Below are 61549 nucleotides of genomic sequence, written 5' to 3'. Positions count from 1 at the left end.
TATTCCCATCTCCAAGATCCTATCCCAATATGTAGTAGGTGTAATAATAATAATATTAGCAAATACCTACAATTAGAAATGTAGTGTAGTATTTTTGATTCGCTATGCCACTTACCTCATGTGCAGGCAATACAGGACCTTAGGTATCCATGGTTACGACCACTGGCAGCTAGCTAACTAACTTTCACTTTATCTGTGGTCGTAACCATGGATACCCAAGGTCCTGCAATGCCTGCACATGAGGAAAGAGACATAGCGAATCAAAAATACTATACTACATTTCTAATTTTAAGTATTTGCTAAAATTATTATTATTATTACACCTACTATATATTGGGATAGGTTCTTGGAGATGGGAATACCCCTTTAAACTAGACTGTAGAGAGCTGTGAATGGTCACTTCTTTTCTGGAGTGCAGACAGGAGAAAAGGGACTTTCTTTCTCCTGATATGTTGGAGGACTAGAAGTGAAGCCGCCACCCAGTACACATGTGGCATATACTTTCAATATGTCTCAGTTGATAATACCCTTACATCGTTATGCCTGGCTGCCTAGCAGCATACCCATTGAGGTATACCTTTCACCGGGCATATCGATTTCAACAGTATCTGCATCCTCAGGATGCTTCATACCATATGTGGGGGATGGGGTGTCACTGTGCAGGCAGTGCACCGTGGGAGATAAGTGTGGCGGTGAATTGTGTGGTGGAGCTCACTGTAGAGTATTTATATTGCAAATAGGGGCATTTTGAAGGGAATCGTACAGTATGGGGGCTATGAAAGAGGTATCTCAATGGGTGAGGACACTACGTGCCGTAATAGATGTCCCTCTCCATGTGTTTAAAATTTGGGCACTATGCTCTTCTGTTACTACGTCTATGTGCCCTGACCCTACCCACTCCACAAAGTTAGTTTTTTTCTTTTCAGGAGGGAGTGGGGGAGGGTAAAATGGACTTGGTATGGAATGCCACAATTTCTATGTACGCCCCTGTTGCTACCCTTACATTTTCATGAGGACGTAGAATATATCTAGGTTTGTCCAGCATCATTGGGTTTGGTTCACAGTACTCAGGTACACTTTACAAAGTTTGATAAACATATTTACATTTATTATTAATGCTTTACAAAAATAGTATGAAAAGTTTCCCTGTTTTTCTAGACGTCTAATCTTTCCAATCTTCCACTTCAACCACAAATGGTTCCTTCACTGTGATTTGCCCACTCTCCGCAATGTAACAGTCTTGTAAAGGGCGATCTCTCTCATCTGTCTGCTGGAGCTCTATGCCATGTACCACAGCCTGGTAGACAAAAGAAGAAAGGTGGCAGTGCCAGGTTAATGACAGCAAGTAGTGGACTCTGGTAAAACCCTGACAGCCTATTCCCCAGCATTAAACAGAATTCTAGACTGTAAGTAAATGTACAAGTACATACACAGCCACTATTGCTGTAGTTTTCGCTAAGTAAATTTATTCATTTTATACAAAGATTTAATATACAAAATGTAAAAAACAAGTGGTATCACTAAAATGAAGCCTTATAGAGATCTGTCAGCCTACTTTATTAGTCTCATTATGCTGAGATGAAGGCATCCTTCTGATACATTCAGACAATTGTGCATATTTGCAAATTCAAAAAATGAACCCAATAAAAATGGAGCAACGTACACTGAGTGGCCTATTGAATGGAGACATGCACCCGACTGCAGGCACAGCCAGGAAGGATGCAGAGGCATCCGTCCACCATAAGGACCCACTGTGAGGAAGCGTTTCTTTGCAGTGTATAGGAAAGTATAGTCTGATGCACTTTTCTATACAATTAAACAAGCATTCAATCACATTGCGTTTAGATGGAGGCCAAAAGAACACACTTTAGGCCCCAAACTGGATATAATGGTCACCAATGGCAGTGTTAGAGTATTCCTCGGGAATAGCTCCCTGTCTATGCTGTAGCCTATTTGCACAGACGCAGTGTGCACCTAGTCTTAGTTGCGTTTTTGTAAAAAAAAAATTTTTATAGCCTTTACTGCAGCAAAAAATGTTATGATATGCTGTAACATGTTAATCTGCATTGGTGTTTATAAAGCCATAGATTTCAGAACAGAAACTAAGACGAGCAGCCTATATTGTAAAAAGCTAATACGAGTGCAGACTTGTGCAGTTCAAACTGGAAATTCGAGGGTCAGTGTGTGATTTCTGCTGCCCATTCTACGACAAATATGAAGTTTTGCACACACAATATCCACCAGGTGAATATTACCTTAATGAGTTTTGCAAGACAGAAGAGTGCAGAAGTATTCCTTACCATGCCATCTAAAACTTTGCCAAAGACAACGTGCTTTCCATTCAGCCATAAGGGTCGCGTTGTGGAAATGAAGAACTGAGATCCATTTGTATCTGGCCCAGCATTTGCCATGCTCACCCACCCAATACCGTAATGCTTCAGCTTAAAGTTCTCGTCTGGAAACTCATCTCCATAGATGCTTCTTCCTGCAACAAGATCATGATCACCGCTAGAAGATCCTAAAAATATTGGGCCTTAGAACGATGGAACATAACATATACAGTTATATGAAAAAGTTTGGGCATCCCTATTAATCTTAAGCTTAATGTTTTATAAAAATTGGTGTTTTTGCAACAGCTATTTCAGTTTGATATATGTAATAACTGTTGGACACAGCAATGTTTCTTCCTTGAAATGAGGTTTATTGTACTAACAGAAAACAAAATTTGACAGGTGCATAAGTATGGGCACCTCACCAGAAAAGTGACATTAATATTTAGTAGATCCTCCTTTTGCAAAAATAACAGCCTCTAGTCGCTTCCTGTAGCTTTTAATGAGTTCCTGGATCATGGATGAAGGTATTTTTGACCATTCCTCTTTACAAAACAATTCCAGTTCTGTTAAGTTTGATGGTCGCCGAGCATGGACAGCCCTCTTCAAATGATCCCACAGATGTTCAATGATATTCAGGTCTGGGGACTGGGATGGCCATTCCAGAACATTGTAATTGTTCCTCTGCATGAATGCCTGAGTAGATTTGGAGCGGTGTTTTGGATCATTGTCTTGCAGAAAGATCCATCCCCTGCGTAACTTCAACTATATCACTGATTCTTGAACATTATTGTCAAGAATCTGCTGATACTGAGTGGAATCCATGCGCCCCTCAACTTTAACAAGATTCCCGGTGCCGGCATTGGCCACACAGCCCCAAAGCATGATGGAACCTCCACCAAATTTTACTGTGGGTAGCAAGTGTTTTTCTTGGAATGCTGTGTTTTTTTGCCGCCATGCATAATGCCTTTTTGTATGACCAAACAACTCAATCTTGGTTTCATCAGTCCACAGGACCTTCTTCCAAAAAGAAATTGGCTTCTCCAAATGTGCTTTTGCATACCTCAGCCGACTCTGTTTGTGGTGTGCTTGCAGAAACGGCTTCTTTCGCATCACTCTCCCATACAGCTTCTCCTTGTGCAAAGTGCGTTGTATAGTTGACCGATGCACAGTGACACCATCTGCAGCAAGTTGATGCTGCAGCTCTCTGGAGGTGGTCTGAGGATTGTCCTTGACTGATCTCACCATTCTTCTTCTCTGCCTTTCTGATGTTTTTCTTGGCCTGCCACTTCTGGCCTTAACAAGAACTGTCCATGTGTTCTTCCATTTCCTTACTATGTTCCTCACAGTGGAAACTGACAGGTTAAATCTCTGAGACAGCTTTTTGTATCCTTCCCCTGAACAACTATGTTGAATAATCTTTGCTTTCAGATCATTTGACAGTTGTTTTGAGGAGCCCATGATGCCACTCTTCAGAGGAGATTCAAACAGGAGAACAACTTGCAAGTGGCCACTTTAAGTATCTTTTCTCATGATTGCATACACCTGGCTATGAAGTTCAAAGCTCAATGAGGTTACAAAACCAAAAAAAGTGCTTTAGTACGTCAGTAAAAAGTAGGTAGGAGTATTTAAAACAAGAAAATGATAAGGGTGCCCATACTTATGCACCTGTCAAATTTTGTTTGAATGCAGATTGCACATTTTCTGTTAGTACAATAAACCTCATTTCAAGGCAGAAACATTACTGTGTCCAACAGTTATTACATATATCAAACTGAAATATCTGTTGCAAAAACACCAATTTTTATACAACATTAAGCTTAAGATTAATAGGGGTGCCCAAACTTTTTCATATAACTGTATATTAATATAATTACACTTTCTACATTATTAATGCCCATATGCCCTATGAGCTGGCAGCTGCCACAACCCTTACTCTGGAGGACTTATTACAAACACACAGTTGGCAGAGGGCAATGCTAAATGATTTCTTTAGGTGAACTTACAGTAGGAGCTTATTCAGCACTGGGTGCTTTCTAGATGTGACAACCACTTTGGGCATCATACATACGGCCATATACTAGATCTGAGAACTGATCCATAATAACTGCAGCAACAGGATTCTAAGTGTCCTCGTCTGTTTCCAACAGAGGAACATGCAGGTATATTTTCAAGATTCCTTAAGGTAAAAAAATAAACATGACAAGCTGCTCCACCATATGCAGTTACTGAGGTTTTTCCACTGTCAGCATTGCGTGTATGAGTGAATACAATGCCTTATGGAGGCCCCGTACAGTATCACAGTGCCTGTGGGCCTGTTGGGTTTAATGTGCTGACATAATAGCAAAGCCATGTACAGTGGGGAAAAAAGTATTTAGTCAGCCACCAATTGTGCAAGTTCTCCCACTTAAAAAGATGAGAGAGGCCTTTAACTGACTTCATAGGTAGACCTCAACTAAGAGAGACAAAATGAGAAAAAAAATCCTGAACATCACATTGTCTGATTTGGGAAGAATTTTTTTTCAAATTTTGGTGGAAAATAAGTATTTGGTCAATTACAAAAGTTCATCTCAATACTTTGTTATATATCCTTTGTTGGCAATAACAGAGGTCAAACGTTTTCTGTAAGTCTTCACAAGGTTGGCACACACTGTTGCTGGTATGTTGGCCCATTCCTCCATGCAGATCTCCTCTAGAGCAGTGATGTTTTGGGGCTGTCGCTGGGCAACACGGACTTTCAACTCCCTCCAAAGGTTTTCTATAGGGTTTAGATCTGGAGACTGCCACTCCTTACAAAGCCACTCCTTCGTTGCCCTGGCGGGGTGCTTGGGATCATTGTCATGCTGAAAAACCCAGCCACATTTCATCTTCATAGCCATTGCTGATGGAAGGAGGTTTGCACTCAAAATCTCACGATACATGGCCCCATTCATTCTTTCATGTACACGGATCAGTCGTCCTGGTCCCTTGGCAGAGAAACAGTCCCAAAGCATGATGTTGCCACCCCCATGCTTCACAGTAGGTATGGTGTTCTTTGGATGCAACTTGGCATTCTTTCTCCTCCAAACACAACGAGTTGTGTTTCTACCAAACAGTTCTACTGTGGTTTCATCTGACCATATGACATTTTCCCAATACTCTTCTGGATCATCCAAATGCTCTCTAGCAAACTTCAGATGAGCCTGGACATGTAATGGCTTAAGCTGGGGGACACGTCTGGCACTGCAGCATCTGAGTCCCTTGCGGCCTAGTGTGTTACTGATGGTAGCCTGTGTAACCCTGGTCCCAGGTCTCAGCAGGTCATTCACTAGGTCCCCCCATGTAGTTCTGGGATTTTTGCTCACCGCTCTTGAGATCATTTTGACCCCACGGGGTGAGATCTTGTGTGGAGCCCAAGATCGAGGGAGGTTATCAGTGGTCTTGTATTCTTCCATTTTCTAATTATTGCTCCCACAGTTGATTTCTTCACACCAAGCTGCTTGCATATTGCAGATTCAGTCTTCCCAGCCTGGTGCAGGGCTACAATTTTGTTTCTGGTGTCCTTCAACAGCTCTTTTGACAGTTTTCACCATAGTCGAGTTTGGAGTGTGACTGTTTGAGGTTGCGGACAGGTGTCTTTTATACTGATAACAAGTTCAAACAGGTGACAGTACTACAGGTAATGAGTGGAGGACAGAGGAGTCTCTTAAAGAAGAAGTTACAGGTCTGTGAGAGCCAGAAATTTTGCTTGTTTGTAATTGACCAAATACTTATTTTCCACCAAAATTTGAAAAAAATTTCTTTCCAAATCAGACAATGTGATTTTCAGGATTTGTTTTCTCATTTTGTCTCTCATAGTTGAGGTCTTCCTATGATGTCAATTACAGGCCTCGGTAGAAAGAAAGGAAGTGGAGGGAGAATAGGCACCAAGCGTAATGAATAATCAAGTATAGAGGCAGTGTATTGAAAACATAGTGTAAATTTTATTATAGTCAGGACATACAACACCACTTGTTAAAAAACATAGTTAAAAGGACATATAAAACAGAAAAACAAACATCTGGACAAAGATGACCCCTTAAAAAGGTTTTAGCATATATCCAAAAAGTACTGAATACACCTAAATTCATATATCAAAAAATGCACCACCGATATGGTATAGAATAAATAATTCTAATAATGTAGACATATGGCTAAAATGTATCCTCCAAATAAATTATACATTATAAAGATATAGAATAAATAGATAATTTGAACAGGAGGAAAGAAGATATGTCTATGTTCTCCCTAAAGCGGACAGTACCCAATAGGTCATAGTGGGAAGGGGAGAATAAGTAAATAGATAAAGTATACCAATCATGTAAGGTCACAGTGGAGAAAAAGGGGGATGTCAACAGTGCATAACCCTACGCGTTACGCCATTAGGTTCTGGCTTCCTCAGGGGTAGCGCAAGCTACTCAGGCAGATTCAAAAAGAACCCGGGCCTTCACCCTTAAATACCGGTTTGGTCTAAAAACGACGTCTTGCCAGGCCAGCGAATCAAACACGGCACGGGGTACCTGAAAATTCAGGCAGCTCCTGTCCATGACTAGAGCACACTGAGCCGGACCGGGATTGCACAGAGCGATCCACTCGTTTCTACTCCTGATATGTGTACTTTAATAAGTCATGAAAAGAGATGTAAATCTGTACCTCCAGTGCCATCTCCGGCTGTGAAATCTCCTCCCTGGATCATAAAGTCTTTGATGACTCTGTGGAACTTGGTGCCTTTATAGCCATAACCTTTCTGAAATGAAGAAACAGAGAAACAAATGAATAGTAATGTCATCAATGTTCTCTATAGACCTGTTCACATCACGCTTTAGCTTGCACCCGGAGCCATAGGGCTCCACAAATAGGCCTAATTCAGATTTCCATAAGTTTCGACGTATGTATAAAACGGTCTTATTTTCAGCAGTGTTTTTGGTCCGATTTTCGTAGTGTTTGGTCAGTATGTCAGGTTTTATCATCAGTGTTTGGTCAGTATTAAAGCTTCTATCTTTGCAATGTTAATCACGGACAGCATTCAGATTCTACACTGAGGCCATCTGTGTACTGTCCGTGATTTCCATGGACGCATAGACTTGTATGGGTAAATTCAATCCAATGACGCCAATAAAAAATGGACATGTCTCCGTGATTTTTGTTGTGGACGCATGGTCTGCAATAAAACACGGATATGTGAAGAAATCATAGACTATAATGGATAGAATACAAATGTACAAAATGGACATTTGAATGAGATGACAGATTGGATGCAGATATATGGATCGGGCTCAAAAGTTATACAGCCGGCACCTGCCTGTAAAAGCAGCAACTGGAGCTAGTTCTGATTGCTGCTGTTTAACCATATAGATGTTGCTGTCAATCTCTGACAGCAGAATTTAAATGGTTTGGATCCCTTGTAATGTCATCTTGTGGTCCCATGTTAATGTTCCTATGAAGCGCAGCCGCTGCACGACCAGCTCTACCCTCACCTACTATATCCTCACCCATCCCTTGTAGATTGTGAGCCCTCGCAGGCAGGGTCGTCGCTCCACCTGTACCAGTTGCTGACTCGTTTTGTTCAAGATTATTGTACTTGTGTTTTATTATGTGTAACCCTTTTACATGTAAAGTGCCATGGAATAAATGGCACTATAATAATAATAATATAGCGATTGTTAATTTTTACTATTTATTGCAATATACAGTACTGCAGTATATACTACAAGAAATCAACAGGTTCAAGCCTCTAAGGAGGACTGAAACAATGTGTAAAAAATACTTAAAAACCATAAAAGTTTCAACCCCTTTTCACAATCTTAAAGAAATTTAAAAAAAAAGCATACTTGAAATTGCCATGTCCTTAAAAGTATATTCTATCAAAATAATAGACTAGTAGAATTACCCAGCTTCGTATAGGTGCATTTGTTTTACCTGTTTGTTGTTTGTGTGTGGTTAAGAACTATGTTTGCTACCGATAATTGTGTTGGCGTTCCGTTTTCTTATTCCGTTGAATATCTCGAGAACGGTTGGTTCTAGAGAGCTGGAACCCAGTTTAAAACCTATGGAATTGGCTGATTTACCTGTACGCAATTTTGGTGCAGATTAATCCCAGTGTTTGGCTGTAAATTTATATTTGCTTTTGTTTTTCAGTTTTTGGTGAATATCTAGAGAACGGTAGGTCCAAGAGAACTGAAACCCAGGTGGTCCAGTCGTTTGGCTGTAAATTAATTTCTGCTTTCGTGTTCTGGTTTTTTGGTGAATATCTCGAGAACAGTATCTCCGAGAGAGCTGAAACAAACCTGGTTTAAACCTTCCTAAGTGCCTTATTTATCTATTTGCCAAATTTAGGGGAGATTGGTCCCAGTCGTTTGGCCGTAAATTAATATTTGCTTTTGTGTTATGTTTTTTGGCAAATATGTCGAGATCACTTTTGTATTATGTCTTTTGGCAAGTAGGTCTTAGAGAACTGAGATCTAGTATGAAACCTTCCAAACTGCTTGATTTACCTATGTGGCAAATTTGTGGCAGTTTAGAGCAGTTTGGCCGTAAATTATATTTGCGTTTGTGTTCCATTGTTTAATTAATATTTTGAGAACGGTTGCTCCAAGTGGTCTGAAACGGAGTGTAAAATCTTCCAAAGTGCCCGATTTACCTATATGCCAAATTTGGGGCAGATTGGTCTAGTTGTTTGGCCATGCATAAAGAACAGACATCATTTTTATATATATAGAAATTAACTCATACTGAAAATACTGTAAAGCAAGGATACATTCAAAAATAGAAGTGTTATTAGTTTACTTTTATCAGTGAACAAAATGGAAAAAGTCAAATCTAAATCAAATCAATATTTGCTGTAATCACCCTTTGCTTTCAAAACAGCATAAATTCTTCTAGGTACACTTGTACAAAGTCACGGATTTTGTATAATTATAGTCAGGAGTATGAGCAACCAATTATACTAAACAGATGATAATGATCATTTTCATATGTAGGTTGAAACAGTCATTAACTGAAACAGAAACAGCTGTGTAGGGGGTTTAAAACTGGATGAGGGACTGCTAAATTCTGCTACAAACAGAGCTGTGGAGTCGGTAAGCCAAACCACAAACTCCGACTCCACAGCTCTGCCTAACTACCAAGCATGTACATAAAGTGCAGCACCGATTCATCTCAACTAAAAGCCCAGATCCTTAGATCAGGAACAGAACAGACATTTATAGGACACTTCATAACTTTCTCAAATTCTTATGAATACATTTACAGCACATCCTGTACCCAATGTATTATATATTTTAGGAGTCGGTCCATTTTATACCGACTCTGACTCCACCAAAATGGACACCAACTCCACAACTCCGACTCCACAGCCCTGGCTACAAAGGTGAGGTTGCAGAAGACAGTTTCATGTCACAGGTCATACACCATGGTAAGATTGACAACAGCAATAATACACAAGGTAATTATACTGCATCAGCAAGGTCTCTCCAAGGAAAGATCTCAAAGCAGACTGTCGGGTTTTCGCGATTTGCAATTCAAGCTCTTTTGAAGAAGCACCAAGGAATGGGCAACGTTAATAACCATAGAAGCAGTGGTTGACCAAGAAAGCAATTCAGCAGATGAAAGACACATCATGCTTATTTCCCTTCCAAATTGGAAAATGTCCAGCGGAGCCATCAGCTCAGAACTGGCAGCAAACAGTGGGACAGCGCTACACCCATCTACTGTTCAAAGCAGTCTGGCAAGAAGTGGTCTTCATGAAAGAATTGTAGCCAAAAAGACATACCTCTGACATAGAAACAAGGTGAAGCGACTCAAATATGCAAGAAAACATAGGAACTGGGGTGCAGAAAAATATCAGCAGGTGCTCTGGTGTAATTAGTCAAAATTCAAAATATTTGACTAAAAAAAGGCAGTTTGTTTGCCAGAGGACTGGAGAGCGGTACAATGATGAGTGTCTGCAGGCAACAATGAAGCAGGTTCCTTGCAAGTTTGGAACTTCATTTCAGCAAATGGAGTGGGGGGTTTGGTCAGCATTAATGGTGTCCTCAATGCTGACAAATACAGGCAGATACTTATCCATCATGCAATACCATCAGGGAGGCATCTGATTGCTCCAAATTTATTCTGCTGCAGGACAATGACACCAAACATACAACCAATGCCATGAACAACTATCTAAAAAAACTAACTATGGCTTAAGGGGTTACACAGATACAGCAAGAACTTTTTGGTAGCTATTTATGAAGTATCTGTTAAATGGATAACATTATAGTATATAGGTCACAAATGTTTTAAATGGATAGATAAGGGTGGCCATACATATTGGATATCAGTATATTGAGTATATGGTTGGACAATTGATCTTTTGGTAATCAAATGTTTTGGTGACACAGCCAAACACATTTTAGTCCCTGCTGGACGTTACAATCAATCAAACTATCCAGATATGATAATGACAGCAGGCAAAGGAGAACTGATACCTCTGCAAATATTCTTTTAGAAAGATCTTCGTGAACTTGTGACTATCTGATGAAAATCAGTTAAAATATCATTCATTCTTGAATTTCACCAGTGATTATTTGGTTGAAATCCTGCATTAGGATCAGATTTAGACTAACTTGCATAGCAATCTTAAAAAGTTATTGTACTTTCAACCAGGGCTGTGGAAATCTCTGACTCCGACTCCTCAGTTTCCATGACACCGACTCCAACTCCACGACTCCGACTCCCTCATACACGGCTCATGTTTGAGTGATAAATTTACTGTAGCAGAGATTCATCTCAAAAAGTCTAGACTCTTAGATCAGGAATAGGACAGACGTTTATAGGACATTTCATAACTTTCCCAAATTCTTATGAAAAAAATATTCCCCACAAACTGCATTGAACTACTGTACCCAATTTATTGTATATTTTAGGAGTTGGAGTTGGTCCATTTTATACCGACTCCGACTCCACCAAAATGGGCTCCGACTCTACGACTCTGACTCCACAGCCCTGCTTTCAACAAAGTTTGCATAAATCAATAGTATATGTAAATATTTGAAACTTTGTAATATATTTTAGCAGACAAATCTGCTTTATTATCCACTCATGAGCTACTTCTCATCCTCACCTGCCTCCTGAACTTGTCATTCACTCAAAACAGGTCAACTGCACAGTCTGCCAGTACATTGAGGAGTCAGATTACATAGTTTATTATACTCTATAGAGAGGGGAAGAAAAGTGGTGAGCAGAGTGAGAAAACAGTCAGAGGAAGACACAGAAAGAGCATGCTGAGCTTTTTAAGGAATCCTTTACCTTACCCCAGAGCTGGATTCACATCTACACTGCTCAGTACAGCTGTATAATTTTCTCCATGCTACTGCTGCTTCTGTCTGTGTGATAACTAATGACTGAACAACAGTAATTCCTATTTCGGAGTATGCTGTGTATGGCAGAGATCATAGCAGCTACTATTTTCCCACCAACTCAAAGTCTATTGCAGATTAAGAGACCAAGCCTGCAGAGGGGAACACTGGCTAAAAATGAAGGACACAAGCCATGTAACGACTAGATATAGTGCTATTTCTCATGTGCCTGAATAGCAGTTAAATGGATCCCACATTAGTCTATACTGAAGTTGATGAATGCCATTTAACTTGTATGTCCGGAGCTTTTCCTGGTGTATATGTTGAATAGAAAAAACCTGATGTGAATAGGGCCTACCGCTAAGGATATTAGTGGATTAGCAGATATTGGGCCTTAGGCAATACAAATTTGGAAAAAAATCACATTAGCCTGGAGTTTTATTAATATATCCTTCTTATAAGGAGGCAGCTTGCACTTAAATAGAAACAGAAATGGCTTTGTGCACATCCGAAGCTGCCAGCTGCTCCTGACATTATCCATACAGTAAACAGGCACTACCCTGTCAGCACGCTGGGAGCCGTGACTCATGTTTATGGACATCAACCATGTTTCCACGTCATGTCCTATAATTGATGTAACATTCAGCCTTCTTTACAGGACAGAGCCGAGAGCACTGAGCTACTGGTGGAGGAACACAGTTCATCTACTATATGGGATATCATAGGGAACATCATTTACAGACCAGAACTAAAACGGGAAAAGTGTACAATGTGAAAATATCGACCAATCAGATTTCAGCTCTAAGGAATCTCTGAATAATGAGAGCTGGAATCTGATTGGTTGCTATATACTGTAGACTGTAAGCCAGCAAGGGCAGGGTCCTTTCCTTTCTGTACCAGTCTGTCGCTGTTGGCTTGTTCACTGTAATTTATATTTGTATCCTGTATGTAACTTCTCATGTACAGCACCATGGAATCAATGGTGCTCTAAAAATAATAATAATAGTAACTGTGGCACCCTGCTGTTCACAGGTACCACAGGACCCAAAAGGGTGCATGGATGGATTTCTCCACAAGAGGCCCTCATTACAAACAAACACCTCCACCCTTCCACCTCAAACCACCAGAGGGAGCCCTGTTAGGGATATATATATGGAGGGTGGAGCCAGGCAGTCAGTTAGTTGTTTAGAGAGTGTGCTGCCACTGAGAGTAGTGAAGACGCTGCACGTCTGCTGCTGTGTTCTGAGGGCCCCGAGTGTGGCCGGAGGCAAAGAGGAGAGGAGAGAGGAGTTGAGGGGGCAGAGGAGCACCATAGGCTCACCCCAAGACACAAACCAGACACCGGGTCTGCGCCTACAGGGTCCTTTATACCCAGTAGGGATCACCGGCATACCAGGAGGGCATAAGTCCCTGGTCGACCTGAAGCTAAACCCTTGACAGGACTAGGAACCACAAAGGCCCCGGCGTCCAGGGATAGTGGTTGCCAGAAAAAGGTCCTACTACCAAGCGACAGGTGAGAGGAACAGCACGATACAGAAGCTAGGTCCAGTTGCAGGCTGGCCAGGAGCTTAGAGAGAGGGAGACACGGACCAGGAGGCCTTATACCCGCTCACTGGGGAGAAGTCCTGAAGTGCACCCTTCCTACCGAGTACCCTGGACTGTACCTGACATCCGCACCAGTAAAGGTACTGAAGTGAATCCCCTGTCTCTGTCAGTTACTCCTGCTGCGCCATCTCTCCTGCACTACAAGCCCCAGCATCACCACCATCTGCACCTACACTGCCCCGGGGGCCCGGTCCGCCTGTGGGGAGCAAGAACATCCCAGCTGCCATCCCATCACCCCCGGAGGTCTGCAGCAGCGCCGGTAACCATTACCGGAAACCACAGGTGGCATCACGAGACAAACTGTATACTAAAACCCCTTTTTAAAGAGAGACCCAGAGTACGGGCCAGGGAGCCGATTGCCGTGACCTCCTAGACAAGGTAAAAGGCCCGGGTACCGAGTCCCCTATATTCCCCCTGGGTGACACATAACAATAATAATAATAATAAACTATTCCTTTCTTAAAAAATCCAAATTGCTCCTATTAAACAGTAAAAAACAGACAGCACTCTAATGTCCACCTTGTGTCATTCTATTTTGTTTATGGACCCATTGATATGAATGGCAGACAAGGTCTCAGTTGTTTCTTTGGTTTTTCTTTTGTAGACACTCGGTCCGCCAAAAAAATATAGACATGTGAACGTGCCCATCGACTATAATGGTTATGTGTTCTATCAGTGAAGAACAAAAAATAGAACACATATGTAAATATGAAGATCTAAATGAGGCTTTGTAATAAGGTCCATCATTTCTCTTCCCAAAAAAATAGCACAGCATGCCGAAATCTGTGATGGAGGCTCGGTAGCAGATGTGAGCCCAGCCTTAGCTTACCAGCACTGAATAAATAAGTCCGAATGATCCAAAAGGGTATGTTCTCCAGAACCAAAAGCAAGTAGTTACTGGCAGAATGTGCACATGTTAAAAAAAACATAGTGCTTATGCATTTCGGGTAAAAAAAACCCTTAATCATATTTGACCACTTGGAGTGGGGTACTTCATTAAATAGTAAACTTTCTGGGTGGGATTGATAAAGAAAATGGATTCACCCCTGAAAACATGTTTCATAACTGTATATATACAGTATTTTTCAGACTATAAGGCTATGTTCACACATGTTGGGTTTTGCAGCGTATTTTGCTGCAGATTTTTATGCAAATTTTCAGCTGCGTTTTCCAGTACCAGCAAAGTCTATGAGAAGCCAGAATTCTCTGTTCACACATGTTGTTGTTTTTTTTGCTGTGTATTTTGTGCCTTGGTTGTGTTTTTGGAAAATAGAGCATGTCACTTCTTTCAGTGTTTTTTCACCCATAGAAAGTAATGGGTGGTGAAAAAAACACACCAAAAACGCATTTTTTTCAGCATTTTTGATGGAAAAATAGAATGGGATTCTTTTTTTTCACAGAACTTTATGTACATGCATAAATAGAGACAGAAGGACAGTGAAAAAAACACTGCAAAAACGCATCAAGAACACATGAAAAATGCAACAAAAAACGCACCAAAACCTGCATTTTTGACGCAGCTGTTTTCCTGCCAGAGAAAAGTTTGTAGCAGATTTCTGACGTAAAAAAAACACGTGTGTGAACATAGCCTAAGACACATCAGACTATAGGACGCATCCAGGTTTAGACAAAAGACAACAGTTAAAAAAAATGTCATTCATTTTCAGTAATTAAGCTTCCATGATGACCTGATAAGTAGGACTAGGTAAGACTTGGGTCATGTGCACACGTTGTGTATCTGCAGCAGATTCCTCCGCACCAAACACCAGAGTCTTGGCAGAAAAAACAATGTGTAAAATACGTGTTTTTTTGTGCATTTTTTATGCATTTTCACTTACATTTTTTTCCCAGTCACCAAAATGGGTGAAAAACCTTACAAAACACTTAAAAACTGACATTACTGCAGATCCAAAAAATATCTTCATGGCTCATATACGGTATATATACAACTTTCCTTTGGTGCTGGAGAACATCCTCTTTTGGACCACTGAGAGCTATTTGTAAGGTTGCGAACGTGACTTTTATTTTTTCAGTGGAGCTTATCAAAAAATCACAGACAGACATATTTTTTAAGGACAAATTTGTAAAATTATAATAAATCATTATAAGTGATCCACGTCTACAGCCCATAATTCTGATATGAAGACATCAGCTGCAGTCACTGTCATCTGTAAAATGATAATTACAGTCAAAATAATCTGTATACATTTTTTCAGTTTAAAAAAAAATAGTTCTAGAAATGAACACTGCACAGATCTTATGCAACTCCTACGAGACATGTGACGAAATAAATGTTACCCAGTGAGCGCTCTACACAATCTGACACTGCCCAATCAGTATGGACAGGGGGAATGGGAACACCCCCATGTCAATCTGTTATTCAGGAATAATACCAGAGGAGCGGTACATTGCAGAGAGCTCATCGCCCATAGTTGTTATTTTATGAGGAATGCAAATATTTACTAAACAGGACATATCTGGAGGGCTGGAAGGGGGATTCAATCTGAACTAGGAGCCTCCATCACAGTTGCCTTCATTTTTACCAAGGAAATAGAGCAGCACGACGCGCTGATTTTTTGGGGGGGGGATAAATTGACGGACGCCATGCAGGAAACCTGACAGATCTTATCATAATCATTGGGGTCTATTGTGTGCCGTCCATGAGAAAAATTAGACCCAGGATGGAATAGTTTTCTTTTCCTATAACAGAAAAAGGGACTTTCTGCTGCAAATGTGAACATCGCCTAAGAACAGCGGGAAAAAAATACTTACTTCTCCAGTTGCTAAAGTGACAAAGTTTTTCACAGTTTTTGGGACGACCTTTCCGAATAAACCAATGATAATGCGGCCAGCATTCCTGTCACCTATCTTTATATCGAAGAAAACCTGCAAATAAAGACACTGGGTCATATGAGATCCTGGAGATTGGGAGACGTCACCTACATAAGCGGCCTGTGAAGTCTTACTTCTCAGCAGGACGGGGAACATCTTCCCAGCTGTCGGGGGAATGTGGCGGAGCGGTGTGATCATGTTCCTGCAGTGTACCTGAATGTGACACCACGTATGTAATGAGCGAAACTCTCAAGGTCACATTGTTCACAATCCTAGCAGTTTACCCTCAAGTCTTCGTGATGAGCACGGACATTCCAGGACGAGGGGATTCCTCAGATGTATGAGGGGGGCTGAAGAGCAGCAGGACTAGGCCTGGGCCTCACGGGGACACGTCTGTGCAACTTGTCTGCGAGTTTCCGCCCTAGGACCATTGAAGAGCTGTGATTTCAGTCGCATGTGACTTGCAACCAGCAACAGAAAATCGGGGACAGTTGCGACTCTGTGTTGCATTCAGAAGATCGCAGGTCCCAATGGGAAATCACTGGATACAATGTGACACCACGATCTCAATGTCGCCCTATCCTTACCCTGAAGACACCTCATCTCTCGTATTTTATATGTCAGTAAATGCAGTTTGTTGGTAAAATTTCTACAGCCATTCCGTTCATCTGAATGGGGTTCGCACAAATGTACCTGCTGCCTAAGCAACTCCACTTTTAAGGGCTGTTCACATTGAATTCCATCTGAATTCCGTTTTTTAGTTATTAAGATGGAGACCTGAGAAAGCAGCCAAAGGCAATGTGAACAGTCGCTTAGATGAATGAAATGACTGTTCAGTTATAGAAATGTTTGAAAAAAGTTTCCTGCATGTCAGTATATACTCGGTCTGAGGCTGGAGTCACACCAGAGTATTCTCTCTCATCCGAGAGAATCGGGCCGATTATGCTAATCACACTCTGATCAGAGTTTGATCCGATTTTATCGAATGAGGAGAAGATGGGAAAAAAAATTCTCCATCTTCATTCTGTCAGTCCATGAACATCGGACTGCACTCAAATGTCATCCGAGAGCAGCCCAATGTTTTCCACAGACTCGTTGATTATCAGATCAAACTCAGGCATGTTGAAATTTTGTCCTCAGATGGACTCAGTCCGGGGAAAAAATTGGACATGTGCGTGGCCCCATAGACTAACATTGCTCCCAGTGCGATCCGATGTTTTGTTGGTTTGCACTCGGCCCAAAAATTGGGCCAGGTGCACGAGCCCTTAGTCTATAAAGTCACCATGATTGTGTGGCATGAAGTTTGTAATGTTGCATCTAATGACTGTCAATGGGGTTGAGGAACCCACAACCCAGACAAAACTATTGCAACAAAAATTCCAATTTTTAAAGGGGTCGTTCAGGATGAGCTATAATTGTGGGTGTGTTTTCTTAAATATAGTGCCACACTAGACCTAAGGCCATTCACTTCAATCATGTGACCAATCAATAAACTGTCACCATGGCTGATGACATCACAGCTACACGATGTACTGCGGCATTGTAATACATCACATGTATGTGACATACAGTACAGACCAAAAGTTTGGACACACCTTCTCATTTAAAGATTTTTCTGTATTTTCATGACTATGAAAATTGTACATTCACACTGAAGGCATCAAAACTATGAATTAACACATGTGGAATTATATACTTAAGAAATCCCACTTATTAAACCTGACAGGGCACACCTGTGAAGTGAAAACCATTTCCGGTGACTACCTCTTGAAGCTCATCAAGAGAATGCCAAGAGTGTGCAAAGCAGTCATCAAAGCAAAAGGTGGCTACTTTGAAGAACCTAGAATATAAGACATATTTTCAGTTGTTTCACACTTTTTTGTTAAGTATATAATTCCACATGTGGTAATTCATAGCTTTGACGCCTTCAGTGTGAATATACAATTTTCATAGTCATGAAAATCCAGAAAAATATTTAAATGAGAAGGTGTGTCCAAACTTTTGGTCTGTACAGTATATATATATATATAGCAGGGTTATTATAGGATTCCTCAGCATGGAATGTACAGATTCTTTAGAACTTTGCCAGGACAATCGCTTACACTACAGTTCCCCAATACCAGGCAGTGCCCGCAGTGCTGCATTGATCATGGAGGGAGCAGTAGACTCTGTACCATCGTTTCTATGTAATGAAGTTGGGCTCCTGGAACAAGTTGTGTGATGAAGGCAGAGATGGTGCCCCCAGTGCCAAAGGTGCCCTCCTCCTGCCCCCAGTGCCAAATGTGCCCTGCTCCTTGCCCCAGTGCCAGGTATGTGCCCTTTTCCTGCCCCCAATGCCGGTTATGTGCCCTCCTCCTGGCCCCAGTGCTGGGTATGTGCCCTCCTCCTGCCCCCAGTGCCGGGTATGTGCCCTCCTCCTGCCCCCAGTGTCGGGTATGTGCCCTCCTCCTGCCCCCAGTGCCAGGCATGTGCCCTCCTCCTGCCCCCAGTGCCGGACATGTGCCCTCCTCCTGCCCCCAGTGCCAGGTATGTGCACTCCTCCTGCCCCCAGTGCCGGGTATGTGCCCTCCCCCTGCCCCCCAGTGCCAAGTATGTGCCCTCCTACTGCCCCCAGTGCGGGGTATGTGCCCTCCTCCTGCCACCAGTGCCGGGTATGTGCCCTCCTCCTGCCCCCAGTGCCGGGTATGGGCCCTCCTCCTGCCCCCAGTGCCAGGCATGTGCCCTCCTCCTGCCCCCAGTGCCAGGCATGTGCCCTCCTCCTGCCCCCAGTGCCGGGTATGTGCCCTCCTCCTGCCCCCAGTGCCGTGTATGTGCCCTCCCCCTGCCCCCAGTGCCAGGTATGTGCCCTCCTCCAGCCCCCAGTGCCGGGCATGTGCCCTCCTCCTGCCCCCAGTGCCGGGCATGTGCCCTCCTCCTGCCCCCAGTGCCCGGTATGTGCCCTCCTCCTGCCCCCAGTGCCGGGCATGTGCCCTCCTCCTGCCCCCAGTGCCCGGTATGTGCCCTCCTCCTGCCCCCAGTGCCGGGTATGTGCCCTCCCCCTGCCCCCAGTGCCGGGTATGTACCCTCCCCCTGCCCCCAGTGCTGGGTAAGTGCCCTCCTCCAGCCCTCAGTGCCGGGTATGTGCCCTCCTCCTGCCCCCAGTGCCGGGCATGTGCCCTCCTCCTGCCCCCAGTGCCGGGCATGTGCCCTCCTCCTGCCTCCAGTGGCGGGTATGTGCCCTCCTCCTGCCCCCAGTGCCAGGTATGTGCCCTCCTCCTGCCCCCAGTGCCGGGCATGTGCCCTCCCCCTGCCACCAGTGCCGGGCATGTGCCCTCCCCCTGCCACCAGTGCCGGGCATGTGCCCTCCTCCTGCACCCAGTGCCGGGCATGTGCCCTCCCCCTGCCACTAGTACCGGGCATGTGCCCTCCTCCTGCCCCCAGTGCCGGGTATGTGCCCTCCCCCTGCCCCCAGTGCCGGGTATGTGCCCTCCCCCTGCCCCCAGTGCCGGGTATGTGCCCTCCTCCTGCCCCCAGTGCCGGGTATGTGCCCTCCTCCTGCCCCCAGTGCCGGGTATGTGCCCTCCTCCCGCCCCCAGTGTCGGGTATGTGCCCTCCTCCTGCCCCCAGTGCCGGGTATGTGCCCTCCTCCTGCCCCCAGTGCCGGGTATGTGCCCTCCTCCTGCCCCCAGTGCCGGGTATGTGCCCTCCCCCTGCCACTAGTGCCGGGCATGTGCCCTCCTCCTGCCCCCAGTGCCGGGTATGTGCCCTCCCCCTGCCCCCAGTGCCGGGTATGTGCCCTCCCCCTGCCCCCAGTGCCGGGTATGTGCCCTCCTCCTGCCCCCAGTGCCGGGTATGTGCCCTCCCCCTGCCACTAGTGCCGGGCATGTGCCCTCCTCCTGCCCCCAGTGCCGGGTATGTGCCCTCCCCCTGCCCCCAGTGCCGGGTATGTGCCCTCCCCCTGCCCCCAGTGCCGGGTATGTGCCCTCCCCCTGCCCCCAGTGCCGGGTATGTGCCCTCCTCCTGCCCCCAGTGCCGGGTATGTGCCCTCCTCCTGCCACCAGTGCCGGGCATGTGCCCTCCTCCTGCCACCAGGCGGTGCCCCCCATGCAGAGTCCAGCCGGTCATTACCTTGTGTGTGACCACCGGACCCCTCTTCTTGTAACACTCAGCCCCCGGTACGGTGTGGAGGGTGCAGCAGAGCAGGAGCAGCGCCCGGTACATCCTCCCGTCCCCGGCCACAGCTGGCCAGATGTCAGCGCCCTGTGCTCCGCTCCCAGCCGGCAACGTCAGCAAGAGGGGGGAGGGGGTCTCGTTCCTGTGCGCGGGGCTGCCCCGCCTCCGGTGCTGGATAGGGGGAGGCTGACGGCCCCACACACAAACTTCCCAAACACCACCCGTGGGACACTCTACTTGTCACCAGTGATGTCAGTGGGAAGGGTTCTCCTTTTGGGGAGTCACATTTTCGCCAGGCTCTGTTCTCTTCACTCTCAATTGCTTTTTGTACAGGAGCAATATTATTACTGTTAAAATAACAGAGATTTGAGACCCCTAATAAGACTGTCCATGACGGACGACCACCATAACCTGCACAGCCTCCATAATGGCCTACAATGGGGTCTGTCAGGTCCGTGTTCTCCATGCTTTGGGTGTATGCCCCTACTCCAGCCTGACCAGACCCTACAATCACTGCAGACCTCAGGCCAGACCCCTAAATAAATACAAGACCAGACCCCAAATTTCAAGGGAACCCGTCATGAGACTTTATACCCCATACTGATGACGTGTGTGTACGGGGGCATGCACGCTGATATAATCCTAACCTTCATTGTAGGAATCTGTTTTGCCATTTATGGTAAATCCCGAGTTGGAATAGTATGTAAATGAGCTGCAAATGCTTCAGGGTGGGACAATGCACTTGCAGCCCCCTGCCCTCGCTGCCTGTTCTCTGGATGCTGCCTGTCTCCTGTGTCTGAACCAGGGCCGGCTCCAGGTTTTCTTGGGCCTTGGGTGAAAGAGTCTCAGTGGGCCCCTTTAACACATACCACGATTCATGATGCACAGATACTGCAGAGAAATAAATATATATATATAGTACAATGCAAAGATTTCACTTCTTACATTACATGAGCAATGTCTATTGTAAATTCTACAATAGCTCAGAAACCGGCGAATCCTCGCAGCGCAAAGTGCAGACCGGACAGTATAGTCCTACATACAGTATTATGGGCACCACATAGTCCTCCATACAGTATTATGGGCACCACATAGTCCTCCATACAGTATTATGGGCCCCATATATTGCTCCATATAGAATAATGACCCCCCATAGTCCTTAATACAGTATTATGGGCCCCATATATTGCTCCATACAGAATAATGGACCCCATATAACGCTCCATACAGGATACTGGCCCCCATATAACACTCCATAGAGGATACTGGCCCCCATATAACTCTCCATACAGGATACTGGCCCCCTTATAACGCTCCATGCAGGATACTGGTCCCCATATAATGCTCCATACAGAATACTGGCCCCCATATAACTCTCCATACAGAATACTAGCGCCCACATAATGCCCCATGCAGGCTGTGCCCCCACATAATGCCCCATGCAGGATGTCACTTCCCCCCCATATAATGCCCCATGCAGGATGCTACTCCCCCCCCATAAAATGCCCCATGCAGGATGTCACTCCCCCCCCATATAATGCCCCATGCAGGATGTCATCTATCCCCCCATATAGTGCCCCATGCAGGATGTCACTCCCCCCTGGACCTCCATATAATGCCCCATGCAGGATGTCACCTCTCCCCCAATATAATGCCCCATGCAGGATGTCACCACTCCCCCCCATATAATGCCCCATGCACGATGTCACCCCCCCCAATATAATGCCCCATGCAGGATGCCACCCCCCCATATAATGCCACATGCAGGATGTCACCCCCCCATATACCCATATAATGCCCCGTGCAGGATGTGATCTCCCCCCTCATATAATGCCCCACGCAGGATCTCATCACACCCTCTATATAATGCCCCATGCAGGATGTCATCACCCCGCCATATAATGCCCCATGCAGGATATCACCTGTCCCCCCATTTAATGCCCCATGCAGCATGTCACCTCTCCCCCCATATAATGCCCCTTGCAGGATGTCACCTCCCCCCCCATATAATGCCCCATGCAGGATGTCATCACCCCCCCATATAATGCCCCATGCAGGATGTCATCACCCACCCCCCCCATACAATGCCCCATGCCTCCATACATATATATAAAAAAAAAAAAATCAAATACTCACCTCACATTTCACCTGCTGACACTGCTCTGGACTCCTCAGCGTCGCCAGCGTCTTCCCGCTCTGCGCTGTGACGGCTCAGGAGAGAGCACGGTGTAAAGACGTCACCGCGCCCTCTGACCTGAGACGTCACAGTGCAGCAGCCGCAGAAGAGACTGGAGCTGATGCAGAGGCACGGGGAGAGGTAAGTATAGTGCCGGTTGCTGGGACCCTGAGCAAGCAGGGGGGGGCGCAAGCGCTGGCACCGGCACCGCACCTCTCATGGGTCCCATAGCACGCCGGGGTGCCCCACGGTGAGTGGCCCCCCCGCCTGCTCAAGGCCCCGACACTTGCCCGGGTGCTGACGCCGGCCCTGGTCTGAACGACATTTTGTCAGGACCAGATTTTTTGCGCAAGGCTTTGCAGCACCCTCAAACCTACATGGGGTTCCCCTGCCACTGCAGGCCCCCTCGTCTTCTCCCCCCATACACACACTCACTTTTTTGGTGCTGTCAGATGCTCCCCTGAAAAATCCTCAGTACTGAGGAGGAAACGCGTAGGGAGGGTCACCTTGGGGTATTTTTCGTGGCAGTGCCACACTTGCCCTTGTAAGGACAGGGTCATCCAGTGCTCATCCATCACTCCTGTCCACTTGTTAGCTTGAGTAGATACGTCTCACCAACATCTGTGGCTGAGATCAAACCATTTATATGAGCACTGGTTATTTTTGAGCACTCGCACTTTACATTTGTGGTAAAGCATTGCAGAGTATTAGATCAGTGATCGAGGCAGGTAAAATTGATGTCCCTTCCTGGGACAAGGTAAAAAAGTAAAAAAAAAGTTTTTAAAAATTGTAAAAATATATATATAAAAAAAATGAAGAACAAAATTCAAGTCTGAATTATTGGTATATACTGCACTCATCCCTTTAAGCCTGCATTCTCATCTCTGCAAGTCTGAATTATTGGTATATATCTTATCTATCCTTCTGAACTTTCTGAATTTGTACCCTGATGTTTTCCTTAGTTTATGATCCATGGTGCTCTGCAAGCTTGTTTATTTCTCTGTGCATTTATAACCTCCTGCTGTCTTAAGTTAGTTGATTGATTGTTAATGAGCTAATTTAGTGATAGGCTATGTGACCACGATGCAGAATTGAAGCAGAAAATTTCCGCAGCACTTCTGCAAATCTTTGCCAGTAAAAACGCATGCAGATTTTGCACGCGTTTTTGAAGCGTTTTTACATGCAGATTTTTCCGCACAGAATATCCACTGCGGAAAAATCCGCAGCATGTGTACAGAACATGAGGATTGTCATTGGGGACCATGGGGCACGTATTACCAAGCGTTTTAAAAGCGTTTCCGCTGCGGAAATTCAGCAGCAAAAACGCTTGAAAAACGCATCGTGGGCACGCAGCCATAGATCTAAGAGTAACCTGTCTATATATTGAGACACAGCGTTGGGGAGGCATTTATGTGGGGTGGGCATTTATGTCCATGCTATCTAAGTCCATGTATCAAAGTCCCTGTAGCAGTTAATTATGGCAGTTAGACAGGGCAGGAGACAGATAAGACATTCAAAGAAAACTACTTGCACAACATTTGCATTGGAACAAATAAGCACCGTATGTATTTGTATCATTTATATTCTGTCTGCTGCATGCACTCACATACACCGTCCTTACACACACTCTTTCTATCCTCCTCCTAGTTGCAGGAGATATTTCTCCCAACCCTGGCCCTTCTTCTATTAGTAAATCGAACCCCTCCCCTGCTTCACTCAGAAACCCTGCTAATCTCATTAATATTCCCTGCATGCCTTCTGTCTCCTTGAATTGTGCCCTCTGGAAAGCTTGGTCAGTATGTAACAAACTCTCTTTTATCCATGACTTTTTCCTTTCAAACTCCCTGAACCTTCTGGCTCTTGCTGAAACCTGGATCCAGCAGTCGGACACCACCACTGCTGCTGCTCTTTCATATGGTGGCCCACAGTTTTCACATACCCCCAGACCTTTCGAGCAGACAAGGTGGAGGTGTTGGTCTGCACTTATCAGCCAAATGTACTTTTCAGGTTATCCCCCCAGTACCCTCACTTGTCTTCCATTCTTTTGAGGTCCACACTGTCAGACTCTACCAGCCCTTCTCCCTGCGAGTGGCAGTTGTGTATCGTCCTCCAGGCCCCTCCCCTCCTCCGTCAGTTCCTGGATTACTTTGCCACCTGGCTTCCTCACTTTCTATCTTGTGACATCCCAACCCTCATCATGGGGGACTTCAACATCCCCATCAGTAACCCACTCTCTCCATGTGCCTCCCACCTTTTATCTCTAACCTCCTCCTTCAGCCTTTCACAGCTTACTAATTCTCCTACTCACAAAGATGGAAATACGCTGGACCTTATCTTCTCCTGGCTCTGCTCAGTGCATGATTTTATTAAATCCCCTCTCCCGCTCTCTGACCACAACCTTCTGTCATTCTACGTCAGTAACTGTTGCTCCACTCAGGACACCCCCACTTACCACACCTATACAAATATACGCGCAATTAACACCCAGAAACTTGTCAAGAAATTGCAGTTATCACTGGCCCCGATCTCCTCCCTCTCATGTCCTGACTCTGCACTGAAACATTATAATGATACATTGCAGAGTGCCCTGGATGAAGCTGCTCCTTCTACTCTTAGAACAATTCGGCACAGACGGCGACAACCCTGGCACATACTGCAAACATGTCTTCTACAGCTGTGCTCCAGGGGTGCTGAACATCTGTGGAGAAAATCTAATCTGGCCGAAAACTTCATCCATTATAAGTTTATACTTAAAACATACAATTCTGCCCTTCACCTCTCCAAACAAACCTACCGTATATTCCGGCGTATAAGACGACCTGGTGTATAAGACGACCCCCCTACTTTCCTGTTAAAATATAGAGTTTAGGATATATTCACCGTATAAGACTACCCCTTTTCCAACGCATACCAAACACCGGTAAAAAATTTAAAAAAACAGATTTGAATTTAACATGGTCCTTTTTTAATTTAAATTCTTATGACATGCAGGTATATAGCAGGAAAACTGTCACTCATAAACATAAGGCATACAACAACAACATTACTATCATCCATTTTCATTAGCGGCATACACCGGTACCCGACAATTTACAACAGAAAGAATAGAGCTTCACACATAGATTAGATAGATAGAAATATGTCAGTCACATATATATGAAGTACAGTGACATTGTTGCTTACTGTACTTGTCATTTAGTGTAAAGGATTTATTAAAAAATATAATAGTGTTTTCGTGCACCGTCTCTTTAAAAAAGCCGGCCGGCAATTCAGCATCTGTACCCGACAATTTAGAATAGAAGAAATAGAGAATCATACATAGATTAGATAGATAGAAACATGTCAGTCACATATATATGAAGTACAGTGACAGTGTTGATTACTGTACTTGTCATTTAGTGTTAAAATAAAGGATTTATTTTAAAAAAAATTGGCGTGGGGTTCCCCTTAATTTTAGTCTCTAGCGGAGGTTAAGCAGACAGCTGGGGCAGATGTTTGAAGCCTGGGAAGGGGGTAATACCCACGGAGCTTCCCAGACTACTAATATCAGCCCCCAGCTGAATACCTAGCCTTTACTAGCTATTAAAATGGGGGACCCCCCCAAAAAAATGACGTGGGGTCCCCCCTATTTTAATAGCTAGCAAAGGCTAGGCAGACAGCTGGGGGCTGATATTAATAGCCCAGGAAGGGTGCCATGAATATTGGCCCCCTCCCAGGCTAGAAACACCAGCCGTCAGCCGCCCTAGAAATGGCGCATCCATAGGATGCGCCAATTCTGGCACTTAGCCTCGCTCTTCCACGCTGCCCTGGTGCGGTGGCAGGGGGTAATAGGGCTGGGGTTCATGTCAGCGCCAGCTGCCATGAAGCCCAGGTTAGTAATGATGGGCGTCTATAAGACACCCCCATTACTAACCTACAAAGTGTTAAAAAGAAAAAACACACACTACACCAAGAAAAAAATAATTTATTTGAAATAAACCACACCATTTTATTTAATTCTTAGTTTACTAAAAAAAAAATAGTTACCTGTCCACGTTCCTGCGCTGATCTCCCATGCACAGCTGTCACATCTGGAGATGGTGACAGCTGTGCATGGCTGCTGTAAGCTCACGCTGCCGGGAACACGTCCGCTCCCGGCAGCGGGAGCCACTGACTGAGGTCACCGGAGTGCATTCAGTCAGCGCAGCTCCGGAGACCTCCTTTACGGCACTGCTGTACCGTGGGAATTTCTCACGATACAGCAGGGCCGTAAAGCAGCTAACCGGAGCAGCGCTGCCTGAACTCCGGCGAACCCGCTTATGCAATGACGGGGCTGCTTTACGGCCCCGTCATTCTAGCGGCGGCAGCGGTTCAGAGCGGTCACATTCTATGTGGCTGCTCTGAACTGGAGATCTTCGTGGGACACTCGTGGACTACTACGGAGGGGTAAGGATAAGGTTGTGGTTTATTATTTTATATTTTATTACAGGAGATCGATGGCTTCGGGGAATTAGGTGTCTAGGTGAGTATAGGTGTAGTTTTTTATTTTTTACTTTATTTTAGGTGGCGATCAGCGGGGACAGGTAATGTATGAACTAATTTATTGTAGGTAACCACTGGCCACCAATGACATGTATTTAACATTTATTGGGGACACAGTAGGGCAATTTATATAGCAGGATCAGGCTGATGGGAACTACTGCTCCCATCGAGCTGATCCTGCTGGCAGGAGTGGACGGGGGACAGACATAGGCCGATGGGAGTAGTAGTGTCACATCGGCCTATGTCTGCCTGCACGCACACACCCGCACAGACACCGCGCACACCCGCAGACATCGCACAGACACCGCACACATCGCACAGACACCGCACACACCCCCAGACATCGCACAGACACCACGCACACCCGCACACACTCGCAGACATCGCGGAGACACATCGCACAGACACCGCGCACACCCACACACACAAGCAGACATCTCACAGACACCGCACACACCTGCAGACATCGCACAGACACCCCACACACACTCGCAGACACACGCACAGACACCCGCACACACCAATCATGACGGGTCTGGGAGGTGAGGCTGACCTGTGAGACCGTGGGAAAGTTCATGTGAGTTCATGCAATGCAGTCAAGCATGAACTCACATGAACCCTCTGAGGACACCGCGGCGACTTCAAATGAACAGCTGATCGGCATCACCTGATACCTCAGCTGTTCATTTGAAATAACCGGCGGGAAAGCGCAGCACAGAACGGGAAAGCCGGCGGTGAAGTCTTTTCACTGCCGGCTTCCCCGCCGGGTCCTTCGCTCCCCGCTCCTTGGTGCTGCGCTCCCCGCCCGGTCCTAACTTACGATCAGGATGGGAGGTGGCAAGGGGAGCGGAGGATCGGGGTGGGAGGCTGCGGGGAAGCAGTATGGGGCTGTGTGATTGTTTAAAAGCCGGCGGCTTTTTACCGCCCGCCGGCTTTTAAACAATCAGGAGAATTCTCCCACGCTGGGATGGCATTCTGATGACAGGCTGGATCTCAGCTGAGCTCTGCCATCCAGCTTGTCATCCTTCAGAGACACTGCAGAGCGCAGGCATTATGGGAACTTCCGATTCCGGTATTCGATATTGTAAAAGTATCGGAATTAAGTATCGGAATTCCGATACCGCGAATATCGGCCGATACCCGATATTACAGTATCGGAATGCTCAACACTACTTGTCACAGAAGCGATGCGAACTTCCCAGCTCCGGACACAGCGCAGCGCTTCTGTGACAAGTGAAAGCTGTCGGCACAGAAGCCCTGCGCTGTGTCCGGAGCTGGGAAGACACTGCGATGTGTCAGAAAAGTTCGCTAGGTTCTGTCTGTCTCCGCTGCTGGGAATACGCTGCGCTGTGTCCCAGGCCTGAGAAGACACAGTGCAGCGATGTGTCAGTTTCAGCACAGAAGCGCTGACTGTCTGGACCTACCGCCGCCGTATTTTAACTCCCTCCACCTTATATTAACTCCCATATGGCAGGGATACGACCACGGCAGCTTATTAACACCCCCAGAGTATCCCCGCATGTCAATTTCTGAAAGTTCAAAAACATTACCGGCGTATAAGACGACCCCAGACTAGACAGAAGATTTTTCAGTCTTCAAAAGTCGTCTTATACGCCGGAATATACGGTATTTCAATACCCTCATCACATCACTTTCCAAAAATCCTAAACGCCTCTTTGAAACTTTTCATTCCCACCTCCAACCAAGAGTGAAAGCCCCGACTACAAACCTCAGAGCTGATGATCTGGCTAATTATTTCAAAGAAAAAATTGACCATATCAGACAGGAAATTTTCTCCCAATCCCCTAATACCATGCGCAATCCTCCTTCTCCCATTACATCTAGCTCACTCTCTGTCTTTGAACCAGTCACAGAAGAAGAAGTGCTCAGGCTCCTTGCATCTTCTCGCCCTACCACCTGCATCAGTGACCCTATTCCCTCACATCTCCTTCAGTCCCTTTCCCCGGCTGCCACAACTCACCTAACTAAAATATTTAATCTCTCTCATCTGGTATCTTTCCCTCCTCATTTAAGCATTCCAGCATATGTCTCGCCCAGGGGGGATATAGGGGACTCGGTACCCGGGCCTTTTACCTGGTTTAGGATGTCACGGCAGTCGGCTCCCAGGCCCGTACTCTGGGGTCCCTCTTGAAAAGGGGTTTTAGTGTACAGTTTGTCTCGTGACGCCACCTGTGGTTCCCGGTAACGGTTACCGGCGCTGCTGCTGACCTCCGGGGGTGATAGGATGGCAGCTGGGATGTTTCTGATCCCCACAGGCGGAGCGGGCCCCCAGGGCAGGTGTTAGGGCAGATGGTGATGCTGGGCGTTGTAGTGCAGAAGAGATGGCGCAGCAAGAGTAATTGACAGAGACAGGAGATTCACTTCAGTACCTTTACTGGTGCAAATGTCAGGTATGGTCCAGGGTACTCGGTAGGAAGGGTGCACTTCTGGACTCTCCCCAGTGAGCGGGTATAAGGCCTCCTGGTCCGTTTCTCCCTCTCTCTAAGCTCCTGACCAGCCTGCAACTGGGCCTAGCTTCTGTGTTGTGTTGTTCTCTCACCTGTCGCTTGGTAGTAGAACCTTTCTCTGGCAACCACTATCCCTGGACGCTGGGGCCTTCATGGTTCCTAGTCCTGAAAAGGGTTTAGCTTCAGGTCGACCAGGGATCTGTAATCCTCCTGGTATGCCGGTAAACCCTACTGGGTGTAGAGGACCCTGTAGGCGCGGACCCGGTGTCCGGTTTGTATACTGGGGTGAGCCTGTGATTCTCCTCTGCCCCCTTAACTGCTTTCTCCCCTCCTCTTTGCCTCCGGCCACACTCGGGGCCCTCAGAACACAGCAGCAGACGTGCTACTCCTTCACTGGTCTCAGCGCCAGCACGCTCTCATACTGAACTGAACTGCCTAACTCCACCCTCTATATATATATCCCTAACAGGGCTCCCTCTGGTTGTCTGAGGTGGAAGGGTGGAGGTGTTTGTTCGTGGTGAGGGCCATAGAGGAATCCCTGGCGGCCCTAAAATCTGCCAATTACTTCTCCACATTGGATCTCACTAGTGGGTACTGGCAAGTCTCTGTTGCTGAGGAAGACCGGGAGAAGACAGTCTTCACCACCCCGATGGGATTATGCGAGTTCAACAGTATGCCGTTTGGGCTCTGCAACACCCCCGGGACTTTCCAGAGGATGATGGAGTGTTGCTTAGGACACCGGAACTTCGAGATAGAGCTGCTGTACCTGGATGACGTTATCGTGTACTCGAGGACGTATGAAGACCATCTGAAGCACCTGGCAGAGGTATTTGAAGCATTGTCCCGGTATGGGATGAAACTAAAACCTTCCAAGTGCCACTTGCTCAAACAGAAAGTTCAGTACCTGGGACACATAGTCAGCTCAGAGGGAGTAGCACCAGACCCGGAGAAGGTCACTACCATCCAGAAGTGACCTGAACCGAGAAACATCAAGGAAGTACGTCAGTTTCTGGGACTGGTCGGGTACTACATGAGGTTCATAAAGGATTACACCAAAAAGGCAGCACCTTTACAAGATCTCCTGGTAGGACAGTCCAAGAGAGGTAAAAGTCCCCCATTCCAGTGGGGTAAGGAACAGGCTGAATCCTTTGCAGTAATGAAGGAAGTCCTAACTGGTGAAGAAATCCTGGCTTACCTTGACTACAGCCAGCCTTTCCTGTTGTACACCGACGCCAGCAACGAGGGACTGGGAGCTGTGTTGTCCCAGAAGCAAAAACAGAAAAGGTAATTGCCTATGCCAGTAGGAAGCTTCGCCCTACTGAGAGGAACCCGGTGTTATGATCTGCTACAAGAACTAAGGAAAGAAAGGGAATCTGTCCCTACAATAAGACTGAGCTGATTCCCTACGTTGCAGCGGGCGACCTGTTCCTTGTGAACAGACCCGCCTTCGTCCTCAGCTAGTCTGAACGCAGACCTATAGAATAAAGGGAGGGGTCCCTAAAAGAACTAAGGACAAAATTGGACACCTCCTAGCAGATGTTGTAGCGGAGCAAAAAGACAAACAGACAAAAAGTACTTAGAGGTCCAAAGGACCAAACGAACTAGAGAGATAGGTACAAAAGCACCTGGCTAGATAGAGAGTCAAATAACACTGAAGTCCAGCAAAGCCAGAAGGGCGGAGCTGGAATAAATAGGCAGCAGGTCACGTGACCAAAATAGAAAAAAACTAACAGGAGAGTTCTAACACCTGGAGAATTACAGTTCCTTCAAGCTGGAGTTCCTGGCCTTGGTCTGGGCTATCAACTGAAAGATTCAAGCATTACCTAGCCTCAACTAAATTCACAGCCTTTACCGACAATAATCCCTTGACACACCAGGAGACAGCCAGGTTGGGAGCCATCGAACAGCGTTGGGTGGCCAGACTGTCGAATTATCAGTTCACAATCAATTACCGGGCAGGTCACAAGCATACCAACGCTGATGCCCTGTCAAGAATGCCCCACCAGTCGGACACCGAGGATGAAGTGGATGATCTCGAAGAAATTGAACTACCTGCTTTCCACAGAAATGGAATGGTCCACGAACAGCATGCCTCCAGAAGATGTCATGGTAGGACGTCAAACCCTCTACCTCATCACAGCTGGAAGGAGACCCAGAACAGTGACCCGGTTGTCAGCCTCATTAAAAGACTGATAACCCAAGAAGGTTCTCACCTGGAGAAGAATGCTCCCCTACAAGCCAAACACCTGTGGAATGAGAGAAGCTGGCTGTTCATCTACAGAGAGAAACTGTGCAGAGGGTATGTCAACCCCAAGACCCATGAAATGGTGTGGCAGATTGTTGCACCCAGGACAGATATCCAGATGGTGTTAGAGGCCTACCACGATCAAGCAGGTCACTTTGGCTGGAAGAAGCTGGAAACCCTGTTGAAGGACCGATTCTATTGGGTTGGAATGCGGAGTTCCATAGAAAGGTGGTGCCGGAATTGTGGGCCCTGTAGCCTCAGAAGGAAGGACTACGGCAGCCAGAAAGCACCCTTGCAGTCCATCAAAACAACCCAACCCCTGCAGATTGTCGCTCTGGATCACGTCAAACTGTCACCCAGCAGATCAGGCTACTCCTATGCCCTGACCATGGTGGATCACTATTCCGGGTTCCTGGTGGTAGCCCCTGTCAAGGATCTGACAGCAGAAACTGCAGCAAGAACGTTCCAAGCATACTCTGCAGACCCCATGGATATCCGGACAAGGTGCTAACAGATCAAGGCCCTGCCTTTGAAGCCGAGCTATTTAAAGAATTCTGTCACCTGTATGGATGCAAAAAGATCCGGACTACACCGTATCATCCTCAAACCAACGGTATGTGCGAGAATCTCAATGAACAACATCATCATAGACCTGCTGAAAACCCTACCTTTAGAAGAGAGGAACCAGTGGCCAGAAAAGCTACCTGACCTGGTGGACCTGTATAACCACATAGCCCGTTACCTGTATCTGTGACTTCTAGTCTGTTTCCGCCACCCTGGGGGCTGAGTTCCCAGGCTCGTTCCTGTATCTTGTTCCTGGTTCAGTCCCTGTTTGAACAGTGTCCTAGCCCGTTACTTGTTTGTCTCTATGTTCGTATATTCCATTTTCCTGCAGTGTCTAAACCTACACCTAACTCCAACTCGTTGTCTCTGTACTTCTGTTTGTGAGTTTAATGTCCACTCGCTACTTCATTGTAAGTACCTTGTGTGTATCTGCTCTGCTTGTCTACCGCACCTGCGGTTTTGCTCTGCTTGTCTACCGCACCTGCGGGTTTTGCTCTGCTCTGCTTGTCTACCGCACCTGCAGGTTTTGCTCTGCCCTGCTTGTCTACTGCACCTGCGCGTTTTTGCTCTGCTCTGCTCGTCTACCACACCTGCCGGTTTTGCTCTGCTCTGCTTGTCTCTGCTTGCCTGCGTTCCTACCTGCCAGTACCCACCTGTCTGTATACCAGCCGTGCCTGCCAGTACCCACATGTCAGTATTCCAGCCTAACCTGTCTGTTCCTGCATTCCCCGGTGTGGGTCAACAGCTGTGACTGGGGTCTGACCTGGAGTAGCACCTGCTCCCTCTGCTCGGGTCCTCCCTGGTTCACTGAGTCGACTGAGCCGCCTTGATACTTTGGTTGGACCGAGTTGATACTTAGTCACGCCCCTCCAGGCACTCCTCGGTTCATGGTCCAGTGGGATCACTAACCACGCTCACACTAGTCAGTCCGGGCGTGAGCGTAACAGGGGCACACAATCTAAATTCCCTATCAGTATGTCTTTGGGCTTCTGCTATTTTGGCATGTCAGGGGCTCCTCAGATTGGACATCCTCAATCTGTTCCAGCCAAAATTGCGCTCCAGAATTCATTTGGCGCTCCTTCCCTTCTGAGCCCTACCGTGTGCCCAAGCAGTAGTTTTTCACCTCATATGAGTTATCGGTGTACTCAGGACAAATTGCATAACAAATTGTATGGTCCATTTTCTCCTGTTACCCTTGTGAAAATGAAAAATTGGGGGCTGAAACAACATTTTTGTAGGAAAAATTTATTTTTTAATTTTCACGGCTCAACGTAAAATTCTGTGAAGCACCTGTGGGAGCAAGGTGATCACTCCAGATAAGTTCCTTGAGGGGAGTAGTTTCCAAAGTGGAGTAACTTGTAGGGAGTTTCCACTGCTTAGGAACATCACGGGCTTGGCAAACGCGACATGGTGTCCACTATCTATCCTAGCCGATTTTGCACTCCAAAAGTCAAATGGTGCTTCTTACCCTCCTTACCTTTTCCAAGTGATGCTAAAATCGCTTGGAAAAGCGCTTGACAACTCGCATGCGAAATCGCATGTGAAAAACGCAGGACATGCGCTTTTCCCTGGCAGAAAAACGCATGTAAAATCCACATGCGTTTTTTCTGCCAGGGAGATGCAGAAACGCTCAGGAAAAATCCGGAGCATATCTGCATCGTGGGCACATAGCCTAAGAGGAGCAGTTTTTAGAATGGTGTCACTTTTGAGCATTTTCTGTCAAATACGCTACTCAGAGTCAGGCTGAGTTCACACGATGCGTATTTAATGCGTTTCCGCGGCGTTTTTGCAGTTGCGTAAACGCCGCGGAAACGCATTAAAAACGCATGGTAGAAGGGCAGCAATGTTCCCCAATTGAAATCCGCATGTGCTGTGCCCATGATGCGGATTTTTCCACAGCGTAAACGCTGCGCTCAAAAATCCGCAGCATGTCAATTAATTTTGCGTAAACGCGGCGTTTTCGCCGCCATTGACTTGCATTAGAACGCGCCAATTCCGCAAGACTGCATTTGTACTTGCGCTATTGGCGAGTTCTAATGTGCGGATGGTACCCGGGTGTGGAGGAGAGGAGAGGCTCATCCACACCCAGGTACCATTAAAAAAGCTGTAAAACAAGAATAAAATAAAAAATAAATGTATATTTACCTTCTGTCGGCCCGCGCGGCGCTCCTGCTTGGTTCCCGGCACTTTGCAGTGAGTTGAAGGACCTGCGGTGACGTCAGAGTCATGTGACGGGTCATATGACGCTGACGTCGGCAGGTCTTTCAATTCAAAGTTGCCGGCAGCCGGGAGAACGGATTGAGCAGGACAGCGCGGGCCATCGGAGGTAAGTATATACACTCTCTCGGGTCACACTATATAAATCCATGCTGTTTGCATGGACTTATATAGTGTGACCTAGTTGTCAAGCACTTTCCAGGTGATGCTAAAATTGCCTGGAAAGCGCTTGTCAATCCACATGCGGAAACGCATGTGGAAACACATGTGAATCCACATGTATTCCGCAGGAAAAACGCATGCACAATCTGCATGCGTTTTTTCTGCCAGGGAGATGCAGAAATGATGCAGAAAATTTCTGCTTCATTTCTGCATAGTGTGCACATACCCTCACTTCAAATGTGATGTGGTCCCTAAAAAAATGGTTTTGTAAATTTTGTTGGAAAAATTAGAAATTACTGATCCACTTTTAACCCTTCTAACTTCCTAACAAAAAATTAATGTTTCAAAAATGATGCAGATGTAAAGTAGACATGCTGTAAATGTTATTTATTAACTTTTTTTTCTGACATACTGTATCTCTCTGGTTTAAGGGAATAAAAATTAAAAGTATGAAAATTGCGAAATTTTCGCCAAATTTCTGATAGTTTGACAAATAAACGCATGTCATATCGAAATTTTTTTACCTCTATCATGAAGTACAATATGTTGAGAGAAAACAAACTCAGAAACACTGAGATCCGCTGAAGTGCTCCAGAGTCATTACCTCATGAATTGACAGTCAGAATTTTAAAGATTTGACTTGTCAGGAAGGTGAAAACAGGCTTCGAGGTGAAAGTGCTAAGCCCATCACCCCGAAGCCTGTTTTCACCTTCCTGACCAAACCAAATTTTATCATTTACATGGTAATAACTCTGGAATGCTTCAATGAATTCCAGTGATTCTGACACTGTTTTTTCGTGACACATTGTACTTTATGTTTGTGGTAAGTTTAGGTCTAAATTTTTAGCGTTTATTTGTGAAAATATAGGAATTTTGGCAAAAATTTAAAAAAATGTCACAATTTTCAAACTTTCAATTTTTATATTCTTAACCGGTTCCCGACCGCCCACTGTAGATAAACGTCGGCGCTTGCCGGGCTCTGTGCAGTGCCGACGTTTAAAAACGGTGGGTGGTCTCGCAGTGCTCAAGACCCCCAGGTTCCTGCAAGCACTGCGATCCCGGTGCAGAGCGTTAGCTCTGACAGGGTACATCATCGGGACCTGATTAGATCAGGTCCCAGTGATGTTAACCCTTTGCTGTCTGCTATATGCTGTGATCTATAGTGATCGCGGCATATAGGAGACAGCAGGAAGAGAGGGGGTCGTCTTACTTACCTCCGAAGACCTCCGTTTCGTTTGAGGACCTGGGGTTGCTATGGCAGCTGGAGGTCACATGACCGCCTCCAGCTCTGCCATATATGGTGTCCTTCCTGTCTGGCTTCAGCCTGTATGTAGCTGATACCAGACAGGAGACTCTGACTGAAACAGTCAGTGAAGATCTCATATAATGTAATATATGTGTATTACATTACATGAGATCAGTGATCAGAAAAATAAAAATTAATGTCCCATACAGGGACTAAGTAAAAATGTAAAAAAAAGTAAAAAAAAAGTTTTTAAACTATTAAAAAAAAAAATCACAAAATAAATAAAAATAAATAAATAAAATATTAAACCAATAAATCCGTAAATTATTACAAAACCAAAAAAAGTACACATATTTGGTATCTCCGCGTCCGAAACAACCCGAGCTATAAAACTGTCACACTAATTAACTCCTTCTGTGCACACCGTAATAAAAATAAATAAAAAACGGAGCAAAAAAATATGCTTTTTCATCATATCGCCAAACAAAAAGTGGAAAAAAATGCGATCAAAAAGCAGAATAGAAATAAAAATGGTACCACTGAAAACGTCATCTTGTTCCACAAAAAAAAAGCTGCCATACAGCTCCATGAGCCAAAAAATAAAAAAGTTATAGCGCTCAGAATAAAGCAATGCAAAAAAAATATTTTTTTTTCTATAAAATTGTTTTATTGTGTAAAAGCGCCAAAACATAAAAAAAATACAGTAAGTGTAGTATCGCTGTAAACGTACTGACCCGAAGAATAACGCTGCCTGATCACTTTTACCACACGCAGAACGGCATAAAAAAAAACTCAAAAAACAATTCCTGAAATGTTTGTTTTTGTTAACTTTACCTTCCAAAAAACGGAATAGAAAGCGATCAAAAAATGTCACGTGCCCAAAAATGGTTCCAATAAAAATTTCAACTCGTCCCGCAAAAAACAAGCCGTCACATGACTCTATCGGCCGAAATATGGAAAAATTATAGCTCTCAAAATATGGTGATGCAAAAACTAGATTTTGCAAAAAAAGCGTATTTTAGTGTGTGACAGCTGTCAGTCATAAAAACCCGATATAAATCTGGTATCTCTGTAATCGCACCGACCCGAAGAATAAAGTAATCTAATCAGTTATATCACACTAGGAACGGCATAAAAAATAAATAAAACAAATATTATTCACCTGCTACTGATTTGTTTATTATGTCTCCCAAAGATCCCAGCAAGGCTCTGCTCACATTTATCCTGTGCTCTGCGCTGAGCACTTACACCAGAGTTTCCGTGTAAATCTCTGAAATACGTGATTCAGCCAGAACCCGTGATGGAAGATTCCCTGTAATGAGGCAGATATAGGCCACTGTGGATGCCGTCTAGCCTGGGATCCCACGGTGTCATTTGTTTTAGGCGTGCATAAAAGTGCGGTTGGCCACAGTTTTGTGCACTTCTGAAAAAAAGGACACCACTAAACAGAGGCCAGACGGAGTCCAGAGTAACTCTGCTGCCTCATTACAGTGAATGGATCCTGCAGGGGTTTCATCTGAATTACATCACTTGGAAAATTAGATGGAAACCCCGATGTAAGTGCTCAGCCTAGAGCGCCGGATAAATGTTACGTAAAATGTTCCCAATAAAAGCTTCAACTCAGTCCTCAAAAAAAGCTAGTCCCCACTCAGGTCCATCATCTGTTAAAAATATAAGGGACTTCCAAGTTACTGGTAGCAGAAAGGCTCTGGAAAAGCAAAATGGTCTTTGCCCCCCAAAAGAAATTCAGAAAATTTTGTGCTCCCAAATCCAAATGCCTATTCTACAATAATTTGTTCTCCAATTGTCAAATAGCGCTCCTTCCCCCTCAAATCTCACCGTATGGCTAAGTGGTACGATACAGCCACATATGGGGTATTGACACTTTTAGAAGAAATTGTGTGACACATTTCGGCACCATTTTTACCCATTGCCCTGTGTGAAAATGTAAAATCTGAGAGTAAAACATTTTTTTGTGGTAAAAATATAATTATGCTTTTTTCACTGCCCAATGGTATAAATTTAAAAATTAAAAAATGCTCACTACTTCCCTAGATGAATTCCTTGAGAGGTGTAGTTTACAAAATGGGGTCACTTGTGGGGGTTTCTGCTGTTTTGGCATGTCAGCGACTCTTCAAATGTGACATGGTGTCTGCTGCCTATCCCAGCCAACATAGCGCTTCTTTCTCTTCCGAACCCTGCCGTACACCAAAGCAGTGGTTTTCCCCCACATATGGGGTATCGGCGTACTCAGGAGAAATTGTACAACAAATTTCATGGTGCAATTTATCCTGTTACCCTTATGATAATGCAAAATTAGGGAATGAAAAACATTTTTTATGGGAAAAATGTGAAAATTTTATTTTTACGGCTCAATATTATAAACTTCTGTGAAGCAGCTGGGGGTGCAAGGTGCTCACCACACATCTAGATAAGTTCCCTAAGGGGTATAGTTTCCAAAATGGTGGCACTTGTGGGGGGTTTCCACTGTTTAGGCACATTAGGGGCTCCCCAAATGTGACATGGCGTCCGCTAATTATTCAAACAAATTTTACATTCAAAAAGTCAAATGGCGCTCCTTCCCTTTCAAACCCTGCCATGTGCCCAAACAGTAATTTGCCTCCACATATGGGGTATCGGCGTGTTCAGGAGAAATTGCACAACAAATTTCATGGTGCAATTTATCCTGTTACCCTTATGATAATACAAAATTAGGGAATGAAAAACATTTTTTGAGGGAAAAATGTGAAAATTTTATTTTTACGGCTCAATATTATAAACTTCTGTGAAGCAGCTGGGGGTGCAAGGTGCTCACCACACATCTAGATAAGTTCCCTAAGGGGTCTAGTTTCCAAAATGGTGGCACTTGTGGGGGGTTTCCGCTGTTTAGGCACATTAGGGGCTCCCCAAATGTGACATGGCGTCCGCTAATTATTCAAACAAATTTTACATTCAAAAAGTCAAATGGCGCTCCTTCCCTTTCAAACCCTGCCATGTGCCCAAACAGTAATTTGCCTCCACATATGGGGTATCGGCGTGTTCAGGAGAAATTGCACAACAAATTTCATGGTGCAATTTATCCTGTTACCCTTATGATAATACAAAATTAGGGAATGAAAAACATTTTTTGAGGGAAAAATGTGAAAATTTTATTTTTACGGCTCAATATAATAAACTTCTGTGAAGCAGCTGGGGGTGCAAGGTGCTCACCACACATCTAGATAAGTTCCCTAAGGGGTCTAGTTTCCAAAATGGTGGCACTTGTGGGGGGTTTCCACTGTTTAGGCACATTAGGGGCTCCCCAAATGTGACATGGCGTCCGCTAATTATTCAAACAAATTTTACATTCAAAAAGTCAAATGGCGCTCCTTCCCTTTCAAACCCTGCCATGTGCCCAAACAGTAATTTGCCTCCACATATGGGGTATCAGCGTGTTCAGGAGAAATTGCATAACAAATTTCATGGTGCACTTTATCCTATTACCCTTATGATAATGCAAAATTAAGGGATGAAAAACGGTTTTGTGGGAAAAATGTGAAAATTTTATTTTTACAGCTCAATATTATAAACTTCTGTGAAGCACCTTGGGGTTCAAGGTGCTCACCACACATCTAGATAAGTTCCCTAAGGGGTCTAGTTTCCAAAATGGTGTCACTTGTGGGGGGTTTCCACTGTTTAGGCACATCAGGAGCTCTCCAAACGCAACATGGCGTCCGCTAATTATTCAGACAAATTTTACATTCAAAAAGTCTAATGGCGCTCCTTCCCTTCCGAACCCTGCCGTGCGCCCAAACAGTGGTTTTCCCTCACATATGGGGTATCAGCACGCTCAAGAGAAATTGCACAAAAAAATTTGGGGTCCATTTTTTCATGTTACCCCTGTGAAAATAAAAAAATTGGGTCTAAAGTAACATTTTTTGTGAAAAAAGTTAAATGTTAATTTTTTTCTTCCACATTCCAAAAATTCCTGTGAAGCACCTGAAGGGTTAATAAAGTTCTTGAATGTGGTTTTGAGCACCTTGAGGGGTGCAGTTTTTAGAATGGTGTCACTTTTGGGTATTTTCTGTCATGAAGACCCCTCAAAGTGACTTCAAATATGATGTGGTCCCTAAAAAAATGTTTTTGTAAATTTTGTTGGAAAAATGAGAAATCGCTGGTCAACTTTTAACCCTTATAGCTCCCTAACAAAAAAAAATTTGGGTTCCAAAATTGTGCTGATGTAAAGTAGACATGTGGGAAATGTTATTTATTAACTATTTTGTGTGACATATCTCTCTGATTTAAGGGCATGAAAATTCAAAGTTTGAAAATTGCAAAATTTTCAAAATTTTCGCCAAATTTCCGATTTTTTCACAAATAAACGCAAGTGATATCGAATAAATTTTACCACTATCATGAAGTACAATATGTCACGAAAAAAACAATCTCAGAATCAGGGGAATACGTTGAATCCTTCCAGGGTAATTACTTCATAAACTGGCAGTGGTCAGAATTGAAAAAATTGGCCCGGTCACGAAGGCAAAAACAGGCTCTGGCGCGAAGTGGTTAAACCAGTTAGGCATGCAGTACAATTTTTTTTATAAATTACATTTTCCATATTAAGTTAGGAAGTTAGAAGGGTTAAAAATTTATCAACAATTTTTCATTTTTCCAACAGAATTTACAAAACTATTTTTTAGAGACCACATCACATTTGAAGTGACTCTGAGGGGCCTATATGACAGAAAATACCCAAAAGTGACACCATTTTAAAAACTGCAGCCCCACAAAGTGCTCAAAACCACATTTAAGAAGTTAATTAACCCTTTAGGTGCTTTACAGGAATTAAAGGAATGTGAAAGGAAAAAAATAACATTTTAATTTATCCCACAAAAATGTTTATTTAGCCCCAAATTTTTCATTTTCACAAGGGTATCAGCAGAAAATAGACCATACAATTTGTTTGTAATTTCTCCTGAGCACACCAATACTCCATATGTGGAGGAAAACGACTGTTTTGGCGCACAGCAACCAGCATGGATTTATATAGTGTGACCAAATTAATAGTTAAAAAGAATGGTAAAAAAATAAACATTATACTCACCTTCTGATGGCCCCCGGTCTCCTTAGCGATGCGTCCTGGCTCCCCGACAGCTCGCGATGGTCTAAAAGGATCTTCCATGACATAATTTAGTCATGTGACAGGTCACGCGACCGCCAACTTCAGAGGTCGCGTGACCTGTCATATGACTAAATGACGTCATGGAAGGTCCTTTTAGACCATCGAGAGTTGCCGGGGAGCCAGGACGCATCGCTAAGGAGACCGGGGGCTATCAGAAGGTAAGTATAATGTTTATTTTTTATTTTAAAATATTTTTTTTTACAGGTACTATGGTACCCGGTTCTGGATGAGAGTCTCCTCTTCTCCAGACCCGGGTACCATCCGCACATTGAATCACTTAATATCTGCATGTGCACATGTAGTCATGTGGATATTAAGTGATTCAATGCAAGTCAATGGTGGCAAAAATGCCACGCTTACGCAAAATAATTGGTGGTGCTGCAGATTTTTCTGCAATGATAATCCGCAGCGAAAATTTCCACAGCATGTGCACAGCACATGCGGATTATCATTGGGGAACATTGCAGACCTTCTACCAAGTGTTTTTTAAGCGTTTCTGCGGCGGAATTGCCACTGCGGAAATGCTAAAAAACGCATAGTGGGCACACAGCCTTAGAGTACTCATAAACACATATAAGAAGTTTTTTATCCCTTCAGGTGCTTCATAGGAATTAAAGCAATGTGGAAGGAAAAAATTAACATTTTACTTTTTATTGACAAAAATATTACTTTAGCTCCAAAATTTTTTATTTTCACAAGGGTAACAGGAGAAAATGGACCTCAAAATTTGTTGTGCAATTACTCCTGAGTATGCCTATAACCCATATGTGGGGAAAAACTACTGTTTGAGCACACGGTAGGATTGGGAAGGGCAGGAACACCTTTTGACTTTTTGAACTCAAAATTAGATGGAATCGAGATCAGACGCCATTTGGCATTTGGAGAGCCCCTGATGTGCCTAAACAGTGGAAACCCCCATAAGTGACCCCATTTTGGAAACTACACCCTTAAAGAAATGTATCTAGATGTGTGGTGAGCACCTTGCACCCACAAGTGCTTCACAGAAGTTTATAACATAGAGACGTGAAAATAAAAAAAAATCTATTTTTTTCCAAAAAAATGTTCTTTTAGCCCCAAATGTTTTCTTTTTACAAGAGTAACAGGAGAAAATGGCACCTACAATTTGTGCAATTTCTCCTGAGTACACAGATAGCCCACATGTGGGGAAAAATGACTGGGTGCACGGCATGGCTCAATACGAAGGAGTGCTGTTTCTTAACGCTGACTTTGATGGAATGGTCTGCGGGTGTCATGCTGCAATTGGAGAGCCCCTGATGTGCCTAAACAGTGAAAAATCCCCAAAAGTGACCCCATTTTGGAAACTAGACCCCTCAAGGAATTTATCTAGATGTGTGGCGAGCACCTTGAACCCAAAGGTGCTTCACAAAATTTTATAATGTTGATTTATGAAAAAAACATTATTTTTCTCACAAAAATGTTGTTTAAGCCCCAATTTTTTCATTTTCTCATGGATAGCAGGAGAAAATGGACCCCAAAATTTGTTGTGCAATTCCTCCTGAGTACACCGATACTCCATATGTGGTCGAAAACTACTTTTGAGGCACAGTGCAAAGCTCAGAAGGGAGAAAGCCCCATATTGGAGTTCAGATGTTTCTGGAATGGTTTGAGAGTGCCATCTAACATTGGCTGAGACCCTGAGGTGCCAGAACAGCAGAAACCCCCTATAAGTGACCTCATTTTGCAATCTACACCCCCCAATGAATTAATCTAGAGGTGCAATGATCATATTGACCCCACATGTGCCTCACAGAATTTTATACCATTGGCGGTGAAGAAAGAATAATTACATTTTTACCACTGAAATGTTGTTTTAGCCCCAAGTTTTTAAATTTTTCTAAGGGCTAATAGGAAAAAATGGACCTCAGTTTGTTGTAAAATTTCTCCTGAGTATTCCAATACGCTACATGTAATTGGGAAATTCTTTTCAGGCACAGTACAAATCTCAGAAGGGAAGAAACGCAGATTTTACTGTTATGGTTTGCAGGTGCCTTGATCACCTGGGAGATCCCCTGAGGTGCCAGAACAGCATGACCCCCCATAAGTGACCCTATTTCTCAAACTACACCTCTCAATGAATTCATCTAAGGGTGAAGTGATCATATTAACACCACAGGTGTGTCACGGAATTTTATGCAATTGGGCAGTGAAGAAAGAATAATTGCATTTTTACCACAAAAATGTTTTTTAGCCCCAGATCTTACATTTTCACAAGGGAGAATGGATAAAAATGGCAGCAAAATTTGTCCCACAATTTCTGAATGTAGAAATATCCTATATGTGGCTGCATAGTACTGCGTAGTCATATGGCAAGACTCGAGAGGAATGGAGTTCTATATAAATCTTGGAGCGCAGATTTTCCTAGAATAGTTTGCGGACTATCTTTTCAGAAGTGCACAAAACTGTGGAGGATTGCGCTTTTATGCACGCCTAAAAACACGGACACCATCGGATTATAGGCCAGACAGCGTCCACAGTGCCTTCATTTGCCTCATTATAAGGAATCTTCCGTCGGGGGTTCCGTTTGAATCACCTATTTCAGAGATTTACATGGAAACCCCGGTGTAAGGGCTTAGCATAGAGCACAGGAAAAATGTGAGCTGAGCCATAGTGCGATCTTTCAGAGGCAAAATGAAAAATTAACAGCAGGCGAAGAATTGGTTTTATTTATTTTTTATGCCATTCCTCATGCGATATAAGTGATTAGACAACTTTTTTTCTTTGGGTCAGTGCGATTACAGTGATACTAGATTTATAGTTTTTTTATGTTTGGTTGCTGTCACAGACTAAAAAACGCTTTTTATTGCATCACCATATTTTGGGAGCTATAATTTTTCCATATTTCGACCGACAGAGTCATTTGAGGGCTTGTTTTTTGCGGGGCGAGTTGATGTTTTTATTGGTACCATTTTCGGACACATGTCATTTTTTGATTGCTTTCTATTTTAATTTTTGTGAGGTACAATGAACAAAAACCAGCAATTCAGGAATTGTTTTTTGGGGGTCTTTTTTATGCCGTTCTGCATGTGGTAAAATTGATAAGGCAGATTTATTCTTTGGGTCAGTACAATTACAGCGACACCACATTTATATAATTTTTTTATGTTTTGGCGCTTTTACACAATAGAAAATATTTTACAGAAAAAATAATTCTTTTTGCATCGCTTTATTCTGAGAGCTAGAACTTTTTTTATTTTTCCGCCGTTTTTTATTTACATTTGTCTTTTTGATCGTGTTTTATACCACTTTTTGTTCGGCTGTATGAGAAAAAAGTATAGTTTTTTGCCGTTTTTTTAAAGTGTGAAGGGGTTACCTAGTGTGGCAGTTTTAAGGGGCAGGTTGTTCCGAACACGGCGATACCAAATGTGAACTTTTTATTTTTTTACATAACAATACAAATTTATCAGTACAATATATATATATATATAATTATTTTCTGATTCTTAAAAAAATATTTTTACAATTTTTTTTTTAACTTTTTTACTTAGTCCCTCAATGGGACTTTGATTTTAGCAGTCTAATCGCAGTTATTAAGCATAGCAATGCAGGAGCATTGCTATGCTTTATAACTGTCAGCTCTGTACTGACACCAGTTAGTTAAATCATGCACTGCGCATGATCTAACTAACTTGCTAGAGTCTGGTGACACGGATGTCGTCATGACGACATCAGGTCACCATGGTAACCATCGGACCCCCTCCCTCTGCCTGCCTTCTAAATGCTGCGATCGATATCTATCTACATAGAATCTATTGTGACAAAGTCACTGGCACAATACTGGAGGGGAGATATGTTTCACTGAGGCTGTTAGCTTCAGTGATGTGAAACGTGGAAGTCTTCTCCTGCATATTAGGGTTAATCGGCCATTTAAAAGGGCATGTTTTATAGATGAATGACTATAGTGTGGGCAGGAGGTCATTCACCATATCACCACCCCAGGGTGTAGTCTGGGCTTTAAATAGCCAACCTTTTCACTCAGGTGTTGGTCAGTGTGGGGAAGCTAGCTCCTGAGAGAGAGAGGAGCTTGTGTTTGTGTGCTAAACTGGACTGTGTGCTATTTCTAACCCTGAGTGGCCAGACCTCTGTCAAAGTAAGGACTGTTATGTACCTTTTTCCTTTTTGTTTCCTGTTATGCCAGAAAGGGCATCTTTATGTTATGTACTTGACCGTGGTTTATGCTGCTTCGTATAATAAACCACCAAGTCATTTAAAGAGACAGTGTCCTGTATCTATTTCCGATTGCAGCAGAGGGAGCAACTCTACCACCTGTGGTGTTAGAATTGCCTTCAGCGTTCCCAGCAAACACGTGTGGCTGTTACAAGACGTGCTGCATGTCCTGGGTGAAATCTGCCATAAGGATCTAATTAAGCATCTGGTGCAAGCACAGCCGGCACTGCACCAGCAGCAGCTTTAGCAGCACAGGGAGCAGCAGCAGCAACAGTAGATGGTGCAATAGGAGACCACTAATGCTTATGCAGCAGCTCCAGATCCTGCAGCATCTGCAACAGGACCAACGCCGACAACAGCAGCAGCAGATCAATTTGCTCACTGATGCGATTCATGGCACAGCGACAGCTTCAACTTTAAGGTCAGTGGGCGACTTTTTCATCCGTAAGCCGGTAAGTGGAGCTTCGCAGAAAATGACCCCAGGTGACGACATAGAAGCCTTTCTGATGGTATTTGAGAGGGTCGCTGAGAGGGAGAAGCTTCCACCAGAGCAATGGACAGAGGTGCTGGTGCCATACTTGACAGGGCAGCCCCAGAAGGCTTACTATGACTTGGCCTTGCAAGACGACAAGGAATGTGGAAATCTAAAAATTTAAATTCTGGAGTGCTTGTGGGTGACAATGACTGTCAAGGCGAAGCAGGTCCACTGCTGGGTGTATTACCGTGACAAACCCCCTTGTTCCCAGATGTTTTACTTGTTGCACCTGGTACAGAATTGGCAGTAGTCGGAGTCCTCTACCCCTGTGCAAATTGTAGAGCGAGTGGTTATGGACCGGTTTGTGCATTCCCTGCCAAGGCCAATACAGACTTGAGTTGCCCAGGGTGATCCCCGGAACGCTAATGAACTGGTTGATCTGGTCGAGAGGTATCAGGGGGCCGAGGGTTTCTTGGGAAAGCAGCCCACTCCATATTGATGGACTCACCAAGGGGCGGAGGCCCAAAAAGGTGTAAGTCGTCCAAGGTCCAAAGGGGTGAGGGAAGTAATGCCCAAGGTCACTGCGGGAGAGATTATATGTTGGAGGTGTCAAGGCCCAGACCATATAGCTTCCCACTGCCCCCTATCCTCCAAGCAAATGGACGGTAACCTGGGACGCCGCTGTTCCTACCATGCCTACCCCGCCTGCAGTGTGGACTATCAGCCCGGTGAGGGGCCACAAACATGTCCCGTAAGCAAAAATGGGGTGTTGGTAGCAGGATTCTTGGACTCGTTGAGTTTGGTGACTCTGGTTAGGGCCACACTTCCCCACCAGTTGATCCCCGGGAAACACATAGGGGTATGCTATATTCACGGGGACGCCAAGGATTACCCTGTGGCCAGAGTGTCCATACAAACTAACTCTGGGGATAAGTCCCAAGAGGTCGGGGTGGTTAAGGACTTGCTACATCCAGTAATAATAGGGCGGGACTTTAGCCTGTTCTGGGACTTATGGCGGAAAGCAGACGTACCATGTGACTCAGAAAGGAGCCGTTTCCACCATGATGAATTCCCAACGCAGTCAGAGCCGGATGAATTCCCCCTGTGTGTCCTTGTCGGTGATGAGGACAAGACAGTGACCCAAGAGGCCAAGATTCCTGAATTGGGAGTTTCTGGGAGGAATTTTGGCATTGCTCTTACCTTGAAGAATGCATTTCATAATGTGTCTGTAATCAATGAGGTTGCTCAAGAGTTGGGGGCTGACACCAGGTTCCCATATTTTACACTCAATGAGGAACTTCTTTATCGGGTCACTAAGCCAAGAGGGGAAGTGATAGAGCAGTTGGTGGTGCTGGGTCCCTATAGGCATAAGGTATTAGACCTGGCTCATTCTCATATCTTGGGTGGGCATCTAGGGGTAGACAAAGCTCAGGAGTGGGTCCTGCAGAGGTTCTACTGGCCTGAATGTCACAGAGAAATTGTGAATTACTGTCATCCTGCCCCACTTGTCAGCTAACTGCTCCCGTATCCCACTTCCACAGCCCCCTAGTACTGTTGCCTACTATAGAAGTTTCATTTGACTGGATTGCCATGGACCTTGTCGGGCCCCTCTTCAAGTCTGCCAGGGGGCACCAATACATCCTGTTAGTTTTGGACTATGCAAGTCGGTATCCGGAGGCGGTACCATTGAAAAACTCCTCCACCAGGAGTATCGCCTTAGAGCTTGAGCATATTTTCTCCCAGACGGGCCTGCCAAAGGTGATCCTGATGAACCAGGGAACTCCTTTTATGTCTAAGGTGATGAGGGATGTGAGGAGCTGCCCACTTACTAAAGACTATGATACTTTTCCAGCAACGGACCACCATTTTGTCAGTATTATTATTGTGTTTTATTAGTGATTTACTTGTTATGTTTTATATAGCTCTGCTTACTTGTCAGTATGTAAGATTCACTTGTAAAATGTCCAGCATTCCACTAATCTCATCTTTATCTCAGGAGTAGTGTTGAGCCACCCCCGTAGTGTTCGGGTTCGGTTCGGTTCGTCGAACACCGGGATGTTCGTGGAACTGTTCGTCGAACACCTTAGAACACTGTCGAACACCGTTAAAACCAATGGCAGGCAAATAAAAACACATAGAAAACACCTTCAAAGGTGTCCAAAAGCTGACAAACTGCTCAGAAGACACTTTCTTTAAAAAAGCCGGTCGGCAATTCAGCATCGGTACCCGACAATTTAGAACAGAAAGAATAGAGCATCACACATAGATTAGATAGATAGAAACATGTCAGTCACATATATAAGAAGTACAGTGACAGTGTTGGTTACTGTACTTGTCATTTAGTGTTAAAGGATTTATTAAAAAAAATAATAGTGTTTTCATGCACCGTCTCTTTAAAAAAGCCGTCCGGCAATTCAGCATCGGTGCCGACAATTTATAACACAAAGAATAGAGCATCACACATAGATTAGATAGATATAAACATGTCAGTCACATATATAATAAGTACAGTGATAGTGTTGATTACTGTACTTGTCATTTAGTGTTAAAATAAAGGATTTATTAAAAAAAAAATTGGCGTGGGGTTCCCCGTAATTTTAGTCTCTAGCGGAGGTTAAGCAGACGGCTGGAGCAGATGTTTGAAGGCTGGGAAGGGGGTAATACCCACGGAGCTTCCCAGGCTACTAATATCAGCCCCCAGCTGAATACCTTTTAATCCTTTATTTTAACACTAAATGACAACACTATCGCTGTACTTATTATATGTGTGACTGACATGTTTCTATGTATCTAATCTATGTGTGATTGCCGGCTTTTCATGTTTCACTGTGAGCACTGTTCCCATCGATTTGGGCAACCACTGTAATGCCACAACCACCATGGTTGTGACATTACAGTGAGTGGCAGACAATCCCTGCATGATGTGAAAAAATCCAGTTACGCTTTTGGTGCACGAACAGTTATCGAACATAACCTCGAACAGCCAAATTTTTTGCAAATCGTTTGCGTTCGTCGAGCGACTCGAACACTGCCCAAAACAGCTCGAATTTGAGATTGGCGAACAGTTCTAGTCGAACACGGCTCATCTCTACTCAGGAGTCCATTGTTTCAACAGCCAATAATCTCATTAGGTGAGTGTAGATTGAGACACAGTGGAGCCGTCACCACAGGGGGTCTTACATGCAGTCTCAGATGAAGGCTTCTAGAATATTCTTCATTGTTTTTAGCTAACAGTAAATGCTTAAGGGGGAGGGTGATCACTTCTGACCTGGGAGGGGACTGATCCCAGTGAAAGAAAGGAGAGTCATGTTTTAGTGAGAGTTGTGTGGAAGGATTGAAGGAAGAGGATGGAGACCGTGGACTTGTAAGGATGAATGGATAGACATGTTACCATTATGGATTATGTCGTTTGGATTTACACTTTCTTAGAAGGACTGCTGCTACTGGACACCTGTGCTTTCATCATTTTATCTGCCGTCTAGAGGATCATGGACTGTGGCTACAGACTATACTGGCTGGAGATACGAAATCTGTGGGCCAACCAAAAGTTGGGAGACAGTGAGTATGGCCTTATACAAAGCCAGTGGAACTACTGAACTCAGATTGGGAATTTGAGGACTGAGAGAACTGTATTTTGGCCATTTACCTGGAATTGCTTTATTACCATGGCTGTGATCAATAAAATATTGTTGCATCGTTAACCTGCCTAGGTGACTACTTACAACCCACAACCTCAGATCTTTACAAGGGAGTTGTGTAAGACTCTCCAGATTACACAACTACAGACATCTGTATACCTTCCACAGACAGACGGCCTGGTGGAGAGATTCAACAAGACCTTGAAGTCTATGCTGAAGAAGGTCATGGAGAAGGATGGGCGAGACTGGGATTGCCTATTGCCATACCTGCTGTTCTCTAGAGCTCTACGGGATTCTCACCGTTTGAGCCGCTGTATGGACAGCACCCTCGGGGACTGCTGGATATAGTGAAGGAGACCTGGGAAGCAGAGATTACACCCCACCGGAGCATCATCGAGCATGTGGCCCAGATGCAGGACCGGATTGCGAGGGTGATGCCAACAGTGAAGGAGAGCCTCCTACAGGCACAAGAAGCCCAGGCGAGTGCCTACAATCGGGCCACAAGACTGAGACAATTCAGCCCTGGAGACAGGGTATTGGTATTAGTACCCAGGGTCGTAAGTAAATTTCTGTCCAAGTGGCAAAGGCTGTACAGGGTGGTCGAGAAGTTGAGAGAAGTCAATTCTAAAGTGCACCAGCCAGGAAGAAGAAAGCCGTACCAGATCTACCACATCAACTTGCTTAAGCCGTGGTGGGACAGGTAACTGGTGGAAGCTACGTGTCTGGGGGCCAATCCTGAAGCCAAGGATGAGGATGTCACAGTGGTAGAGACACTATCACTGGCCCAAAAACAACAGTGCTGAGAACTGCTGCAGAGAAACCCAGACCTGTTCTCAGAGTTGCCCGAATGTACGTAGGTTGTGGAGCATGAGATCTTGATGGAACCGCATGTATGGGTGTACCAGAGGCCATATTGAATCCCCGAAGCCCGCCTCGAGGTGATCTCCAAGTAGGTGCTAAAGATGTTGAGCCTGGGTATCATCGAGGAGTCTAAGAGCAGCTGGTCCAGCCCCATTGTTCTTGTACCGAAGCCGGACGGAGGATGGCACTTCTGTAACCATTACAGAAAACTAAACAAAGTGTCTAAGTTTGACGCCTATCCGATGCCCCGGGTCGACTTATTGAAAGGTTGGGGCCTGCCAGGTACATCACTAACCTGGACCTAACAAAGGGGTACTGGCAAATTTTCTTGTCCCCAGATGCCAAGGAGAAGACTGCCTTCTCTACACCCGATGGGTGTTTTCAGTACACCAGGATGTCGTTCGGTCTGCAGCTACCTTCCAGAGGGCCATGGACCGGATCCTAGCCTCGCACAACAAGTACGCTGCCGCTTACCTGGACGACATCGTGATCTTCAGCCCAGATTGGGGAAGTCACCTGCAGGTCCAGGCGGTACTGGGGGCACTGAGAAAGACCGGGTTTACCATAAACCCCCAAAAATTCGCAATAGGAAAATAAGAGGTGAAATACTTGGGCTGCGTCATTGGAAGGGGCAAAATAAAGCCACAAGTGAACAAGGTGGAAGCACTCCAGAATTGCCCGCATCCGGCCTCCAAGAAACAGGTTCGGGCGTTTCTGGGAATCGTGGGATACTATCAGCGATATATCCCGAATTTCACCATGATAGCGACACCCCTGACCGACCTGCTTAAAGGTACGAAGACGGCGATGGCCAAGTGGTCTTCTGAGGCAGAGGTGCATTCCAAGAATTGACTCTCGCCCTGTGTAAGCAGCCGCTCTTGATAGCGCCTGACTTCAATAAAGAGTTTGTGGTTCAGACAGACACCTCAGAAGTCGGCATAGGAGCCGTCTTATCCCAAAAAGTAAATGGGGAGGAACATCCCATTCTTTATCTAAGCAGAAAACTCTTGGCCTGCGAAAAGAACTACTCTATTGTGAAAAAAGAGTGCCTGGCCAACAAGTGGGCAATTAACACCCTGAGATACTACTTATTAGGCCGGAAGTTCAGGCTAGTGTCAGATCATGCTCCCCTGAGATGGATGAGGGAAAGGATGGGGAAGAATGCCCGGGTGACTAGGTGGTTTCTAGAACTCCAGGACTTTAGTTTTTCGGTGGAGCACAGGCCTGGAAAACCACATGATAACACAGATGCCCTGCCCAGACTTCCGTGTTTAGCTAGTGAAGGTGCCAAAACCCCTGGTTTTGGGCAGAGGGGGGGATATGTGACAAAGTCACTGGCAGAATACTGGAAGGGAGATATGTTTCACTGAGGCTGTTAGCTTCAGTGATGTGAAACGTGGAAGTCTTCTCCTGCATATTAGGTGCAGAGAGAGTTAAAAAAGGGCATATTTTATAGATGAATGCCCATAGTGTGGGCGGGAGGTCATTCACCATATCGCCACCCCAGGGTGTGGTCTGGGCTTTAAATAGCCAGCCTTTTCAATCAGGTGTTGTTTCCTGTTATGCCAGAAAGGCCATCTTTATGTTATATACTTGGCCGTGGTTTATGCTGCTTCGTATGATAAACCACCAAGTCATTTAGAGAGACAGTGTCCTGTATCTACATCCGAGTGCAGTAGAGCAAGCAACTCTACCACACTATCTTCATAGAATCTCTTCAGTAGCAGCTGCCAACTCCTGTCTCAGTAATGGGAAACCGTCTTCACTGAATACCGATTTTACCTCAGAATTCAGAATTTTGATAATGACTGATCAAATTTGGCAGAGAAAGAAGCAAATCTCTCTGATAATACATATTAAACAGCTGCTTATTTCATGTGTACTATTGATTTATGAAATAAAAATTAAAGCAACTGTTACTCTGTAAATCTTTCCTCCTACTGTGATTTTTGGTCCAGTATGCGGTCCTATCAGTTTTCTTTTGTGTAAGTGTGCATGCAGAGATTTCTGGCAATCATTGTTAGGACTGCCCATTGGACTGAAAATTCCTGAAAGAGCAGACGTTTAAATTATTAACCCCTTCCCGACATGGCCAATTTCCATTTTTGTGTTCTCAGCTTTTTTCTCCCCTTCTTTCAAGAGCCATAACTTTTTTATCTTTCCATTCACATAGCCGTATGTTTCTTATGGAATGAGTTGTACTTTTGAATGACACCAATCATTTTACCACATAGCGTACTTGAAAAACTTCCAAGTGCAGTGAAATTGCAATCAATAGAGATGTTTGAGGGTTTATTTTTTGCAAGCATTTTCATGGTGACAGGTTCCTTTTAATGTTAGGGGTGAATTTACGTCGATTTGCGTTTATTTATGGAAATATCTAAATATCTCTTGCTACTGTGATATATTAACGGAGTGTCAGGGGCTTGTTCTGAATATACAATATGCGAAGAAATAGCAACAGTGAGACCCCGCAGAATCCCACCCCTGCCACCCCTTGTGATTGATCCACACCCCGCCACCCACCCGACATCACTATTACGTCAGACTTATCACATGATACAGATCTGCCCTTTGCATTAACGTGATGTTCCGCACCCCCTCAATGACGCGTAATGTCAGATTGGTACAGTTCTACACATACACCCCTTTTCCACACGGGTACAGGAAGGCACCAGGGAGGGAGAAGAGGGGGCCCACTCAGTCACTGATGTGGCACCACACTCGCTCACATCCCTAACAGGCTGAGAGGCTCCTTCACTAGCTCCAGTGAAGCAGAACCTGGTCGGCCTGGGAGAGCTGTCACCAGTTTCTATTAGATATAATGAACTTATATTGAACTAGAAACCCGCCTGGTAGCGTGTTCGTTGGACCGAACAACGAACGTGAGAGTTCGTGGATCAAGATAAAAGAACAGCCCAGGGTTAAATTATATATTTAATCTCCGTAAGGGCACACTAGACGATACACTATGTACATAAGGGTTATACATATACAATGGTCAGAGTTGCAGACACAATAGTAGGTGTACAAAAGATATAAAGCAGTTATTGAGAGTCAGTTACCAGTCAGATGGACGACCTGGCTTTCAGGGGAAGGGCTGCCACATGGGAGGCTTGGGAGACCTCTCTTGGTTGACGAACTCCTTCCACATGATGTGACGTCATGGCCTCCCCAGGAAAAAAAGACACTGGGCTCTAGCTGCAGTGACCTTTAAACTCTCTGGGTCACTCCCACTACTGCCTCCTGGTTGAGCCCAAGTCTCCACCCCTGGTTTAAACTCCCAAAAACTACAATGGGCTATACCTCCTTGATGGATGGTCCTAGAGGGCCGGTTCTGGTGTCATTGGACCCAGCTGGGGCCCTGCTATGCATGTATACCAAGTACTGGGGCCATAGGGGCCCCCGCAAGGCTGTGCCAGGTATCTCCCTTTCCCTATGCGCTGGACTGTGCTGAAAGCTAGGGTGACATTCCCCGTTCTTTTGGGTTTCCAAAAATCTAGTTGGTTTATCACTGGGATGTATTGTATTCCCATAACTCGGTGTTGAATTATAGTATCTTACACAAAAGACCGCATAGCCTGGGGGAGGGGTCATCCTGTGCCACTCACAGCTGCTGTGAGGTATGTCACTCCCTGCCTCATGGCCCCCTCCCTTGCAAGATGAAGTGTCAAATTACACTGTACATTGGAGTTCTCTATAATCACTGCCAAACAGTGCACAGTGATTGACATGGGATTATCTTGAATATTCCTCACACATTATTATCACTATATTTGCATATAAAGATTAAAAAGCCTTTGAACTAACACATGGCTGGGGAAAGTGAGAGCAGTGATTAGGAGAAGTGCTCTGTAAACTTTAGATGCTTGCAAAGCGAGCCTTATTGCAATTTTTGGGAGAGAGAATGAACAAATTATTAGCAGTTTAAGAATTGTTTTTTTTTTATGTACGCCATTCACCTTGTGATATAAGCGATAAATCAGCTTTGTTTTTCAGGTGAGTACAATTACAGTGGTGCCAGACTTTTATAGGTTTTCTTATGTTTTGCTACTTTTTACCACTAAAAACCGCTTTTTTTTATTTTTTGCATTGACATATTTTGAGAGCCATAATTTTTACATTTTTCTGCTGAAAATAGTCATATGTGGGTTTGTTTTTTTTGCTGAATGAGTTGAAACCTTTATTCGTACCATTTTCGGGTACATAATATTTTTGTTCACTATAGCATTCACCTGACAAAAGATAAGCCAGCGCTGAAGAGATATAACGGGGTGTATACAGGGTGTCAAACCAGTTTAACACCCTGTAGCACACTCTCTCCCATGGATATGCACTTTTTTTTAATAAAGGAAGAATATTTTATGCAGTTTGGTGAGTGCCATATTTTCTTATATTCCTTCTGAAATTCAGCTAAAGCTTTTTAGCAAAGGCATGCAGGTTTTGATGCAAAATTGACTGATATTTTGAACTTTTTATAATTTCCTCCACCTTGACTAAAGTCCTAGTTTCAGCTGCCCTAAAGCATATTGCTATCCTACCATGCTTCACTGTGGGTATGGTGTTCTTTTGGTGATGCTCACTGTTGATTTTGTGACAAACATACCTTTTGGAATTATGACCAAAAAGTTCACAAGTTCTAGGTAATATCACTGTTGTGCCAAATTTACGCCACTTCTTGATGACTGTCTTCACAGTGTTACATGGTGTATATAATGCTTTGGAATATTTTTTGTACCCGTCTCCTGACTGATAACTTTCAAAAATGAGATCCTTTTGCTGTGTTGTAAGCTGTTTATGAACCATGGCTTTTTCTGTATAATATCAGGACAACTACAGGAAAGAGGTGGGCAACATAGTAACACAGTAACGTTGGTTGAATAAAAACCAAGGTTCATCAAGCTCAACCTTTCTCCCCCAATTGTACTCCCTACACTAACACAACATTAACTTACTAACTAGCTGGGACTAGGCCAGGGTAAACCTGGACAAATATATAGTACAATATAGTAATATAGTACTAGGTCTATTAAAAATCGGTTAAATATAAATGAAGGTAGCTCTCGGATACATAGTTGATGGGAGGTATGTATCAAATGGTTGTCGTCTGTGATGTAATCCTGGAATGCTGCTCTAGTGTACATAAGCACTAAGAGGATTGTTTGGTGCATCCAGGACCAGGTTTTACAGGCAACCTGAGAGACGGGCTTGTCTGGTTGCCCACATACCTCACCTCTGAGTGCGATTAAGAGGTTAAAATGGAGTCCTTTGTTTGACACATGGTCTGTGTATGAAGGGAGAAATCCTCCTGTATGTTGTTATCTCTAGACTGAAGACTGAGCCAGTGTACTGGATGCTATCCAGCTGGTGTGACCACAGGACTGGCTAACTAGAAACTTTACCTTATGAGGTAATAAAGCGACATGGACATTTAAATGAAAACGCTTCCTGTTTGCCTCCCGACGCACCCAAGTGAGGCAATCCCACTATATATATATATATATATATATATATCCCTATGATGACAGTATAATGGACATGAAAACAAGAAGTCCTTACAATAATGGGCATAATCTCTGCAAAAATCCAGATAACTTCTCACAGATGAATCTCACATACCAGGATTGGTGATGAGTGGGCAATGCATACCAGGATTGGTGATGTGGGGGGCCATGCATACCAGGATTGGTGATGAAGGGGCCATGCATACCAGTATTGGTGACGAAGGGGCCATGCATACCAGGATTGGGGATTGAGGGGGCCATGCATACCAGGATTGGTGATGAGGGGGCAATACATACCAGGACTGGGATGAGGGGGGCATGCTTTCCAGGATTGGGGATGAGGGGGCCATGCTTTCCAGGATTGGGGATGAGGGGGCCATGCTTTCCAGGATTGGGCATGAGGGGGCCATGCATACCAGGATTGGGATGAGGGGGCCATGCATACCAGGTTTGAGATGAGGGGGCCATGCATACCAGGATTGGGGATGAAGGGGCCATGCATACAAGGATTGGTGATGAGTGGGCAATACTTACCAGGATGGGGAAATTTACCAGTAGCTGCTGCATTTCCCACCCTAGGCTTATACTCGAGTCAATAAGTTTTCAGTTTTTTTGTGGTAAAATTAGGTGCCTCGGCTTATATTCGGGTTGGCTTATACTCAAGTAAATACAATAGTAATTTTAGACCTTCCACAAAAAAAATATACACGACAGATAGAGACCAATAAATAAAGGTAACGTTACCAGTAGTATAGGAGTGGGTTGCTGTATTTGTATTGCACTGTTTTTACATATTCATATGATTCTTTTGTCATTATTTTAATGCATTGTAATAGAGATGTTTTAGCCCTATCCAAAAAGCCTCATCTCTTTCAGTGTTTGTCTACGATATGCTTTTCTGGTTTAATAATTTAGTATTGAGGATATTTGGCGTATTTTTCTGTATAATGCATCAAAAAGATGTCAGGAAAATCTTACTACAACAGCTAAATTGTATATAAAGTAGGGTTAATAAGAATCAGTGTAAATGATGGCAGCTGTGTGCTGACTATTATTTAACATGAGTATAAATGTGATTGAGTAATTCTGAACACAACTAGATACCCAATTATAAGAGGGTGTTCACACTTATGCAACCACATTATTTTAGTTTTGTTAGTTTAGTTTTGTTATTTTTATCTCCCCCTCAAAATGATTTCAGTTTTTTTTATCAATGGATTTCTACAGATTATAAGTTACATTAAAGGTGGAAAACCTGGCATTTTTTTTTACCAGGGGTGTAGACTTTTTATATCCACTTTATTCATTGCAGGGTATTAGACCAGACCAGTTATTGTTACACTGACAAGAGGCCATGCTTTTGGGAGGTCATGTGATAGGTCACATAAACATTGACCTGACCCGCCGCGATGACCATGGCCGGCAGCAGCACCACCACCACCCCGCGCACCAAGGGAAGTGCTGGGGCCCGGGGGGGGGGGGGAGAAACCGGCATCCTATGGGGCCCATGAGTCCTCCAATACTCACCGATCCTCGTTCTCCGCAGCTCCAGTGTCGTCAGCGTCTTCTGATGTCTCAGGGCACAATGACGGCACTACCGTGCGCCCTATGTCCTGAGCACTGCAGAGTCAGAAGACGGTCTGAGTACACCGGACCTGCGGGGAATGGGAGAGGTGAGTATTTGATTTTTTTTTATGCAGCATTATGTGTGCCTCTGTGCACACTGTATGGTGCAATGTGTGGGGCCCTGAGCACGCTGTATGGTACACTGTGTGGGGCCCTGAATATGCTGTATGGTGCACTGTGTGGGGCCCTGAGCATGCTGTATGGTGCACTGTGTGGGGCCCTGAGCAAGCTGTATGGAGGACTCTGTGGTGCCCATAAGTCTGTATGGAGGACTATGTGGTGCCCATAAGTCTGTATGGAGGACTATGTGGAGCCCATTATACTGTATGGAGGACTATGTGGAGCCCATTATACTGTATGGAGGACTATGTGGTGCCCATAAGTCTGTATGGAGGACTATGTGGTGCCCATAATTCTGTATAGAGGACTATGTGGGGCCCATAATTCTGTATGGCGGACTATGTGGGGCCCATAATTCTGTATGGCGGCCTATGTGGGGCCCATAATTCTGTATGGCGGCCTATGTGGTGCCCATAATTCTGTATGGCGGACTATGTGGGGCTCATAATTCTGTATGGCGGCCTATGTGGGGCCCATAATTCTGTATGACGGCCTATGTGGTGCCCATAATTCTGTATGGCGGCCTATGTGGTACCCATAATTCTGTATGGCGGCCTATGTGGTGCCCATAATTCTGTATGGCGGCCTATGTGGTGCCCATAATTCTGTATGGTGGCCTATGTGGTACCCATAATTCTGTATGGCGGCCTATGTGGTGCCCATAATTCTGTATGGCGGTCTATATGGTGGCCATAATTCTGTATTGTGGCCTATGTGGTGCCAATAATTCTGTATGGAGGACTTTGTGGGGCCCATAATTCTGTATGGAGGGCTATGTGGGGCCCATAATTCTGTGGAGGGCTATGTGGGGCCCATAATTCTGTATGGAGGGCTATGTGGGGCCCATAATTCTGTATGGAGGGCTATGTGGGGCCCATAATTCTGTATGGAGGGGTATGTGGGGCCCATATCTCTGTATGGAGGGCTATGTGGGGCTCATAATTCTGTACGGAGGGCTATGTGGGGCCCATAATTCTGTATGGAGGACTATGTAGGGCCCATAATTCTGTATGGAGGACTATACTGTCTGGTCTGCACTGTATACTGCGAGGATTATCACTCATGTAATGTAACAAGTAAGTGAAATGTTTGGCCTTGTACTAAACATATAAATATACATATATATGTATATATATATATATATATATATATATATATACTGTGTATATGTATATATATATATATATATATGTATATATATATATATATATACAGTACAGACCAAACTTTTGGTCTGTACTATATATATACAGGGTGGTCCAAAAGTAGGTGGACAGAAAGTGTAATAAGGTTATGAAGGGGGAGATTTATCAAACATGGTGTAAAGTGAAACTGGCTCAGTTGCCCTTAGCAACCAATCAGATTCCACTTTTCATTCCTCACAGACTCTTTGGTAGATGAAAGGTGGAATCTGATTGGTTGCTAAGGGCAACTGAGCCAGTTTCACAGATCTGGTTTTCACAGATATATCTCCCTCAAATCTGTTTTCTTTTCAGATAATTCAGATAACACATAATGGCAAATAATTTAGATACAGATCAAAGAAAATGGATTTTAACAGAGTATTGGAAATCTCAAAATGCTGAAACCGTTAGAGCAAATTGGGTTGAAACATTTGGTACTCAAGCCCCAAAGAGACAAACCATTTACCGCATTCGTGACAAATTCAATGCCACTGGCTCAATCCTTAATGCTCCAAAAACTGGTCGATCCAAAACAGTCTGTACAGAAGATAATAAACAACTTGTTGCTGAAACATTTGTTCAGAGTCCAAAAAAGTCCACCAGAAGAGCCTCTTTGTAATTGGGAATTTCACAAGCTTCTATCATGCGAATCCTGAAATCTACTGGGTGGAAAGCTTATCGTCCACGTCTAATTCATGGTTTATTGGAGGATGATCCAGACAGGCGGCTGCAATTTAGTGAGATTATGCTTAACGAAATTGAAGAAAATCCAGTAATTTTAGATAACATTATGTGGAGTGATGAAGCTTCTTTCAAATTATCTGGCCATATTAACAGACATAATTGTATTTACTGGTATAATGAGAACATGCATTTAGCATTAGAGCAACAACTAAATGAGCCTGGTGTCAATGTTTGGGGTGGTATTTCAAGTTTTGGTGTTTTAGGACCAATATTTTTGATGGAACAGTCACAGGAGATAAGTATCTCGAAATTCTAATGAATCAAGTTGTTCCCCAGTTACAGCAACAGCCTAATTCAAATGACCTTTATTTCTAACAAGATGGGGCCCTTCCACATTATTCAAGAGTAGTCCGCGAGTATCTTGATGAAACAATTCCTAATAAATGGATTGGCCGAAGAGGCCCACTTGATTGGCCAGCACGTTCACCAGACTTGACCCCAATGGATTTTTTCTATTGGGGAGTACTCAAGGACAAAGTTTATAGTCGAAAACCAAAAAGTGTCAGTGATTTGAAAAATTACATAAGAGATGCATTTCAAGGAATTAATACCCAAAGAGACTAGTGCAAAAAAGTTTGCCGAGGCGTAAGAGGCAGACTTCAAAGCTGTGCAAATTGTAATGGTAAACAGTTTGAGCACCTGCGTTGATAAAATTTAAGGGCTTTTGTATTATTGTTCATAATAAAATTTAATTGTCAATGTTATGCTTGTGTTAGTAAATATAATTTTATATATAAATCAAAATAAATATTATTTTCTGGCCACCTACTTTTGGACCACCCTGTATATGTTTAGCACAAGGTGTTAAAGGGGCCCACTGAGTGTTATTAGTTTTGTGGTTTTTATTAATGATCAGTATTGTATTATCTGGTCACTATGTGGTGGTAATATGTGGTCTGGTCATGGTGTCACAGTATTTGTCCCTTGTATGTGGTATTATTCAGTCACTATGAGGTGATAATATATGATCTGGCCTTGGTGTGGCGGTATTTGTTCCTTGTATGTGGTATTATTCGGTCACTATGTGGTATGGTCATTGTGTCACAGTTTTTGTCCCTTGTATGTGGTATTATCTGGTCACTGTGTGGTGCTATGTGGTCTGGTCATGGTGTGGTGGTATTTGTTCCTTGTATGTGGTAATATTGGTCTTGGTATAGTGGTTTGTGTTGTGTTTGGCGGCCATTTGTTCTCTCTGATATTAATTAGGGGAAGATTCTTTATTTCCAATAGAGATTAAATACTTGGATGTTTAACCCTTCCCTGTCCTGTGACTATTACACTGTAGCAAATATGCATTTACAGGTATTCTATGGTGAAAACAAGTAAACACCTATCCTAAGGCCACGTTCACACATTCAGTATTTGGTCAGTATTTCACATCTGTATTTGTAAGCCAAAACCAGGGGTAGGTGATAAATACAGAATTGGTGACGTGTTTCTATTATACTTTTCCTCTGATTGTTCCATGCTTTATTTTGCCTTACAAATACTGATGCAAAATACTGACCAAATACTGAACGTGTGAACGTGGCCAAAGGATAAGTGATAAGTTATTGATTGGTGGGGACCTGCACCCATCTGCAGAATGTGAAACTTTTATCCTCGTTCGTATGGAGCGGCATGTGCGACTTGCACACTGATCCATTCATTCCCTCAGTGGCTGCACTTGGCTTTTTCTGGAAGCCCCCAAAGAGGATGAATGGAGCTGTGGTCAGACGTACCGCCTGCTGCTCCATTTTAAAATGCGGATAAAAGTGTCCCGTCAGGGATAAAACTTCCCCATTCTTCTGATCGGTTCGGATTCCACCGATCAAGAAGTTATTACCTACTGTTACGGGTCCGGGTGGTGGAACCTCTGTGCTTCGGTGCAAGGAGGGACCAGAGGGGCGTGACTAAGTGCTTACTCGGCCCCCAGGTCACACGGCAGCTTAGTCGACTCCGTGAACCAGGGAGGGACTGGGCAGGGGAACCAGGTGCCACTCTGGGACCGACCTTGTGTGAGAGCAGGCGACTCCCACCGGTCAGATGACAGGAGCTGACCGGTACAGTGGATGAGCACAGCAGGCAGGCGGGTGGTCCAGGTAGATAAGCAGGCAGGTACGGCTGATAGCCTGACAGGCGCTCCGGGTAGGCAAGCAGGCGGGCACGACAGGTTACTTGGCAGGTGCTCCGTTTAG

At 44.5% G+C, this 61549-nt stretch overlaps 1 protein-coding gene across 1 annotated transcript; it reads right to left on the bottom strand.

Annotated features, from left to right (window-relative positions):
- Positions 1-1086: 1086 nt before the first annotated feature.
- On the bottom strand, positions 1087-20448 carry PPIC (peptidylprolyl isomerase C). Its single transcript, XM_073654935.1, has 5 exons — positions 20231-20448; positions 16064-16177; positions 7002-7095; positions 2301-2485; positions 1087-1297 (listed from the first exon to the last, which is right to left on the bottom strand). Exons 1-5 carry the CDS (start codon positions 20321-20323, stop codon positions 1163-1165), a joined length of 621 nt encoding a protein of 206 aa, XP_073511036.1. The 5' UTR covers positions 20324-20448; the 3' UTR covers positions 1087-1162.
- Between the last annotated feature and the right edge of the window lie 41101 nt (positions 20449-61549).

Source organism: Phyllobates terribilis, unplaced genomic scaffold (genome assembly GCF_046119375.1).
Source record: "Phyllobates terribilis strain yellow unplaced genomic scaffold, ASM4611937v1 Scaffold_1__5_contigs__length_1240528914, whole genome shotgun sequence".
Lineage (NCBI taxonomy): Eukaryota > Metazoa > Chordata > Amphibia > Anura > Dendrobatidae > Phyllobates > Phyllobates terribilis.
This window is presented reverse-complemented; position numbering and strand designations above follow the sequence as displayed.

Excerpts from the sequence above, each read along its gene's own strand:
- PPIC (XM_073654935.1), bottom strand. The coding sequence starts at position 20,323 with ATGTACCGGGCGCTGCTCCTGCTCTGCTGCACCCTCCACACCGTACCG. Across the intron at positions 16,178-20,230 it reads GTCCGGTGGTCACACACAAG|GTTTTCTTCGATATAAAGAT; the intron begins GTAATGACCGGC and ends CTTTATTTGCAG. Across the intron at positions 7,096-16,063 it reads TCACTTTAGCAACTGGAGAA|AAAGGTTATGGCTATAAAGG; the intron begins GTAAGTATTTTT and ends TCTTCATTTCAG.